Source organism: Capricornis sumatraensis, chromosome 7, assembly GCF_032405125.1.
Source record: "Capricornis sumatraensis isolate serow.1 chromosome 7, serow.2, whole genome shotgun sequence".
Taxonomy (NCBI): domain Eukaryota; kingdom Metazoa; phylum Chordata; class Mammalia; order Artiodactyla; family Bovidae; genus Capricornis; species Capricornis sumatraensis.
Window position 1 is genome coordinate 87,980,353 of NC_091075.1, and position 72,089 is coordinate 88,052,441.

Genomic DNA, 72,089 nt, shown 5'->3' on the forward strand with positions numbered 1-72,089 from the left:
AATCTCAAATTGAAGGCACTCTTTCTTCTTGAGTTCTCTACTGTATTTTAGATTGTGTAACATCCTTAAGTGAAATTGTCCTAAGAGCTTGTTACCTAAATTCCAGTAGTATCATGCTGGTATAAAGGCCACTGAGTCAAAGGGAATTACAGTCTTCATTAAATTTCTATATGGAAAATGTTTTTAAAGCCTTTGAATCACCTCTCCTGTAAATGCCATCATTTCAAATAATTGTGTGCAGTAACTGAGATTTTGTCTTTCTTCTTTTCAATAAATTACATTTTAAGGCACTATTCCTATTTTTTGTCATTATTCCATTGGGAGGAATTTACACAACCTTGTGAGTTTGTATGTATATAACATTTTGTTTTCACTAAATTTTTATGACACTTTCAACCACATTTTAATGAAAAAATTCAAATGTTCACTTCTAGCTGATGCTGGTAGATTATAAACTGAGTCTAAGATCTTTCATTTGAAGTCAACTGTTTATAGAATATTTTCCATGTGAACATGGATGTGGCTGCAGAGAGAACAACAGTATAGTAGTTGTGGGTGCATTGGGAATTTGAACAACCTGGTTATACTGTTTAATTATGCAGGACTTGTTGGAGCCCAATCCATTTGATTATACTTGAGTTTATAACTAGGTAGATTACAAAATAAACATTGTAAAAGTTAACACGGGACACACAATAACAGAGCATTCATACTGAGCTGTTCAGTGTCCTCCAAATCTCTAATGAGGAATTACTTCTCAAAACGACAATAGTTGCTTACTCTGATATCTTTAAAGCCCCAGGTGAAATTTGCTTTCCTGGCTTTATTCTAGGATTTCCAACCAACCCAATCTGTCATGACTCTTTAAGAACCTTGTATGACCCGGGTCACAAAACACAGCTTATACAACAGCTTAGACCATCTATATCAGTTGTTCTGTTTCCTACTGATTATGTGTATATGTATACATAACATTAAAACATGTAATTTTTGCCTTGAAAAATTTTTTTTAAAAATCCACTTAGTATTAGGTCTCCTGCCTCCTCTATGTTAGAAAGTAGAAGGTGCAACAACTTGTTGTTCAATCTAGAGAAGGTTTGTCAACATACTCAGAATACTGGACCTGGCAGAAGTTAATGGAGGGTGCAGATTCATACATCTTCATAAAATGTATCTCCCAGCTTCTGTCATCATGTCAGTTCCCAAAGAATCAGCAAAACACAATTTCATGTTTTGTGAATCCTATAGATAATGCCATCCATTTAATGAATGTCTCATAAACAGTAGCATGATAAAAGTCACATTTTCTGTAGATTAAACTGTGGTACAAGGCTAGAGCAAACTTGTCCTTAAAAGCTGTCCCATGAGAGAGAAAGTTCTGTTTTAAAGATGAGAGCAAACTGTTTCTGGTATTTTTTTTTTCCTTTAGCTAAGTCAGAGGAAAAAAAAATGAATTTACTAGCTGTGAAATAAATATCAGGATTTTGCCTGACATGTATCATATTAAAAATGCCACCTGTAATAGGTCCCATAACCTCATTAAGTTTGAAATAATCTATTGTTATCCTCCAAGAAGCTATTTTAAAGGCCAAATGAGGAAGTGGAATAATGATGTAATTCACTATCTCTTTTAGTCTTTGCATCTTTTAGTGTTCAACAGCTGTAATTCCCCCATAAATGCAAATTATGATTTTATGATAGAAAGAGACACAAGAATGGCTTCTATTTAGCATTTTTGACCTCCTTATTCCATAAATCAGAGGAATAATATGGGGATTAGAGGAATGTCTAAATATATCCAGTCAAACATTACACTCTGAACTGATGACTTATCATAAATGATTTAGAATATCACTAGGCTTGAAAGGAGGCAAACTCGAGTATCAACACAAATTATTACTCAATTCAAAGAAATCTCGACATGAACAATCGATTATCAGGACATTTCTCCATCCAACTAATGAGTGATAAGACAAAGCATGCATCTCAGAGTCTGTAATAAGATTACATAGTTCCTTTTATCCAGGTAAATGCTTCAAATTCATAATCTGAAGGTAAGTACCAGAGTTGGAAATATGATGTTATAGTATGATATTTCCTATAAAATTGTGATGTTCCTTTCATTCCAGGAATATAGCTCCATAAATTGATTCTTATTTGTAAATAGCAGGTGGGGTGAATCATCACTCACTCTGATAGCAGCTTGAGCCAGAGTTTTGTTCAGCAAATTATGTTCACTAGAAAATTTTTGTATTGCTACATCAAAAACCAGCATGATAACACAACCATTAAATTTTCCTAAGGATATAATAATTAGCCTCACACAGAGATCACATCTGCTTTGACCATTTCTCATGAAATAATTGCTCCATTCACTATATCTCTGAAATTTTTAATTATCACCTTGCTTTGGAGTTCAGCAGTTATCACTAAGTTTAGTGACGCTAGTCTCATTCCATTTTCCCTGAGGTAGGAAATACAATTTCAATAATTTGCACCTCCAACTAGAGTTTTCAGTCAACTGTAGTTAGGCAGTAAATATTTTTGTAAGAGTTTATCCTTCATGGAAAAGTTTAAAGGAGAGGCATTGACACTTTTACTATAGACACAGGGAATTGATGGACCATTGGTACTAAGTACAGCTTTTTACAGATGCTTAAATGTTTCCATTTTGATTGTGGTTACCAAACAGACCTCTAGAACTTCACAAATAATACAAGTGAGTAAAAGAAATGATTGTGAAAATCTTTCTGAGGATGAACTGACAAATGTATGCATTCTCTTCTGTTACTCCTTCCATTCCACTGTTGCATGTAGAAAGGAATGCACGTCACGTGTGACCAAATATTGCGACTCTAGAAGAAACTAGAAAGGCGGGTTGGTGTGCAAGATCTCCTAATTTTTTAACATGGTCTAACATGGAAAAAACATGTTTTGTGTTTTTTTTTTTTCTTTTTTTAATACAAACTGCCGGGGTCCAGCCCCAGTGGATCCAGGGAATTCGAAGCGGGGACGAAGTCAACAAGGAGAGATTTATTTATAAAGAGAGATTAGGAAAGAATAGTGTAGTAGGAAAATTAGTGGAGAAAAGAGGCTGAATAACTTGGTTTACACAGGAGACCAATAAAGCTCCGAGACAAGGAGCTTGCACCGTCTATGTAGGCCACCGGTGCCCACTTGAATAGCGGAGGGTGCCCCGCCTTGGGCTCCCTCTCGCGAGGGTCTTAGAAGCCAGGGCAAATAAATAGACATGGAGAGCCTCTGTGCTCCAGATGGGAATTCAGCCTGAAAGGGGAGAAAAGAACAACATGGGGGAGCCAAGCATTGGTGCCAGACCCACAACTTTATTTTCAAAAGCAGCTTATATACCCCAAGTTGTACATAAAGAAATAATGGAATACGCAGAGTTATGCAGGGGCAGCAGTCCTGACCCTGATTGAGACCAAGCTTTCCTTTTGCATACCTTCCCGTATACAAAAGGTCTCAGGTGGTTTTACATCATCTTCTGGCCAGGGGGCCTGTTAACATTTTTATGGTTCTTTTCCCAGATAAATGTCTATCAACCAGAAAACTCATTTTCCCTTGAAATGTTTTTTCTTTAATCTGCATCACTCTCAAAGTACTAAATAAAGTTACATTCTTGTAGAACAAAGGTGCAGTGAGTTATAACAAAGAAAGCACTTAACTCAAAGATCTAATGTTGCTAATACCAGGGCTACTACCTGTTTTTCTACATACCAACTATATCAACAAATAAAAGATATGAAAACTTGGCAGCAAGTATTGGCTCAACAATGAAACCCTTAATCAGTCCTATTCTAATGATTTTGACCCCTTGGAAGCCCCTACATTCCTAGGATGTTTTAAGCTTCCTGTGCCTCTCTTGGTTGGGAGGCTGCAAACAATCACATGCACAAACCTGTCAGGCAGGCTAGAAAGCCATCAGAGGGGTTTTTGGATTGAGATGCTCTTATTATGCCTAGGAGACTTATTTTCTAAAAGCTCTAAATTAACTTTTTCCAGAAAAAGGTGGTGGGGGATAGCCCCCTATAATGTCAGAAATATAGGTGAAAGGCATAATGCAGCAAGGCAGGCAGACTCTGGTTTTGGGGCAGATGCACGAGCAGATCCAGCGAGGCTCCCTTAAGGCCCGACTCGCCTTTGCCTGTCGGGCCTCTTAACCTCATGACCTTTGCCATGGGTGGGACTCTTCCTGCTGGCTCCCGGCATTAAACTACATAACCCCCTTCTTTTTATTGGCCAAATCCATCCCATAAGATTCTAGTCTATTTGCTAGGCTGTGCATTAAGAACAGAACTTTCCAGGCTTTCTGATTCTACTTCCAGTTCATATCAAGGTTGAATCTTGGTTATAATGAAGCAAAATGAGAGGCTGGAAATTAAGGTCACAATTAGCTGTCATAAACAAAGAAATCATAATTTTACCATGCAAAAGAGTTACAGGGAGACTTTCAGGAGCATTTGGGATCTGGAGGTTCTCTAAATTTTCCATATCTTCCAACGTATTTCACTTTCAGTAGTTGAGATTTTACTTTCATAAATTTCACAAGACTTACCCAGTTTGTGAATCAGGTCGTGTTAATTACTATAGATTAAATATTTGTGCCCCCCCATTCATATATTGAAGCTTTAATACCCAGTGTGATGGCATTTGGAGGTGGCAACTTTAGAGGCAATTAGGTCATAAGAGTGGAATAATTATGAGTAGGATTAGTTCCATTAAAAGAAGAGATATGAGAGAGATGATCATTTCTCTCTCATGTGAGGATACAGTAAAAAGGCCAGGAAGTGAGCCTTCATTATTTGCAGGATCTGCTGGCACCTTGACCATGGACTGCCAGTCTTGAGAACTGTGAAAAATAAGTTCCTGTTGCTTAAGCCATTTGGAATGTGGTATTTTGTTTTGAAGTGCTGAACTAAACATTAATTTTATAATTCAAAAATTAGACCTTGGATTTTAAAAAATATATATATATATAAGCTTTATGGCCACAAGTGATGAAAGTTTCATTAACACAGAACTATGAGAGGATGAGATGGCTGGATGGCATCAACGACTTGATGGACATGAGTTTAAGTGAACCCCAGCAGTTGGTGATGGACAGGGAGGCCTGGCGTGCTGTGATTCATGAGGTCGCAAAGAGTCGCACACGACTGAGTGACTGAAGTGAACTGAACTGATGAGGTATGGAAACATGGTTGTATTCTGTCAAGAATCTTATGGCTCCAAATGACACAAATAAACCTTATCACAAATTAATGTAAGAAAAAAAGTGAAAGTGTGAGTCGCTCAGTTGTGTTCAACTCTCTGTGACCTCATGTACTATAGCCCACCAGACTCCTTTGTTCATGGAATTCTCCAGGTAGGAATACTGGAGTGGATAGCCATTCTCCAGAGGATCTTCCCAATCCAGGTACTGAACCCAGGTTTCCTGCATTACCATCAGAGGCAACAAGGAAGAGATTTATTAATTTATGTAACCAAAAATTGCAAGTGTACAATTGGATTTTTGCCTTTGTCTTTGACTTTGCGGATCACAACAAACTGGAAAATTCTTCAAGAGAAGAATACCAGACCACCTTACCTGCTTCCTGAGAAATCTGTTTGCTGCTCAGAAGCAACAGTTAGAACCAGACATGGAACAACAGACTGGTTCCAAATCAGGAAAGAAGTATGTCAAGGCTGTATATCATCACCCTGCTTATTTAACTTATATGCATAGTACATAATACAAAATGCCAGGCTGGATGAATCACAAGCTGGAATCAAGATTTCTGGGAGAAATATCAATAAACTGAGATACGAAGATGACACCACACTTATGGCAGAAAACTAAGAAGAACTAAAGAGCCTCTTGATGAAAGTGAAAGAGGAGAGTGAAAAAGCTAGCTTAAAACCCAACATTCAAAACCAAGATCATCATTTCATGGCAAATAAATGGGGAAATAATGGAAACAGTGAGAGACTTTATTTTCTTGGGCTCCAAAATCACTGCAGATTGTGACTACAGCCACGATTAAAAGATGCTTGCTCCTTGAAACTAGAAAGCATATTAAAAAGCAGAGACGTTACTTTGCTGACTAAGTTCTGTCTAGTCAAACCTATGGTTTTTCCAGTAGTCATGTATGGATGTGAGTTGAACTATAAAGAAAGCTGAGCACCAAAGAATTGATGCTTTTGAACTTTGGTGTTGGAGAAGACTCTTGAGAGTCCCTTGGACTGCAGGGAGATCCAACCAGTCCATCCTAAAGGAAATCAGTCCTGAATATTCATTGGAAGGACTGATGCTGAAATTGAAGTTTCAATACTTTGACCACCTAATGCGAAGAGCCAACTCACTAGAAAAGACCCTGATGCTGGGAAAAATTGAAGCCAGGAAGAGAAGTGGATGACAGAGGATGAGATGGTTGGATGGCATCGTTGACTGAATGGACATGAGTCTGATCAAGTTCCGGGAGACAGTGAAGGACAGGGCTGCCTGGCCTGCTGCAATCCATGGGGTCGCAAAGAGTCGGACTCAACTGAGTAACTAAACAACAACCAAGCAGTAGAAGAATAAATAAAATTTGTCTCTGAGATCTCAGTACCTCTTTCTGGGCATATCCTTCTCCTGTTATTGTACTTTGTCTTCTGCTTGTAATAAAGCTGTCCTGTTAGTAAAATCTGTTTGGGTCCTTTGAATTCTTTTAGCTATCAAAAATGGAAGGTGATTATTGTGCAATGTCCACCTCTGAGTAATATACAGAGAATAAAAGAAGGGAGAAATTATGTGAAAGTTCTCTCTCATCTCCTGCTTCTCATTTAAAAGATTCTACCTCAGTGGGGGCTAAAACTCCGCATTTAACAGTAGCAAAAACCAATATTCCATAGCTTCTTAGTGCCGGGAGCCAGTGTGAGGAATCCCGCCCGTGACAAGGTCATGAGGAAGGAAGCTGACATACGCAAGGCGTGCTCAGACTTTAGGGACCCCTCTGGAAATTTCTAAGCGTGTACCCCAACAAAAATCTGCCGGCTTTTGTGTTCTGCTTTTCTGCTTTTTTGATATTTTCTGGAAAAAAGTCAATTCAGGGTTTTAGTCTTTTGCATTTGAAAGGGATGTTTTAGTTAAACCCCTCTGATAGCTCTCTAGCCTGCCTAACAGGTTCCCCAGACCTCTTACAGCTTGTGAATTGCTTACAGCCCCCCAACAGCGGGAGGCACAAAGCTTAAAAGCATCTTAAAGATACAGAGCCTTTTCTAAAGAGTTAAAAATTATATTGGTAGAGGGTTTTCACTGTTGACTCAAGGATTGCTGCCAGACCTCCATATTTTTTTATCTTTTAGGCACCTGGAAGGATGTTAATGTAAGCAGGATGCAGAAAAAGATACATAGTAGTTTTTGATGTTAGCAACACTAGACTTTTGAGTTAATTGCTTTTCTTTTGCTGTAAATCACTGTACTCCCTCTACTTGTTATAAGATTGCTGTATCTTTGTTATGTAAGAATGTAACTTTATTTAGTGCTTTTTGAGAGTGGCACCAGACCTTGGGAAGATCAACACAAATAAGTCTTGTGGTTGACAAACCCTTATCAGAAAAAAGGCTGTAAAATGTTAATTGGCCCTTTTGGTTGGAAGATGATGTAAATTACCTAAGACTTGTGTATACAATTAGGTATGCAGAGAGAAAACCCTAGTTTTGATAAGAGTCTGGACTGCTAACGCTGCATAACTTTGTGTTACCCATTGATCTCCATGTTTTATCAAAAGTATAAAAGGCCTTTTGAACAATAAAGGATGGGACCAGTTTCTCGGACCAGCTTTTTGGACTAGTCTTGGCCTGGTTTCTTGGGAATCTGGCTCCCCCCGTGTCTCTCTCTCTCTCTCTCTTTTTTTCCCTTTTTTTTTCTCTGCTCTTTACTTTAATTTTAGGCTGAATTTCCATCTGGGGCGCGGAGGCTCGCCAGGTCTACTTATTTGCCCTGGTTATTAAGATCCGCGCGAAAGGGAGCTTAAGGCGAAGCACCCTTAGATATTCAAGTGGGCGCCGGTGGCCCAACGTAGATGGTGCAAATTCCTTGTCTGGAATTTTATTGGTCTACCGCGTAAACCAAGCTATTCAGCCCTCTTTCTCCACTTTATCTTCCTACTGCACTATAGTTTCTTAATCTAATCTTATATTAATAAATAAACAATTCTTTCTACGCCAACGCCGTCCACCCTTCGAATTCCCTGGATCCACCAGGGCTGGACCCCGGCATCTTAGGAAACCATTTTTTATACTCTTGTATGTAATTACATTCAAGCTCAAAAGCAAAGAAGTGATTCTGCTTTGGTGAAGGCCCAATCATAGAAAAGAGGAAGAAAATAGGCCACATACTGTGCTTCCCCCATAGCTCAGTTGGTAAAGAATCTACCTACAATGCAGGAGGCCTGGGCTTGATCCCTGGGTAAGGGAGATTCCCTGGAGAAGGAAATGGTAACCCACTCCAGTATTCTTGCCTGTAAAATCCCATGGACGGAGGAGCCTGGCAGGCTACATCCTTGGGGTCGCAAGAGTCGGACATGGATTAACAACTAAACCACTGCCACCACGCCACATACTGAGTGCTCCCCAGTGGCACTAGTGGTAAAGAACCCACCTGCCGGTGCAGAAGACATTAAAGACACTGGCTCTATCCCTAGCTTGGGAAGTAGGGAAGATCCCCTAGAGAGGGAAATAGCAACCCACTCCAGAATTCTTGCCTGGAAAATCCCATGAATGAAGACTGGCGGGCTGTAGTAACTGGGGTCACAAGAGTTAGACATGATTTAGCAACTAAACATCACCACATTAAAAAAATTACCACAAAATATTCATATTCCAGGCTAAGGGGAATAATAGCACTAGTACCTGAGAGAACTTTCTCACATTCCCTGTCAAGTTCTTCCTTCTCTCAGATAACCAGTAGTCTAGTTTACCTCATCAGATATGAACTACTCATCGATTCTAAATTATCTAATTATGGGGGGCACTACATTGCATTATATTTTGTGTCCATTGACTATCACTCAATATTATTTATAAAAAATTCATCCATGTTGTTTTCTGTGACAGTAATTCATTCACATTAACTATAATATCTCTTTGCATTGTATACTACAATTTATTTATACAAAATACTGTTATTCACACTTCTGTTGATTTTTAATTTGGAACGTCAACAATAACGTGGCTGAGAAGCTTGGGTAAATGTTTTAGAGTGTGTGTGTGTGTGTGTGTGTGTGTGTGTGTGCACGCACACATGTGTGCTTGCTGTGTGCAAGGTAGCTTCTGACTCTTTGTGACCTGATGGACCATAGCCCGCTGGGCTTCTCTGTCCATTCTTGCCTTCTCCAGACAAGAATACTAGATTGGGTAGCCATTTCCTTCTCCAGGAGGTCTTCCAACCCAGGGATCTAACCCGGGTCTCCTGTATTCCAGGTGAATTCTTTACTACTATAAAAATTTCTGTAAATATTAACATTTTTTAGCATTACTTTTCATTCCTTTGTTTTGGCAGACATTTTGTATTACATTTTGTATTACGTGAACCATGAACTTCCAGATGTTAAAGCTGGTTTTAGAAAAGGCAGAGGAACCAGAGATCAAATTGCCAACATCCACTGGATCATCGAAAAAGTAAAAGAGTTCCAGAAAAACATCTATTTCTGCTGTATTGGCTATGCCAAAGCCTTTGACTGTGTGGATGACAATAAACTGTGGAAAATTCTGAAACAGATGAGAATACCAGACCACCTGACTTGCCTCTTGAGAAACCTGTATGCAGGTCAAGAAACAACAGTTAGAACTGGACATGGAACAACAAACTGGTTCCAAATAGGAAAAAGAGTATGTCAAGGCTGTATATTGTCACTCTGCTTATTTAATTTATATGCAGAGTACATCATGAGAAACGCTAGGCTGGAAGAAGTGCAGGCTGGAATCAAAATTGCCAAGAGAAATATCAATAACCTCAGATATGCAGATGACACCACCCTTATGGCAGAAAGTGAAGAGGAATTAAAGAGCCTCTTGATGAAAGTGAAAGAGGAGAGTAAAAAGGCTGGCTTAAAGCTCAACATTCAGAAAACTAAGATCGTGGCATCCAGTCCCATCACTTCATGGCAAATAGATGGGGCAACAGTGGAAACAGTGGCTGACTTTATATTTTGGGGCTCCAAAATCACTGCAGATGGTGACTGCAGCCATGAAATTAAAAGACAATTACTTCTTAAAAGGAAAGTTATGACCAATTTAGACAACATATTAAAAAGCAGAGACATTACTTTGTCAACAAAGGTCCACCTAGTCAAGGCTATGGTTTTTCCAATAGTCATGTGTGGATGTGAGACATGGACTATAAGAAAGCTGAGTGCCAAGGAATTGATGCTTTTGAACGGTGGTGTTGGAGAAGACTCTTGAGAGTCCCTTGGACTGCAAGGAGATCCAACTAGTCCATCCTAAAAGAGATCAGTCCTGGGTGTTCATTGGAAGGACTGATGTTGAAGCTGAAACTCCAATACTTTGGCCACCTGATGAGAAGAGCTGACTCATTGGAAAAGACCCTGATGCTGGGAAAGATTGAGGGCAGGAGGAGAAGGGGACAACAGAGGATGAGATGGTTGGATGGCATCACCAACTCAATGGACATGAGTCTGAGTAAACTCTGGGAGTTGGTGATGGACAGGAAAGTCTGTCATGCTGCAGTTCATGGGGTCGCAAAGAGTTGGAGACGACTGAGTAACTGAACTGAACTGAACTGTATTACAATTCTTTTCATTTCAGTCATTCTGATGGTTGTGTCATAATATTATTAGGCACCTTTAATTTGCATTTTTCTGAAGATTGATGATGTAGAGTATTTTTCATGTTTTTATTGACAATTAAGATAACTTCTTTTGTGAAGTTCCCATTCAGGTCTATTGCATACAATATCAGCTGCCTTCATAACTGAATTATGTTTAATTAAATTTTGAGCAAGTTGGGGACTGGATTCAGACAAAAATTTATGCTTGGTCATGCCAGAGTTAGGACATTAATTAGATAATTCAGTGTGGAGGTCAAGAATGCAGTTGAGTGCATGAGTTTGGAGTTTACAAAACAAGTAAGTTTGGAGACATACAGTTGGAAGCTCTGAGCTGAGAATGGAACTGAACAACATCAAACAAAGTTAGGCTAAAATCTAGGGTACTCCAACCATTAAAATTTTGGAAAAGGAGAAAATGCCAGAAGAGAGACTTCAAAGAAGTGCCTAATGAGTTAAGAGAAAAACCACACCTTATGAGCTTTAGGATATCAAATGAAATGAAGCGTAATATTTCAAAATGAAGAAATAGTCAACTCTACCTCATAACACTCACTGAGAGGCTGGGTAAAACAAAACGATTAGTAAAATAAAAGTTGTTGGTGATCTTCAATAAAGCAATTCCCATAGGGATAAAATTGGGATTGAAGCAAGTTAAAGAGAGAATAACATGTGAAATAATGGACACGGCCATTTAGATACTCCTTTTATGATAGTTGTTATATAATAACCTAAAGAATCTGAGAAAGACTCTGATGCTGGTAAAGATTGAGGGTAGGAGGAGAAGGGCACAACAGTTGACGAGATAGTTGGATACCATCACCGACTCAATCTACATGAGTCTGAGCAAACTCCAGGAGAGAGCGAAGGACAGGGAAACCTGGCATGCTGCAGTGCATGGGGTCACAAAGAGTTGGACATGACCTAGTGACTGAAAAACAACAACTCTCAAAGATGGAATTATTCTTTAAAGATAAGAAATATTGTGCCTAAGTACGGCTTCACTTAATCCTGAAGTGAGGAAAACATGGAGGATGCAGGAAAGATGAAATTAGACAAGTCATTGTGTGAACTGAAGGGAACTGAATCATGTATAAAAATGTAGGAAATGACAGACAGATAATTCATGGCAATGAAATAATTGCTCCACAGACAGAGACAATGGATATTAGAGCTTTGTATAAGTTCTAGTCTCTTGGGCATTAATGGCTAAAATTACATAACTCAGCTCCTTCTGATTGTAACACTAGTCCTTGTTGCACTGGTGTCAGTGAAGTCAGAAATGAGATTCAACCAGGAACTCCTATCATGCACCATATAGTGCACTTTTCACATTAAAACTTCAATAAAACACCTTAAATTGACTGTTTATAAATGTAGAAATGGAATCTCTTGGAGACTAACTTACACAGCACCACTTAGCTACCACACTGTAGAGCTGTGATTCAGATATCACATTTGAGGTTTTTGTTTTTGTTTTTGTTTTTTGTCTAGGATGACTATAAAATTTAACTTCCAATGCTGGGTACTTTCAAGAGAGAAAGGAACAAGTATAATTGTTTAACTTAGGTAACAGGTATAAACCAAGACTTTCTAAGGACATATGCAGCATAGGCTCACCCTATCTTTTCCCTCTACTTTTTGATATCCTTTGGTATTCAATTCAAAGAATTCTATTCAATTTTAATTTTCCACAGCTATTTTTAACATCAAAGATAAATTTAAGTTAACAATAAAGAGATCAATTTCATTTTTTAAAATATAATAAAGACAAGAAAATTTAAATATGCCTAAGGGTTAATTTATTGAAATGACTGGTTAGGAAATAGATTCTTAAAGAAATAATAATCACAATTCCAGAAATTATTTTTATACATATTTTGATATGTTCATGATATTTCCAAGTTAAAATTGAACTTTTATGCTAATGTTGAATTAACATTTTGAAAGTATATAGTTTATGACTCAAATTCAAATTAAGATGAAAAAGCATAAAATAAATAAAGGAATAAAGTTTCATTTTTTGTTCCATGTATACTCATTTAAAAATTATCTTAGTAGCATGATGCAAGGATTGAAAAGTTGCCATATTTCCAGTCGCAGTCAATTCTGTGGAATAGAGAACAAATGTACATTTAGTTATATGTTATAACTCTTCATCTCACCCCATTTCCAATTTTGGTGTGACTTTTTCATAAAAGAAATCTTATTACAAAAACACCATCCTGTGCCTTATCTTAAAGTTTATAAAAATTTCTCTAGAACCAAGTATCGGCTCACTTGGAATTGTTTTATTAAAATGTCTGCTGAATCATGATCACAAAAGGATGTATATCTTTAAGAATACCAAAACTATATGCTATTCTCCTTTTAAGTCCCATATCTGGACTGTGAGATTGTATTTTGACTCATGAATTAAAAGACAATATATAAATTTTAAGTGAGATAAAACAATTGAAGCTCATAATGACTAGATTAGAAATGTGAATGGAGTTGATCTTTAAAATAAGCTCTAACAGGTTTACATAAAAGTATAAGAAATTATTTTCAGTTTTTTCTATAAATGATGACAATCAATAATAAGGATATAGGCAATTGAAAGAAAACCAATCAAATCTGTCAACACCATATATATACAGTTTTGCATTATTTGAAATATAACAGATACATAATTTCAGGTCAGTAAATAACAGTCAATCATTGAAAATAAATTTAAAATTAATCTTTAAGCTGGTATACTGATAGAAATTGCTACTATTGGGGCTTATCCAGGAAAATGAAATGTAAAAGATATTAACTATAAAAATGATCAGTCTGCCTCCAATCTCCTAAAGCTTACCAAAAGTGAGGAGGCGGCATTCACTTTGAAATCCTCTTAGACCTTAAAAATTAAAAAAAAATAAAATAAGTGAATGAATTATACAATTCTTGCTTTTTGGCAGGAAAATTTTCCCTGAGTATTGAAATAAGCATCTCAGTATTTTGCCCTCATATGCTCATATATCAAAAACAAGATGTGAAATGAGTCATGTGGTGAAATAATTGTGCATAAGGAAAACTTCAAAATTGTAGAAAATAGCAAACCTTCTTAGGTTTGTTATTCTTAGCCAAATGAGATTATCAAGTTCAATTCTGGCTTTATTGTAACTTAATCCCCTTCATCTAAGTTCTCAACAGACCAATTAAATCATAGTCCATGATATTATTTCTTCCCAATAAGTTTCTTCTACATAGAAAGAACAGTTAATCAGAATCTCCATGGGTAAGCCTAGACATTGAGATCTGGTGGTGGAGGGGAGGTGAAGGTTTTCCAGCTTATTCTATTTATAACTAATGCTGAGAATCATTAATCTCAGCTATGCTTATTTTGGAACCATTCATTATTCATTTTTTGTAGGGCTCTTAATTACTCGAATATCATACAAACATCAGAAGTTAAACAGCACAGGTAGTAAATTTAGACTTACAAGAACAGGGAAGGGTCCCCGGACAGGACCAAGTACAGGCTCCTGGTACAGCAGAAAGGCCTGGATGGGCATATCTCTCTGGGGCACTGCTTTCTGGGGAACAGGCAGAACTTTGGGCTGAGAAAGGGACAGCACGGACTGAGGAGGAAACATGACGGTTGGAGGAAGAGGCTGGAGAGGTTGGTGCATCCAAGACTGGAGCAGAGGCAGAGGAAGGTGCAGCTTTTCAACATCAGTGAGAGTCAGGCTCTGGCTTTCAGTAAAGGGCTCAACTGGATATTTAGGGAAGGGCATTTCTTTGTGCTTAGGAACCATAGTCTCCTTCACTTTGGGGACTCCCATTATTTCAGGCTGAAGGAAAGGTGGCACCACCACAGGGGTTTGAGTAAGAGGCAGGATGTTTTGTGGGAGGCTGTTAGGGATGGGCCCAGTGAAGGGATAGACTAGAGACTGTGTCTGGGCAAAGGGGTGGATTTTATCCTGGAGTTCATCCTGGAAAGAAGGAAAAAAATCTTTGAGTCCATAATCCAGTTATAATTGTTATTCATGATGAATTATCCTCCTCTTTTTAAAACATAATTCAGTGAAGAGAGAGAAAGAAAATCTTCCATTTGGTTTGGTTAAGAAATTGTTTGGGGTCATATGAAGACTAATGAGTAAAATGCTCGCTGAAGGATTTCTCATTAACCCAACTTCCTTCACAAGTGAAATCAGAGAGTCAAGTGAAATCAGGGTTTGGAGATTTCAACACTTATTCCACCTCTTCCTGAGTTGCCTGCAGAGTGGTAGCTACATACTTTGGATAATAGTCCAAACTGATTTCATATAACAAAGAAAGATCTATTTTAAAAAGACTTAAAAAGTTACTCTGAGGTTTATTTTTGTTTGTTTTAATGGAAACTAAGTCTTAATATGTGTTTTTTAAATTCAAGGAGTTCCTTAACAATGGCCAACTTCTAGCACTACTTCTCTTGGTAGAAGGTGGTAATCTTGAGTCTTTAAAGGCATCAAGTTGTAAATTCATTTTGACTTAGAAAATATTTGGCCTAAGTGCCAAACAATCAATCTTCAATTCTAAAATAGGAAAGCTTAAATATCACAATTAGATAAATATGTTACCACAAGAGTAATATAATGAAAGAATTTTATGCTGTCCCCAAATCCTTATTTTTAAGCAAGTTCTGCTATTTAATAACTGTGTGGTATGGTCACACATTTGTGTACTCAATTGTTCTGTACCTCACTTCTCTCATCTGGGTAATGGAAATACTTTTTAGAACTCCACACATTCATAAATGTGAGTATAAAAGCTATCAAATATAATATAAAACCATTGAATATTCACTGTGTGCCAGTTCATCAACTCTGGGTAATTATGAATATTCTCAATTTACAGGTGAAGAAAATGATGTACAGAGAAAGGTGGAGCCAAGGTTATATAGCTGATAAATGATCAAATGAGGATTAGTGCCACAATGTCACCCTACTGTCTTTCATCAGCATATCCATCATTAGAATAAGGGGATCACAGTCCCTAGTCTTGAATTGTTCCTACTAATATGCAGTTATTAAAACCAGGTATACCATTAGTAAAATGAATATATCAATAGTTATTCTTAGGTATTTATTCTATACTCTGAAATTTGATTATGTGTTTTAAAATGTGTTTATATCTTTAAAATATTTTCATTTTGTCAAAGTTTTCATTTCTTACACTGACATTTATATTACCATTCTTAGACTGAACATAATTATTATAAATCTTTTTATGTGTTATGTTTCATAATACTTCTCAAAATATACTCGTAGTGAACAAATTACCTCTGTTTGCTGTTGTTCCTCACTTTGAAACTTCTCAATTTTCTGGTAAAAAAAAGAAATCACACATAAAGAAATGCTGTTTATAAAAATCAAACATGAAATTTTAAAAAATGTATGTTTAAATATGAAGGTTTTACCTTATTGATGTGTGTAATAGATTCCTTTGGAAAAATAAAAATAAAATCAGGTTTAGCTTTAAAGAAAAATTCATATTTGTCAACATAAATCAGAAAATGAAGACATTTAATAGGTTAATATGGACAGCTCATTTGATGATATCATTATTTTATGGCTGAAAGTTTATGTTCCACTATTCTGAATAAGGCTGTTGTATAAAAAAAAGATGATGCAGTCAAGAAAAAGAGGATTAGAGAGCATAGTACCCAAAGAGGCATTTAACAGATGCTAATTGGGCTTCCCAGGTGGTGCTAGTGGTAAAGAACCTGCCTGCCAATGCAGGAGACATAAGAGATGCAGGTTCAATTCCTAGGCCCTGGAGGAGATGACAACCCACTCCAGTATTCTTGCCTGGAGAATCCCATAGACAGAGGAACCTGGCAGGTTACATTCCATAGGGTCATATAGAGTTGGAAAGGGCTGAAACAACTTTGCATGCATACCTGTCCCTCAATCACCCTGTTCTCTCCTTAGGAAAACAAATGATCTCTAATATTTTCATCTGGTTCTAAAAGAATAATAGTCATTGAAAATATATAATAATAACCACTAATGCACTTCTTAATCATTCTTCAGGTCAGTTCAGTTCACTTCAGTCACTCAGTCATGTCCAACTCTTCACGACCCCATGAATCGCAGCATGCCAGGCCTCCCTGTCCATCACCAACTCCTGGAGTTTACTCAGACTCACGTCCATTGAGTCAGTGATGCCATCCAGCCATCTTATCCTCGGTCGTCCCCTTCTCCTCCTGCCCCCAATCCCTCCCAGCATCAAAGTCTTTTCCAATGAGTCAACTCTTTGCATCACGTGGCAAAAGTACTGGAGTTTCAGCTTTAGCATCATTCCTTCCAAAGAAATCCCAGGGTTGATCTCCTTCAGAATGGACTGTTTGGATCTCCTTGCAGTCCAAGGGACTCTCAAGAGTCTTCTCCAACACCACAGTTCAAAAGCATCTATTCTTCGGCACTCAGCTTTCTTCACAGTCCAACTCTCACATCCATACATGACTACTGGAAAAACCATAGCCTTGACTAGACGGACCTTAGTCGGCAAGGATCTTATGTCCTTTGTGAAGAGACAAAGTATATTGATGCACTATTTAACCAACAGCTGATGACAGACCCAAAAAAGTTGCATAGGGTTAATATCTACCTCACTCCACCAGGCAGATTTAGGACTACGTTCATTCTCACTGCCTCTTATTTACTAGATTGCTGGTATAATAATAAAATATGTCCATTTGCATGTCTGCCCACACTTTACAAAGTGCATCCTTCTCTCCAGTTCATACTGCAGTTCCTAGTCAAAGTCTGAAACAGAAAGTGCTCAATAAATGCCAAAGCATGGAAGAAGGTTAACATAGAGAGTTCAAGACAGAAAAGAGGACTGTACAGTTCATTAAGGAAAAAAAGCAGGGCACAGTGACACAATTTCCAATAACAAACCCACTTAGAAATTACTAGAATATTAAACCTTCTACACATTTATTCCTTTAAAATATATGCAGTGGAAATTGACAATAGTTACCAGTCAGTACATAGCCACATTAGCTTAAAGAACACTGAAGTGGGTAGCCTATCCCTTCTCCTGCAGATCTTCAGGAATCGAACCAGGGTCTTCTGCATTGCAGGCATATTCTTTACCAACTGAGCTATTAGAGAAGCCTTAACTGCCCTGCTGCTGCTGCTGCTAAGTCGCTTCAGTTGTATCCAACACTGTGAGACCCCATAGACAGCAGCCACAAGGCTCCCCCGTCCCTGGGATTCTCCAGGCAAGAACACTGAAGTGGGTTGCCATTTCCTTCTCCAATGCATGAAAGTGAAAAGTGAAAGTGAAGCTACTCCGTCGTGTCCGACTCTTAGCAACCCCATGGACTGCAGCCCACCAGGCTCCTCTGTCTGTGGGGTTTTCCAGGCAAGAGTACTGGAGTGGGTTGCCATTAATGTAACACAAAAAGATAATACAGTGTTTTATTGCTCTAAATCTGGGAAATTGCCTCTGAATGAACATTATCTTACCTCACTGCTTGAAAGGCTTTCCACAGTCTATAAAGGGAAAATAAAAATTGACAATTAGCTGAGTCTTCTGCTAGATCATCAGAGTCTGTTACTATTTTACAGTTAAATTAATTTTTTTCTTCGTATAAAAATATCTTACCTCACCGACTACATTGAGTTCTTCCTGCTAAAGAGAGAGAAAAAAAAAAAAAAACACTTTAGTTTCCACAGTCAACTCATTATTAAATATTTTTCCTACCTAACTTTTACTTGCTTTATTCAGAGCTATCTATTTCACAAATCTGAAAAATAAAAATGTTATATGTCTTTTGAGAGCATTTTAAATTAATAACTTTCATTGGTATATTTTTGTTTTACCTTAATGAAGAGTTTTTATGGCTAACAGAAAAGGAGTTATTTTAATTTTTACTGAACACGTTTTATTATAATTATGAACATATGTATTATTGTTGTCTGATATGTCATCCTCTGGAGTATCATCCTGTGTTGAACAGACACAGGTAAACCTAACACCCTACAGTAAGAGATACAAATATTTCATCACTGGAATAAGATATATTTGTCTAGATTGTATATGCATGCAATTGTATTTGTGCAATATTACTCATTTTTTGTTCTTGTCTGTGTTCCTTCTTGTTTGTCTGTTGCTTATTGGTTTATTTTCCTTTTTTCTTTAGGAATTGATGGTTCAGATGGTACAATACTATAGAAAGCACTTGACCCAGAGTTGTGGTCCTATAGGATACTGTTGAGATAGTGGATGAATGTAAATGACTTTCTTAGCATTAAAAAAATAAATCTGAGATTGTGCATTATTTATACACTTAATGATGTTGGCGATGCGATTTTCTACACATAGGCAGACAGTACTAGTCTTATTTATTTCAACATTTTTTTCTGTATTTACCTCTCTTGCAAGGGCCAGAGCCACCAGACAGGCAAGCATGAGGACCTTCATGGCTCTCGATTCCTGTGAATGGGAAGATGAGGAAACAGTGTATTACTTGCCAATCTATTTTCTTATTTAAGTAAAATTACTTCCCTTTAAAAGGAACCAAAGATAGTGTATAATACAAATGTCCAAGACTCCATGCTTCCAGGGGAGTGCAGATTTGATCCCTGGTCAGGGAACCAAGATCCTGCAAACCTCATGGCAAAAACAAAAAGCCCTGTATTTTAGAGAAATATTAATAAACATTTTATCATATGGCCAAGGTTAAAATTTACTATTACTCATTAATCTTACATTTCAAGTTAATGTTTCACTGCCAGCCATTCAGATGTTTTCTGCTAACAGCCTATATCCTACTTCACTCTTTTTCATCTCATTCACAGTACTTATGAGTGTTTTTGGAAAGACAGAAGAGAAGTTACAGATATTTACAGAAAAATTAAGTGGTTGATTCACTTATTAAAAAATATATATTTATTATTTTTATTGCCAGATATCGCTTAGATTCTGGGATTAGAGCAGTGAACAAAATATTAATGTTTCATTTCTGTTGGAGACTCAGTTTTATTGAGGTGCATGTGATCAAACAATGAATATGAAGAAGGTCATACTTTATTTTTATCTTTTCTCTACTAAACTAAGTGATTTTCATGAATTTTTGTCTTATTCATATCTTTTATTTCCAGTAAGACTTCTGTTTCATTTTAGCATTTCTTCTATTTGTTCCACTGATCGAGATGTTTTCTTGGACTGATTAGATTGTTTCTTCTCTACTCAGTCTTCATCCCCACATGCCTAATGTCATCTCTCCTTTGTCTCACATAATTTTAGAGATCATACACTATGCTTATTTTCTCTACATAGAACTGTGTACTTATCTCTTGGTAATTTACCAGGGTGTCAGTTTCTCTTGCTCAGTCCCCACTTTAGACTACTTCTCCTTGGAGCATAAAATAAAATACATTATTGTTTTTGACCAAAATGTATTAAATGGTTTGTTTTGTTGCATTTTTATAAGTTCTTGAAAAAAAAAATGTTCTTGCCACCAACATCTCTTGACACACATCTTCAATCCCAGATTTTCAAACTAAATTAGGAAAATTTTTCTATATTTTTCTCATGGATGCTAATTCTTAATTTGTTTCACTTTATTCAAGATGTCTATAAACTTCTAAATAAATTTTTATTGTCAAGACTTCAAAAAAGAGCATAATACCTAGAATTCATTACATGTAGGGAGGATATTATTGCATTTTGTTTATTTTATAACTGGTATTTTATATACCAGTTTTTAAGCCATTTCACTACTGACTACTATACTTTGAGCTATAATTTCTGTCAGGTCACATTTTTCATTGTTTTTGTTTCCTGGCACTCTCTGTCCAACCTAGAATTTTTTTACCAAGTAAAATACTTTCTCTTTAATTTACTTCTGTATTTCATGTATCTATTTTAATATTTTTGAAATATTGTAAGATAAATGATAAACTTGAAATTTGGATGTTCTGAGAAATTTTGATAAATATACTCTTCTTTTATAAATACCTTTCAAATAGCATATATATCCTAACAATCTCTTGACTAAATATGCTAGCTCTATAAACTTTTTGTTGGTAGAGCTTCTTCAGTAATAATTATTCAAATCCCCATAGTATAAATTAAATGCGCTTGCCTTTATGGCTGAGGTAGGTTTAATCAAATTGAAAATATTTAATTCAAGAAAAGATCTTTTAATACAGCCTGTTAACTAGTCTTGTGCTAAAGAAAATAGCAACCACTGTTATTACATCTTATTATATTCCTAAAACATTTGCAGTCACTATAATTTTTATCAAGTCTTTATAGTCACTTCTATTTTTCAACATATCTGCTGAAAATAGTGTAAACCTTATCTTAAACACCCTTATTTTTAAGATCTATTTTAAGCAATTATGTTCTTTCCACATTTTAACCTAGTCCAAAATAAAGATAAGTAGCAGATACACTGAAATTATATCTGAGATTCTTACCTTTTTTCCAAAGTAGAGGAGAAGAAGTGAAGGAGAAGCTGAATGGATAATGATCTGATTTTGTGACTGTTTATATATGGTATTTAATGGCATGCTAATTTTGTGGTTTGAAATAAAACCAATAGTGGGTTTGAATTCCTAGAAATCTGCATGATTAGGAAATGAATTCTTCCTATTTTTCTGTCCCCAGAAATTCTGGGGAGCATTTTAACAGGAATAATTCACAATCTGATAAAGGAAATGAAATTGTCCAGTAGCTACAGATCTTGGCTGGGACGCACGGAAGTTTTGGCCCAGTCCCCAAATTATTGTAACCACAATGAGGTCTCTTTAGTATTCAGTGGGTCTTTGAGATCTTGGGGTAAATTCTAATACACAACAGAAATGTACAGGCCACACAAAGAACACAATTTCATGCCAACCTGAATAGTTGTTAGTGTTTAAACTATAATGGAGAAAGTAACAAGCTAACAAGCACATGATGATAGCTTAGACCTGAAGAGTGAAGAGAGTATAGACTAAAAAGGAAGAATAGGCTCCTGAATATGGAAAAAAAAAATTTTTAAGCCACTAAATTAATCAAATGGAGTAGGAAATGCAATCCACTCCAGTATTCTTGACTGGAAAATTTCATGGACAGTAGAGCCTGGTGGACTATCATTCATGGGATTGATAACAGTCAGACACAACTCAGCACACACACATGCAAGCCAAATCAAACAGTGACTCTGGGTCATGAATTGCCAGGAAAAAGGAGTAGATGGAGGTGAGAAGAGAGAAAGAGAAAGGGGTCAGATAATGGCAGACAAAGCATGCTGTGACTCCAGGGAATGTCAATCTTATTCTCTAGATAGTGGGGATTTGTTGAGGGATTTTAAGACAGAAAGTAACATTTATTTAGAGAATACTTCTGTAAAACAAATATTATTTATACAGATTTATTAAAATGGGACAGCTCAAGTTTGGCCTCATATCTTTTATAGTCAGTGTTTATCAGCTAGTATTCATGGAAAGGCAAATGAGGGAAGGAAGAAAGAAAATGAAAGCCCATACAGGAGGAGGGTCTTACCCTAAGTACTACAATAGAGTCTGAGCTAGACCTCAAAAGTACTTTTTATTAATAGGAGCCCATTTGCAATAGCAATCTTCAAGTTTCTTTGCCTCTTTAGTGATAGATGTTCATAAATGTAGTTTTATTTCACACTACTCATTTTTACAAGGTTTGTTTCATCTATTCATTACCTTCAATATATATATTCACAGCTTTGGGACAGATAGATGACCTTCTAAAGTAAGCACTTTGACATAATTAATAATTTTTCTTCACAATATACCTTGCATTTATATCATGCTGAGATGTGTGTTGGATGGTAATACATCTTACTGTCATACAAGTCTTGTATTGCTTAGAAAACCCAAATCAACATCTACTATGTATTTGGATTATTGAGCTAATATTCATTCTAAGACTGCTCATATGGACAGTATGAGCAGTATTTTCCTGATGAAAATAAATGATGAAATGAACTCAGTGTCATAGATATAACTAGAAAAGGCCTTGGCTACTTCATATGCCTTTATTTGTTAGCTTTTGGTGGCCAAGGCCACAGGCAAAAAAGTGTGATTTCTCAGAAAAGGAATATAAAAGAAAGCATATCATTCCTATTCAACATTTCCCTTTTATTTTCTCAGGAAGATGCTTTACATATTGTGCAATAAACACAGCATTTCCTTATGACTGTCTCTCACCAATTTTGAATTATATTAGTTGATAGAGTTATGGACTCAATTGGACCAGAAAAGTAGGTAAAATCTTGATCAAGGAAATCCTTAACAATATACTAAAGAAAGAAGCTTGTCCAATGGAAAATTAAACATCCAGCAATTTAAGATGACATCAGGTACCACTGTCCAGGTAAGCCTCAGAACACAATGACCAGTAAGAAGCAAAGTGCCGTATGGGCAACTCAAATTTTTGCAATGTTACCTAAGAGTTTCCATTTTTATGAGGCAAAAGAATTTCATATGGGGAAATTGTATTAGATAACCCTGAATGAGGAGCAAGACATAGTCAAAGTAAGATGCTCTAGTACTATTTTTTATAAGCATGATTTGTTCAGCCAAAGGTTTTTTTTTTCCCATATTGGCCAATGAATCTGAAATATGCAGTCCTGAGATTTGCATATATTTCTAGCTGAAACCATGTAAATAATATCCTCAAGAAAGAAATCAATAGAAAAGTTGGATGAAGAGTACAATAAAGGGACCAAAAATATTCAGAAATAAGAACTAGAGGAGATATTGGGAAATCCCTGGTGAGTCCAGTTTAGGATTTTGTACTTGCACTGCAGTTGGCATGGATATAATCCCTCACTGGGGAACTAAGATCCCATAAGCTGTGTTGGATGGCCAAAAAAATAAATATTAAGAGATATCATTCATAGAATATTTTAAAGATATTTTAGAGAAGAGGAAATTAAGCATGTGAGAATTTGTATTACTTTTTCAAGTTACTAAAGCTATTTAGAGATAGAGCTGTTACTAAAAACTTCAGTTCCCTAAAAATTATTTGAAGCACTGTTTAATAAATTCCAAAATATAGAGGGAGGAAAACAAAATACTGAGGATTCATATAATGATTCAGATTTAGAAACAATATAACACAGAATTAGTGAATTCTGACAAATTATTAGGTAGGAGTAGATAGTTCAGCATTACTCATATAGATGGAGTATTTAATCCTTTCCAGGAGATTATCCAAATATAATAATTTCCTATCTATGTGAAGTATAATTATTAAGATTAGTTTATAAAGTAAATCAAGAACCAGAGAATAAGAAAAATGTTTTGTGAACCAGCAGATACTATGAACACATAAAACCCAGAACCCTGATTCATAGGACACACAGCTAATCCTGATTATTCTTCCTTTACATGTGACCATAGAACTTCACACAAGTTCAAGATACATTTGTTGAGCACATCAGTATCAGTTCAGTCACTCAGTCATGTCCAAATCTTTGTGACCTTGTGGACTGCAGCACGCCAGGCTTTCCTGTCCACCACCAACCCCTGGAGCTTACTCAAACTCATGTCCATTGAGTCGGTGATTCCATCCAACCATCTCATCCTCTGTCATCCTCTTCTCCTGCCTTCAATCTTTCCCAGCATTGGGGTCTTTTCCAATGAGTCAGATCTTCACATTAGGTGGCCAAAGTATAGGAGTTTCAGCTTCAGCATCAGTCCTTCCAATGAATATTCCTTGATGTACTCCTTTCCCAGTTTGGAACCAGTCTGTTGTTCCATGTCCAGTTCTAACTGCTGCTTGTGGACCTGCATACAGATTTCTCAGGAGGCAGGTAAAGTGGTCTGGTATTCCCATCTCAAAGAATTTTCCACAGTTTGCTGTGATCCACACAATCAAAGGCTTTAGCATAGTCAATAAAGCAGATGTTTTTCTGGAACTCTCGTGCTTTTTTGATGATCCAGTGGATGTTGGCAATTTGATCTCTGGTTCCTCTGCCTTTTCTAAATCCAGCTTGAACATCTGGAAGTTAATGGTCCATGTACTGTTGAAGCCTGGCTTGGAGAATTTTGAGAGTTATTTTGCTAGCATGTGGATGAGTGCAATCATGTGGGCGTTTGAACATTCTTTGTCATTGCCTTTCTTTGGGATTGTGGCAGTCCTGTGGCTACTGCTGAGTTTTCCAAATGTGCTGGCATATTGAGTGCAGCACTTTCACAGCATCATCTTTTAAGATTTGAAATAGCTCAACTGGAATTCCATCATCTCCACTAGCTTTGTTCTTAGTGAGGCTTTCTAAGGCCCACTTGACTTTGCATTCCACGGTGTCTGGCTCTAGGTGAGTGATCACATCATCGTGGTTATCTGGGTCATGAAGATCTTTTTTATATTGTTCTTCTGTGTATTCTTACCACCTCTTCTTAATATCTTCTGCTTTGTCCAGTTCAGTTCAGTTCAACTCAGTCGCTCAGTTGTGTCCGACTCTTTGCGACCCCATGAAACGCAGCACACCAGGCCTCCCTCTCCATCACCAACTCCTCCATAAAATTTCTGTCCTTTATTGTGCCCATCTTTGAATGAAATGTTCCCTTGATATCTCTAATTTGCTTGAAGAGCTCTCTAGTCTTTCCTATTCTATTGTTTTCCTCTATTTCTTTGCATTAATCAGTGAGGAAGGCTTTCTTATCTCTCCTTGCTATTGAGCACATACTACATGCTAGACCAGTATTTTTCAACCTTCATATTATTGATATTTTTGGCAGAAGAATTCTTTGTTGTGGGGGTTTTCTTAATGTGTTGTAGAATATTTAGCAGCATCCCTGACCTCTACCATGAAGATGGTAGAAGCACCAACTGCCCAGCTTTTGAAATCAAAAATGTCTCAGGAAATTTCCCAGTGTCTCCTGAGGCAGGGGGTTACAAAATCATCTCACATTTATAATGACTGAGCTAGAAGACTTGAAAAGTCACACAGTGAAAAAATGTGTAGATGCTGTGATTCCTGCTTGTAATCAGATAATAAATGTGAAAGGACATATAACTATACTTTGTCATGAAAGTAATTTCCCCACTCCATAATTTCATCCTTCCTACTCTCCATACCATTTCTTATCTCCTTACTAACCCTCTTTTATATCTGAAGCAAAACATTATTTGATTTCATCAGAATCTAGGATCCAGTCAGTTCTTCAATGCCTTTAAATTCAATTGTCTGTATATCCCTCTTTTCCACCTTAAATTTCAAGGAAATCACTAGTTCACCAAATCCCAAATCCCCTACTTGTCTCTGATTTTACTATACTGTCTTACCTAGATCATATCACAGATTAATCCAAATTCTACCTTCTGCCTCTGTGAATGTAGCTGAGAAAAATAATACTCAACATGACAATTGTTCTCACTATAAAATGAAGTTCAGCAGTCACCTTACATATCCATCCCCACTTTCTTAGACTGTTACTTAACATTCAAAGCAACAGCACCTCTACATATGCCTTCCACTGATTTCCTCTGATTGTCAGATTAAAATCCAAAACTCATTAAAATGACCTAAATACCTTACATCATTAGGTGTTTCTTTGTTCTATATATTCTCCCTCTGACTCTTCCTCTGTCCACTGGCCTCTTGCTATTCATTGAGCAGAATAGGTGAGCTGACATCTGAGAGCTTCCCATTGGTTGTTCCTTAGTCTGGGATTCTTTCCCCACATAAATGCATGGACCATTCCCCACTCTACACTTAACGGCTCTACTTACTTTTTCTGTGAGGTTTTTCCTGGCTATGTTACCCTAGAACCAATCACCTGATGTTACAGAGGGATAATTGAGCTATAGAATGTGTTACCCAACAGGCATTTATTTATTGTGTTCTAGAGGCTGGGAAGTCCAAAACCAGAGGGCAGCATAGTTGGATTCTATTGTACAGGCCTTCTTACTGGCTTGCAGATAGATGTCTTTCTCCTGTATCTTCACATGGCAGAGAGAAAAAGCCCTGGAGTCTCTACTTCTTCTAATATGGGCATTAATCCATCACAGGTTTTCCACACTATGACCTCACCTAAACCTCAGTGGTAGCGCTAGTGGTCAGGAACCTGCCTGCCAAAGCAGGAGACATAAAGATGCTGGTTCGATCCCTGGGTTGGGAAGATCCCTTGGAGAAGGGAATGGCAACCCATTCCAGTATTCTTTCCTAGAGAATCCCATGGACAGAGAGCCTGGCATGCTACAGTCTATAGGGATGCAAAGGGTTGGACACAGCTGAAGCAAATTAGTATGCAAATCTCAGTACCTCTCAGAATGCTCAATTCCAAATAGAACAGATTGCAGGGTAAGGTTTCAAGATATGAATTTAGAACAACACAAACAGTCAAAAATATAAGGTAACCTGCTTAAAGGCAAAAATAGGAGATTATCTCTTTGTATATTTCCAATACCCAGAAGGTTTGTGTTACCTAGTAGGTCATCATATGTTGTTCTGTATTTGTCAGCTGCAGTACTTTTCATTTCAACAATCCACACAGGAATATACACAAAAAATTTTTTTTTAGTTTATTTTTTAACTAAATAAACTGTTTAAAAAAATTGTAACAAACTGTAGGCCATGCTTTAGTGTAGGAGAAATATAGAAAAAGGAGGAGAATGAAGGAGGAGGAAGAGGGGAAAGAATAAGAACAAAAGGAGAAGTAAGGGAAGGAGAGGGAATTCCAGCATAGTTATCATCGTAAAAACCCATTCACAAGTCCAATTCTTATGCTCCTAATTTAATGTCACACCTGTGATACAGCAGCATATCTTACTCAATTTTTTTCTTGTAAATAAAAGGCCTTGGCATTTTCAAACAATATGGTGGTCGGTTATGGAGAATATATGTCTGTCTCTCTCACTTATAAAGTATCAGGACATATTCTGGCTCCTCAGTCTTCTGAAATGACCTACCATTCCTGGAGGTTGAAGCCATAAGTAACACATGAGGGCTATTCCTGTGTTTAGAGTCCAATATTCTGAGCTCCTACTGTCATACACAATGCCCACACTTCCTACCATATCAAAGCAGAAAATGATAAGTGGGTGGAATAAAGCCTCCATTTTGGTGTCACAAACTAAAATATGGATGAGTGCAGGGGTCCAGCCCCAGTGGATCCAGGGTAATTCAAAGTGGGGACAGAGTCAGCATCCTAGGAATTAATTGCTTAATTAAAGATATAGAGGGAAAGAAATAGTATAGTAGGAAAATTATATATATATATTATATATATAAACATATATACAGAAAGAAATAGTGTAGTAGGAAAATTAGTGGAGAAAAAGAGGCTGAATAACTTGGTTTATGTGGGATACCAATAAAGCTTTGAGACAAGAAGCTTGCACCACCAACGTAGGCCACCGGAGCCCACTTGAATATCAGAAGGTGCCCCGCCTTGGGCTTCCTCTCGCATAGAACTTAAAAGCCAGGGCAAAATTAACAGGTTTGGCAAGCACCCACACTCCAGATGGGAATTCAGCCAGAAAAACGGAGAACAAGAAAGAACGACACAGGGGAATCAGTCTTTCCAGAAACTGATCCGATTTCTTTATTTTTAGGTTTGCTTATATACTTTTTGTTATACATAGGGATGAATACAGAGTCACACGGGGTCAGCAGACCTGACCTTTATCAAAATCAGGTGCTTCATATAAAAGTATACAAAGGTCTTAGGGGTTTTACATCATCTTCTGGCCATGAGGCCTGCTGACATTTTATGACCCTTTCTGATAACGGTCAGTCAACCAGAAAACTTATTTTTTCCAGGGGTGATTTTTCTTAAACCAGGCACCACCTTCCGAAGCTACCAGATAAAGTTGCATTCCTATACGGTGAGGGTGTAGGGGGTTATAATCAAGAAAAGAATTTACTTAGCCTAAGGTTTAACATGATTAATATCAAAGGTTAATACTTATTTCTCCCATATGCTAGTTATATTCATTACAAGGGCAGGGAATATGGAGATTTAGCAGCAAATATTGGCTCAACAAATGAAAAACCCTTCACCAATATAATTCCTAATCAACCCACTATACTAATAATTTCTAACGTCCTGAAAGAATCTGCCTTTAGTAAGTCTAACACATCTCGTGCCTCTCACGGTTGGGAGGCTGTAAACAATCACATGTGGCTGGACAAATCTGTACAGGCAGGCTAGATAAACTTCAGAGGAGTTCATAAGTTGAAACACTCTTGTCACGCCCAGGAATTTTTATTAACTGGAGCTGTAGGTTAACTCCTTCTCTGAGAGAGGTGATGGGGGAGAGCCCCCTGTAAAGTCAGAGGTGTAGGTGAGAGCATAAAACAGTCAAGTAGGAAGACTCTGGTTTTGGGGGTAGATGCTCGGGAACAGGGGGTTTCCTGAGACTCGATCCCGCCTTTGTGTATGCTGAAGCCTCCTTCCTCATGACCTTTGCCTTGGGCAGAGTTCCTCATGCTGACTCCCGGCAGATGAGTCAAATTTAATTGTAAACTTTAAATGTGTTTTGCCATCTATCAATTTTTATAAACTGAAGTTTGTGTTTGTTGCTGTTGTTGTTTGGTAGGGCCTTTAGAATATTAGTTTACTTTTTGTTCTCTAGGCTATGAGTGTCATAATTCAACTAGAATAGTGCCTAAGATGGAGAAGGCAATGGCACCCCACTCCAGTACTTTTGCCTGGAAAATCCCATGGATGGAGGAGCCTGAAAGGCTCCATGGGGTCGCTGAGGGTCGGACATGACTGAGCGACTTCACTTTCACGTTTCACTTTCATACATTGGAGAAGGAAATGACAACCCACTCCAATGTTCTTGCCTGGAGAATCCCAGGGACGAGGGAGCCTGGTGGGCTGCCATCTATGGGGTCGCACAGAGTCGGACATGACTGAAGTGACTTAGTAGTAGTCGTAGTAGTGCCTAAGAACATAAATTAAAAGAATAAAAAGACATAAATGGAGAAGTGGGGAGTAAGCAGTAAGGGAAGGAGAGAGAATGAATAAAGGAAGATAAAAAGAAAATCACTTGACAATTCCAAAATGAATAAAGAAGGACTTATTTTAAAGATCAGACTTATCAGTGATTCCTAACCTATGTATCTTTTTTCTAGTGAGAATATACTAGAGACTGGATTTGTTTTTTGCATTTGAGAAGAGACCTCATATACACCTGAGGAATAGAAAACAATGAAATAGAGAGAGAATTGTTCAAACTGAATTGGATTTTAATGCTTTATTTACCTTAAAAAAGGATTTGTATCATTTTATATGCTGTTACTGCTGCTGCTGACTCTGCTCTGACTATTGTTACTACTGCTCATGTCTGATTCTGTGCAAGACTGCCCTCTGCCAGGCTCCTCTAACTACGGGATTCTCTAGGCATGGGTACTAGAGTGGATTTCCATGTCCTCCTCCAGGGGATCTTCCTGACCCAGGGATCTTCCTGACCCAGGGATCAAAGCCAGGTCTTCTGAGTTGCAGGCAGATTCTCTACTACTGAGCCAGCAGGGAGGCCCACCTTATATGTTGCCTAGAATATAACACTAATGTCTAGTGGGGATGGTCAAATATAGCATGGAAAAGTCACATAATAAATATTTCCTGTGATATAGAGCTAAATCTTAATTCCTGTTATAAACCTCAATTCCTGATAAAAAGCTAAACCTTAAAGGGTCCAGTCAAGAGACAAACATACATTAGTCTATTATGTGGTTTCTCAAACTTTAAGATACACAATCATCTGGAGATAATGTTAAAATGGTATTTCCAAAACATCTCCAAGATTCTGTTTCAACATTTCTCTAAAGAAAACTAATGAATTCGCATTTCCGACAAACTCTCTGGTAATGCTGATTCTGATCATCCCACATACCACATTTTGAATAAGAGTATGGTGACTCGCATGGTAAACAATTTGCCTACAATGCTGGAGACCCAGGTTCAATCCCCAAGTCATGCAGATCCCTTGGAGAAGGGAATGGCAACCCACTTCAGTATTCTTGCCTGGAGAATTCCATGAACAGAGGAACCTGGCAGGCTACAGTCCATGGGGTCCCAAAGAGTTGGACATGGCTGAGCAACTAAAAAAAAACATAAGGATATTAATTAATATGCTTATTTTCCACTAAGGATAAATGATCCCCTAAGACTCAAAGGAAGTAAATTCATTCAAGATATATGCATCTACTTACTATGAGAGATAGAAAATACTGAACTTTATGGTCATTTGACTTTAAAATTAATAATTATTTTATCAAAAAATACCCCATAAGATTACCAATTTTTACAAGTATTTGACTTGAAGACTTAAAATATTCTAAGTCAATAGAAAAAAAGTACAATTTAGTAATGTGTAGGAAAGTCACTTAACTCCATTTCATTATGTCAGTTATCACCATTTATTAGAAAGTACATAAAGTTTTAATTAGATGATTTTATTTTTGTTATATACTTATTTCAACTTGGGCACACATCTGTTGAAATAGGCTAGATGGTGTTTTACAGAAACATTTTTGCCATTCCATTTATTTCTACACTTGACTTATGCTAACACACCTTGCCTTTGTCTTATTCACACTTGTCTAGACTAACGGGGATTAACATTTAATGGGTCCACTGGTTTCCTGGCCACTCGCTTCACAAATTTATTCTGTAAAATCACTCTGTTAAGTTTATTTTTAGTGTCTATCGGGACAGACTTTAGGAAGTCTTTTCAGTTCTATAATAAGATCTCATAACTGATGCAATTATAAAAACAAATGAAGTATTTCAAGGTATTTAAACAGCAGTTTTCTAGCAAAGAACATGTCCTGAAGCATCAGAATTTCAGCTTTCGTGACTGGTGAGTCTCATTTTTGGGAAAAAGTTAACATATTCATGTGTAATATAGTATAATGTTATTTGCAATTTTTTGATTCCTAAAATGAATTGGAAACCATATATAAACTGTGTGCTATTTATTGATAATTTTGCAAATAGAAACAATTTCAGTAAATGATATTTGGGATCATAATTAAGGCAGAGTTTAAGAGAGGTTTAGGAGGTAGATTGTTGCTTGTCATTCTACCTCCTAAACCTCTCTTATATATATATAAAACAGCAATCTAGATGGTCAGCCTGACACCTTTTTTTGCCCTTCTTGCAGACTGAACTATTCACTTTCATGCTCTCTCATTTTTGTTTCTCTGCAGACCACCCACACTTTACTTACCCACTTGCTGTATATTATGTAACACAACTTATGCTTTTGCTTCTTTAAATATCTCCATTCTCTTGGTCTACTTAAGATGTTCATTTTCTGTGTGTTCATAGCACTTTAAGTGAAGCCTCTCAGTCGTGTCTGACTCTCTGTGAGCCCATGGACTGTAGCCTACCAGGCTCCTCCTTCCATGGTATTTTCTAGGCAAGAGTACTGGGGTGGGTTGCCATTTCCTTCTCCAGAGGATCTTCCTGACCCAGGGATCGAACATCGGTCTCCCGCATTGTAGGCAGACGCTTTACCATCTGAGCCACCAGGGAAGCCCTCATAGCACTTTAGTATTTTCAAATCAAAACTCTTACCTTTATTTATCAAGATCCCTACTTGTTCCTAAGTTCCATGATGTCAAGAAATGTGTTTATGTGTTTCAATTGTCCTTGCATTTCTAGTCTGTTTCACTAGGCTTTGGAACATAGTGTGATGTGTAAATGAAATGTTTGGTGTGTAAATGAAAGAGTGAATGTGCTACTGATTTTTCACATGTGCTTTCACAGGACTCCACCAAATATGAAGATCTTTATCTTTGTCTTTATTATGGCTCTCATCCTAGCCATGATTGTAAGTATACTGGGAATTTTGAAGAATATGTTTTCAAAATTAGCCAGTGTCTTGTTTCATGTGTTTTGGTCTATATGTGCCAGTTCAGGAGACCTCAGGGACATAGGTTCAATCCCTGAGTCAGGAAGATACCCTGGAAGAGAGCATGGCAACACACTTCAGTATTCTTGCCTAGAGAATCCCATGGATGGAAGAGCCTGGCAGGCTATAGTCCATAGCATCACAAAGAGTCAGAAATGGCTGAAGTGACCTAGTATGCATGCATGTGCATTTACCTGAACAATGCTTTAGAAATTTTAATGTTTTTAAATGAATATTTTCCTTGAATTGTACTACATAAATTCATTAAGGACTTAGAATATATCTTTAATATACACACATATAGTGTCACATCCATACACAAACACTAAACACACAGAGACATAAAAGTGTAATAATCTTAGTGTGAAAATTAATTTTTTAAAATAACCTCATAAAAATGTGAGTCTGAGGTGCTAATAAAGACATTTAAATACTAAAAACTCTAAATCTACAAAATGTCAGGGCTTCCCTGTAGTGTCATTAACTGCTTTGGGTCACTAGGCAAAACTGACCTCTCTGAATTGCTCTCATCTTCCTCTAAATTTGTCTCTCCTTCTGTGAAAGCAGTGGTAACTTTCACTTTGATTTTCTTTATGTCTAGTTACTGAGATAATCTTCAAGAAATAAGATGACTTCTGTTAATCCAACAAGTTGTCATGGATCTTTCAAAAACAAATTGGTTATTTATATCACAGTAACAGATTATTTTTTATAAAATAATAGAAGTAGAAAAATTTTTTAAAGTAAGAAGGAGACAGAAAAAGACTTTATATCAGACCCTATTAGCATAACTAATATATGAATGTAAGCAGCTTTTGAGCTACTTGAACATACCTGCATAAAAAACATTTGACTTGAGCAAATCTAAACCTTAATTTTCAATTTTATTCTCCAATTCACAGTGATACATTTGTCTCACCTTCAACAAAAAAGAAATTGTTCCAGAGTGAATCGCTATTTGAATATAGCAAATTAATAATAGTAAAAGTTTTCTCTTCACATTTCTTCTCATATTAAAGATGTCGTTCAACTAACAAAAAAAAAATTTTTTAGTGTATCAGTTATCCAAAACTTTACCTCTTTGTTTAATCAGAATTGTGGCAGCTTAATATATGTTTACACTCAATTTATAACTGAGAAATTAAAATGTTAACTATTTTCTTCTTTTCTTTTTTCCCAGAGAGCTGATTCATCTGAAGAGGTAAGACACTTTCCTTCACTGGAATATTTGAAAATAAAACATGTATTAAAATGTTAATCTGTTCTTTACCTTAACAGAAACGTCATTGGAAACGGAAAAAAATCATGTATGTGTTCCTCTGATAATGTGGTATAGTATAAGAATATTTTCTACTAGGAGTATTTATTCTATAAGAGAATACATACTTATCTCTGAAACATATCTATACAATGATTAGCTTAAGTATACATTGAATTATTTTTTTATGATACACTAGGTAAAGACCCAAAAGACTTGTATATTTTTACTGTTTACATAGAAACCTATAATGCCACCCTGATAAAGCCAATTATTTTCTAAGAAAAGTTATTTCTGTTTGGTAAATAATTGCTTTCTCTGAAGAATATTGAAATTCTTATTATACTAAGTACAATATACACCTAAAGGACCATAGAGGCTGCTAAAGAACATATATTATGTGGTCAGTTACCATTTTCTGATTCTTTTGGAAGGTAATGAAGTCCTTAATGTATGTTAGTTGACCAAGTTAAAGAAGAAAGACAATTTCATCTATTTAACATTTTTCTTAATGAAATGTATCACTGGTGTCTCATATTATTTTGACATGTCATATCAGTTTGATAGGTCTCCAGAATTCTTACTAATACAGTAAGTAGATAAATTCAAATAGCTTCAAAAAAAAAAAAAAGATGCAGAAGGAGAGATGGAGTACATTAACAAAAGTGAATATTAGGAATATAGGAGTTTCAAGAGATAGTATCTCATTTATAAGTTAAGAATGAGATGTAGCAAGTCCACCTAAACTGGAGTTAGTAAATTCCTCCTCCCTGGATTTAAGAATGAGCAAAGTAGGAATTTGAAGGTAGTAATATAAGTAATATTGAACCATTTATGAGTGGTTGGCTATACTCAATGGCTCCATGTATATTATAAGACAACAAAATTGTTGATAAATAGTAAAAATATAAATGAATTATTGTTCTTTTAGTACTTTAAAACCATTATTCTTTTTTAAAAAAGGTGAAACCTATCTAAAAGTTTGAAAAAACAATTGTATAGATAATATATAAGGTCCTACAAACATTAATAACCTGTTTTTCATGGAAATTATAATAAATTATTTGCACTGTCATTGTCTCATTCTCTATAATTTCCTCCTTCCTTTTGTTTGTATACAGAGATGATATTTTCAACAATATTAGCCATATCAACGATATCCACTAAATTATCCTCCTGCTTATCCATTTCCTTAAAATGCTGCTTAGTAACTACAGGACATGATTAGAGAGGTAAGCCAGGTCTAATAACATTTAATATTCTCCAAAACTATCAATGATGACAGCTAAAAACAAGGAAAAACATAAGACATCAAACCAAAAGAAGCGCATTTGAGAAATGCCACCTAGTGTAGGTCTTTCTAAATTGTATGTATTTATCTAAATATTTCAAAAAGTAAGCATCTTGTCTAGGATGGCAAAAAAGTGGGCTATGGTGACCAGAACACCTTGTGGTTGTATGCTGTTCCTGACAATTTCACAACCTTGAACTTTTCTTAATCTTTTCTAAACTTTAATTTTCCCATGGAAAAAATAGGTATTATAATTATTCTTTGAGCAGGCAGGGGAGTATAGCTTTTTCACACTGCTGTGACAGTTTCTGCTTTACAGCAAAGTGAATAATCCATATATATATATATATATATACACACACACACTCTTTTCTGGACTTCTCTCCCATTTAGATCATCACAGAGCACAGAGTCGACTTCCCTGTGTTATACAGTAGATTCTCATTGGTTATTTATTTTACACATGGTATATTAATTATGCTTAATCATTCGGTCATGTCCAACTCTTTGTGACTCATTGGACGGTAGCTGGCGGTTCCTCTGAGAATACTGGAGTAGTTGCCATTTCCTTCTCCAGGGGATCTTCTCGACCCAGGGATTGGACCCATGTCTCCTGTGTCTCCTGCATTGCAAGCAGATTCTTTACTTACTTAGCCATCGGGGAAGCTCTACACATAGTAATATACCCATCAACACCAATCTTCCAATTCATCCTTCCCCTACTTTTTCCCTTGTTATCCATGCATATGTGCTTTATGTCTGTGTCTCTATTTATGCTTTGCGAATAATATAATCTGTATCATTTTTCTAGATTCCACATATATACATTCATAAATGATATTTGTTTTTCTCTTTCTGACTTACTTTACTCTGTACAACAGTCTATAGGTCCATCCATATCTCTGAAAATGACATAACTTGTTCCTTTTCATGGCTGAGCTTCATTTCATTGGCTGTTATCCCACTGACTTTCACTCAAATTGAATTCCTTCTTGCCGTTAATGACAGGACAAAGACATTCACTTGACTCCCTAGGTATAGATAATAGTTAAAGACATTTGAAAAGGGAAGGATGTATTAAAACTATTATTTGGGAAAGATATCTTTGGATAAGGTGTATAAGCCATGTTTAAGCAGAAGACCAAAGGGACTGAATTAGGTTGGTGATAGAAAACAGAAAAAGACTTTTCTTTCCAGGGTAAAGTGAGAAGTGTAAAGGTTGGGAGAAACTTTTAGGGGAAGTTGAGTAGCCAGAAGGAAGTGATCAACCAGGTCTGGCAGAAAAAGTGTCCACTCTGGTCAGCTGATACTCATGATAATTTGATAAGAGGACACATTCTACCATTTAGTGCCTTTCCACAGCTGGGGGCAAGCAGACATCAGGGCACCTTGGAAGGCAGAAAGGGAGGGGATAACAAATGGGCAATTGTGAACACTTGGTCAGGTACAAATGAGTATACATTAATATAACTCAAAAATAAAAAAAAGCATAATGTTATTATTAATGACTTTTTCTGTAGTTCAAATTTAATATAGCATTTTCTCTTTATCCACAGATTTTTCACCATGATATTTCTTACTCTTTCTGTTGTGTTGAAAACCCATCTTTCAAGTGAATAAAACAAAGAAAAACAATTCAGTCAAGTAGTTGCACAACACACACTTGGAATCAAATATCAATATTTTAAAACATAATAATGATATTCTCTGAACTATGTAATTGGCTTCTACTTTCTTTTCTCTGTTCATATATTTTGAAAAAATTTTTAAACCTACCATGCATGCTTAATAAATTGATCTATCAAGCATATACTAGGTATCTTGTTGTATTATGTCCAAGGACTGTGATAGCAAAGTACCAAAATCACTTAATTGAGTAAGAGTTTGAGGATAAGTATATATCCATGAAGGCATCACCTCCATCAACTCCATAAACATATCCATCATCAATAAATATTTCCACCCACATCCTTTATTATTATTTGATTATTATTATTTTATGTGGTTGTGGGTGGTAAGAACACATAATAGATCCCCCTTCAGTTCAGTTCAGTTCAGTTCAGTTCAGTTCAGTCACTCAGTCATGTCTCACTCTTTGCGACCTCATGAATCGCAGCATGCCAGGCCTCCCTGTCCATCACCAACTCCCAGAGTTCACTCAGACTCACGTCCATCGAGTCCGTGATGCCATCCAGCCATCTCATCCTCGGTCTTCCCCTTCTCCTCCTGCCCCCAACCTCTCCCAGCAGCAGAGTCTTTTCCAGTGAGTCAACTCTGCGCATCAGGTGGCCAAAGTACTGGAGTTTCAACTTTAGCATCATTCCTTCCAAAGAAATCCCAGGGCTGATCTCCTTCAGAATGAACTGGTTGGATCTCCTTGCAGTCCAAGGGACTCTCAAGAGTCTTCTCCAGCACCACAGTTCAAAAGCATCAATTCTTTGGGGTTCAGCCTTCTTCACAGTCCAACTCTCACATCCATACATGACCACTGGGAAAACCATAGCCTTGACTAGATATCAAGGCAAATTGGAAGTGGTCAAACAAGAGATGGCAAGAGTGAACATCAACATTCTAAGAATCAGCGAACTAAAATGGACTGGGATGGGTAAATTTAACTCAGATGACCATTATGTCTACTACTGTGGGCAGGAATCCCTCAGAAGAAATGGAGTGGAGAGTCAGGGGGACTGATATCTGTCAAGGAAGAGAAAAACTTAAAAGAAATTTGAAAAAGAGGCCCTAAGAAAAGGCATTCAGGTTTGGTGATAGATTGAATTAATGAACAAATTACAGAAGGAGGAAAAAGAAATGGAGCAAAGTTGTCAGGCTTTGATTAGCAAATAAATGTGTTAGGACCTATGACCTTTGGAAAAGATATATAACATTAACATCTTTTTCTCAATTGTTGTTGTTTCTTCCAGGGAATAATGGTTTATGATTTTGTTTGGCCTGTTTATGTAGGAGATGCTAAAGGAGATACGTTGGCTGTGTTCAGTCTGAAAGAGAACAGTGTTCACACTGAAAGTCCAAGTGAGCTAAAATACTACCCTGAGGACGTGCGGCGCCCCCGCGGCGATGGCGCGCGGAGCCGGACGATGAGCAGCGGCCGCGCCGGCGCCGGCCACGGACATCAGCGTGCCGCGCGCAGCGCCAGCGGAGCCGAGCGCCCGGGGGGCGCCGCGCGGGGAGCCGAGCCGGCCGGGGAGCGCGGGGCGCGGGGCGCGGGGCGCGGGCGGGGGGCCGCGGCCGGCGCGCGCTGGGCATGCTGCGCCCCTGAAGGCGGGGGCGCGCGAGCGGGACCGAGCGCCGGCGCGGGGCCTGCGGGCGGCCCGCGCTCCGCGATGGGCACGGCGGGCCCGCCGCAGCCGCGGCGCTGCCCGGGCGGGGCCGCGTAGGGCGGGCTGGCCTCGGCGGGCGGGCTGAGGGCGCGCGGAGCGGCGGCGGCGGCGGCCCGGCGGGCGGAGCGGCGCGGGCATGGCCGTGCGCGGCCGGCGCGCCTGGCTCAGCGTGCTGCTCGGGCTCGTGCTGGGTTTCGTGCTGGCCTCGCGGCTCGTGCTGCCCCGCGCCTCCGAGTTGAAGCGGGCGGGCCCGCGGCGCCGCGCCAGCCCCGAGGCTTGCCGGCCCGGGCAGGCGGCCGCGGTGCCCCTGGCCGGCGGGGCGCGCGGGGATGCGCGCGGGCAGCGGCTCTGGCCCTACAGCGAGGCCCAGGATGGCGTCCCGCGCGACAGGAACTTTCTCTTCGTGGGAGTCATGACCGCCCAGAAGTACCTGCAAACCCGCGCGGTGGCGGCCTTCAGGACGTGGTCCAAGACAATTCCTGGGAAAGTTGAATTCTTCTCCAGTGAGGGTTCAGACACATCGATCTCAATTCCAGTAGTGCCTCTACGGGGCGTGGACGACTCCTACCCGCCCCAGAAGAAGTCTTTCATGATGCTCAAGTACATGCATGACCACTACTTGGACAAATACGAATGGTTTATGAGAGCAGATGATGATGTTTACATCAAAGGAGACCGTCTGGAGAGTTTTCTGAGGAGTTTGAATAGTAGTGAACCCCTCTTTCTTGGGCAGACGGGACTGGGCACCACGGAAGAAATGGGGAAGCTTGCTCTGGAACCTGGCGAGAACTTCTGTATGGGGGGGCCTGGCGTGATCATGAGTCGGGAAGTTCTCCGGAGAATGGTCCCACACATCGGCAAGTGCCTCCGGGAAATGTATACGACCCACGAGGACGTTGAGGTGGGAAGGTGCGTCCGAAGGTTTGCAGGGGTGCAGTGCGTCTGGTCTTACGAGAAACCTTATTTATTTCTTCACAGATGCAGCAGCTTTTTTATGAGAACTATGAACAGAACAAGAAGGGGTACATTAGGGATCTCCATAACAGTAAAATTCATCGCGCCATCACTCTGCACCCGAACAAAAACCCGCCCTACCAGTACAGGCTTCACAGCTACATGCTCAGCCGCAAAATCGCTGAGCTTCGCCACCGCACCATCCAGCTGCACCGCGAGATTGTCCTGATGAGCAAATACAGCAACACCGAGATTCATAAAGAAGACCTCCAGCTGGGAATCCCTCCTTCCTTCATGAGGTTCCAGCCCCGCCAACGAGAGGAGATTCTGGAATGGGAATTTCTGACTGGGAAATACTTGTATTCAGCCGCTGACAGCCAGCCCCCTCGAAGAGGGATGGACTCCGCGCAGCGCGAGGCCTTGGATGACATTGTCATGCAGGTCATGGAGATGATCAACGCCAACGCCAAGACCAGAGGACGCATAATCGATTTTAAGGAGATACAGTATGGCTATCGCCGAGTGAACCCCATGTATGGGGCTGAGTACATTCTGGACTTGCTGCTTCTGTACAAAAAGCACAAAGGGAAGAAGATGACGGTCCCTGTGCGGAGGCACGCATATTTACAGCAGACCTTCAGCAAGATCCAGTTTGTGGAGCACGAGGAGCTGGACGCAAAGGAATTGGCCAGCAAAATCAATCAAGAATCCGGATCCTTGTCCTTTCTCTCAAATTCCCTGAAGAAGCTTGTTCCCTTTCAGCTTCCTGGGTCCAAGAATGAGCACAAAGAACCCAAAGAAAAAAAGATCAATATATTGATTCCTTTGTCTGGACGGTTTGACATGTTTGTGAGATTTATGGGGAACTTTGAGAAGACATGCCTCATTCCGAATCAGAACGTCAAGCTCGTTGTTCTGCTTTTCAATTCTGACTCCAACCCTGACAAGGCCAAGCAAGTTGAACTCATGAGAGACTACCACATTAAGTACCCTAAAGCCGACATGCAGATTTTGCCCGTGTCTGGAGAATTTTCAAGAGCTCTGGCCCTAGAAGTGGGATCATCTCAGTTTAATAATGAATCTTTGCTCTTCTTTTGTGACGTTGACCTTGTATTTACTGCAGAATTTCTCCAGCGATGTCGAGCAAATACAGTTCTGGGCCAACAAATATATTTTCCAATCATCTTTAGCCAGTATGATCCAAAGATTGTTTATAGTGGAAAGGTCCCCAGTGACAACCATTTTGCCTTTACTCAAAAAACTGGCTTCTGGAGAAACTATGGGTTTGGCATCACTTGTATTCATAAGGGAGATCTCGTCCGAGTAGGCGGCTTTGATGTTTCTATCCAAGGCTGGGGGCTTGAGGATGTTGACCTTTTCAACAAGGTTGTCCAGGCAGGTTTGAAGACATTTAGGAGCCAAGAAGTAGGAGTAGTCCATGTCCACCATCCTGTCTTTTGCGATCCCAACCTTGATCCCAAACAGTACAAAATGTGCTTGGGGTCCAAAGCATCAACATATGGGTCCACACAGCAGTTGGCTGAAATGTGGTTAGAGAAAAATGACCCAAATTATAGTAAAAACAGCAATAATAATGGCTCAGTGAGGACAGCCTAATGTCCAGCTTTGCTGGAAAGGACATTTTTAATTAATCTAATTTATTTTTCAAAAATTTTTTTGTACGATCAGTTTTTGAAGTCCATACAAGGGGATATATTTTACACATGGTTTTCTTACAAAGGACTCCTTGAAGATTGAGCTTTTTGAACAAAAATGTGATCATGTTTGCCTTTTGAACACATTTTCTTGCTAAACATTATGTAGCAGACGTGCTTAATTATGACTTGAAATGTACCTGAGGAGCAAAACTTTTTTTTAATATTTCTTTTTCAGACCTCTTTGCTATAGTCCTATGGCAGAAAACATGAACATTACTGCAAAGTATTATTGTAACAAAACACTGTAACTCTGATAAATGTTTTGTTTTGACTGTTAACTTTGCACAGATTCTACCTTTTGTCTTTTTTACAACAGTTTTTTTAAGCCATTTCATGTTCCAGTTGTCAAATAAGGAAATGTGATAGTAGCTATGTCATCGTCCTCAAGAGCTTTCCAAAAGTGATTGTTTCCCCAAAACTTGTCTCATTTTTTCAAAACAAGGGGAGCAGGAAAGCATAGTAAGATAGATGGCTGTTCTTATTGCGATTAGTGTGGCCTGATGGACCTGGCATTAGATTTCAAGAAGAGTCTGACACTTTCTCCTCTCCAGACCCTTCTTTTTAAAAGATAAAATATTAATATTTAGAATGGCAAAGAAGAATTATTGCCATAAATGTAATGTATGCAAGGTTAAACAAAATAAACAAAACCTAACCCTAATGAAAGCATTGGGAGAAAATGTATCCGATTTTGTTCACTTCATCCTATCTGTGTTATGTTGACGGAGATGGGTGTCTCATTTTTAATTACTGTTTTGTTCTATCCTTTGTATCTGAAATACCTTTAATTTATTTAATATCCATTGTTTAGAGCGCTACCATTTCCCAAGTTTCTGTTAGTTATTAGTATTTATGTGTATAAGGAGTGTTTAGTATATTTTATTTGCAGTAAACTGATCTCCAAAGATTTCTTTTTGAAACCTCTTCCCTCTCCTCAATTTTTACATTCCTTACTGTTTTACTAAATATTGAGTGTTCTTTGATAATCCTGGTGCTCATGTGTTTTGGGGACAAAAGTGAAATGAATCTGTCATTACACCAGAAAGTTTGTTTTAGACTCACAGAACAAATGTGCCTTAATAAATGTTTTTTTCATTTAGATTTCAAACAGTAATAGTTTTGTCATTTTAATATACATCATTGGAGATCTGCTTATTTGTAAATAGCCTATTGCTCATTTGGAAAAATAAACCAGTGGACAATATTTTTCTATTGTACTTTTCAAAACCATTTTGCCTCATTACTCCTGTTTTAGCTGAAGAATTTTATTACATTTGGAGAGTAAAGATCTTAAATACTGATAAAAAAAAAAAAAAAAAAAAAAAAAACTACCCTGAACCTTTGATTCTCATATGAGAAGTGCAGGGGTGGGGGTGGGGGGGGGAAGATGGTAAAAATCATTCTCCAAATTAGTTTCAATGTTTTTAAAATCTGTGAAGTACCGGGAAAAATAATATCAGCTTCAACCATAATTGGTTTCTCTACTTATAGATACTGAAGCCATGAGAATATAGAAGTTCTCTTGAATTTTAGAAGAGAACAGTTGAACAGTGTTACTATTTTAGGTAAGAAGGATCCGGCTGAAGCTTATATTCACTCATTCAACAGATATTTCTTGACCAAACATGCACATGCCATTAGATAGCTAATGGGGATATAAAAAACATTAAGCCAGAGTCTCTGCACTACACAGCTTAGTGAAAAAGTGAAAGTGAAGATGTTAGTTGCTCAGTTGTGAGCAACTCCTTGTGACCCATGGGCTGTAGCCCACCAGGCTTATCTGTCCATAAATTTTCCTTCTCCAGGGAATCTTTCTAACTTGTGATCAAACCTGGGTCTCCCACATTGCAGGCAGATTCTTTATCGTCTGAGCCATAGGGAAGCCCAAACAACTTAGTGTATGGCTTTAAATATGGCTGTAAAAACAATTAATCATCAACTAAACTATCATGTGATAAAGGAGTGATAAGATTGGATGGCTTATATAGGTATATTATGTAAGGTAGAGTTTGGCCAGGTCAACTGAGAGGGAGTATAGACAGAAAATAAAGTCCATCGGAACACTATTAAAATAATTGTGAGAAATAAGAGCTTGAACTAGGAAAGAGTGGTATTGACAGCAGCAAAAGTCTCATTATATGCCTATTTTAGAATTATTTTACTAAACATTTTATACAGTTCAGTTCAGTTCAGTCACTCAGTCATGTCCGACTCTTTGCAACCCCATGAATCACAGCACACCAGGCCTCCCTGTCCATCACCAACTCCCGGAGTTCACTCAGACTCATGCCCATCGAGTCAGCAATGCCATCCAGCCATCTCATCCTCTGTCATCCCCTTCTCTTCCTGCCCCTAATCCCTCCCAGCATCAGAGTCTTTTCCAATGAGTCAACTCTTCTCATAAGGTGGCCAAAGTACTGGAGTTTCAGCTTTAGCATCATTTCTTTCAAAGAAATCCCAGGGCTGATCTCCTTCAGAATGGACTGGTTGGTTTATACAGAGAGGAAGTTAAATAGGCATGGTTTTTTGGTCAAAATTCATTTGTCATGTCAAATAAATGCAAATCCAAACTTGGATAAAGTGAAAGTATTAGTTGCTCAATTGTGCCCAACTCTTTCTGACCCCATGAACTACAGCCCACCAGGCTCCTCTGTCCATGGATTCTCCCGGCCAATAGCTGTTCCCTTCTCCAAGAATACTGGAGTGGGTAGCCTATCCCTTCTCCAGTGGATCCTCCCAATCCAGGAATCATACCAGGGTCTCCTGAATTGCAGGCAGATTCTTTACCACATGAGCTACCAAGGAAGCCCAAACTTAAATTCAAAGAGACTTCAATCAGAATAAAGCATTTCAATATAGGGAATGCTCAAATCACAGAAATCTGCAAGGATTTCAAAAGCAAGCAGAAAACTCTTCATTCGATCGGGTAAAACAAAATAAGCAAAGACAAGTAGAGACATTTAAGGGAAGTTGATCTATCAGAAAGAAATGTCTGGTAATTGTTGTTCAGTCACAAGGTCCTATCCTACTCTTTGCAAGCCCTTGAACTACAGCATGACTATGCCAAAGCCTTTGACTGTGTGGATCACACTAAACTGGAAAATTCTTCAACAGATGGGAATACCAGACCACCTGGCCTGCCTCTTGAGAAATCTGTATGCAGGTCAGGAAGCAATAGTTAGAACTGGACATGGAACAATAGACTGGTTCCAAATTGGGAAAGGAGTACGTCAAGGCTGGATATTGTCACTCTGCTTATTTAACTTATATGCAGAGCACATCATGAAAAATGCTGGTCTGGATGAAGCACAAGCTGGAATCAAGATTGCTGGGAGAAAGATCAATAACCTCAGATATGCAGATGACACCATCCTTCTGGCAGAAAGTGAAGAGAAACTAAAGAGCCTCTTAATGAAAGTGAAAGAGGAGAGTGAAAAAGTTGGCTTAAAGCTCAGCATTCAGAAAACTAAGATCATGGCATCTGTTCCCATCACTTCATGGCAGATAGATGGGGAAACTGTGAAAATAGTGGCTGACTTTATTTTTCTGGGCTCCAAAATCACTGCAGATAGTGACTGCATGAAATTAAAAGACGCTTGCTCCTTGGAAGGAAAGTTATGATCAAACTAGATGGCATATTAAAAAGCAGAGACATTACTTTGCCAACAAAGGTCCGTCTAGTCAAGGCTATGATTTTTCCAGTAGGCATGTATAGATGTGAAAGTTGTACTATAAAGAAAGCTGAGCACTGAAGAATTGATGCTTTTGAACTGTGGTGTTGGAGAAGACTCTTGAGAGTCCCTTGGACTGCAAGGAGATCCAGCCAGTCAATCCTAAAGGAGATCAGTCCTGAGTGTTCATGAAAGAACGGATGTTGAAGCTGAAACTCCAATAATTTGGCCACATGATGCGAAGAGCTGACTCACTGGAAAAGACCCTGATGCCAGGAAATATTGAGGGCAGGAGGAGAAGGGGATGACAGAGGATGAGATGGTTTGGTGGCATCACTGACTCAATGGACATGAGTTTGAGTAAACTATGGGAGTTGGTGATGAATAGGGTGACCTGACGTGCTGTGGTCCATGGGGTCGCAAAGAGTTGGACAGGATTGAGAGACTGAACTGAACGGAACTGAGACTTCCCTGTCCTTCACTATCTCCTTGAGTTTGCTCAAACTCATGTCCATTGAGTCATTGATGCCATCCAACCATATCACCCTCTACCACCGCCTTCTTCTTTTGCTTTCAATCTTTCCCAGCATCAGGGTCTTTTCCAATGATTCAGCTCTTCAAATTACATGACCAAAGTATTGGAGATTTAGCATCAGTCCTTCCAATGAGTATTCAGTGTTGATTTCCTTTAGGATTGACTGGTTTGATATCCTTGCAGTCCAAGGGACTCAAGAGTCTTTTCCAGCACCACAATTTGAAAGCATCAATTCTTCAGCACTCAGCCTTTTTATAGTGCAACTCTCACATAAGTACATGGCTTCTGAAAAAACACAGCTTTGATTATATGAAACTTTGACAGCAAAGTGACGTCTCTGATTTTTAATACACTGTCTAGGTTTGTTATATCTTTCCTTTCAAAGAGCAAGTGTCTTTTTTCAATTTTGTGGCTGCAGTCACCATCCACAGTAATTTTGGAGCCCCCAAAGTGAAATCTGAATGTTTCCTCTTTCTCTCTATCTATTTGCTGTGAAGTGAGGGAACCAGGTGCCATGATCTTTGTTTTTTGAATATTGAGTTTTAAGCCAACTTTTTCACTCTTCACATTCACCTTCATCAAGAGGTTCTTTAGTTCCTCTTCACTTTCTGCCATTAAAGTGGTATGATCTGCATATCTGAGGTTGTTTATATTTCTCCCAGCAATCTTGATTCCAGTTTGTGAGTCATCCAGCCTACCATTTCACATGATGTATTCGACATAGAAATTAAATAAGCAGGATTACAATATACAACCTTGACATACTTCTTTCCCAATTTTGAAACAATCCCTTGTTCCATTTCCAGTTCTAACTGTTGCTTCTTGTCTTGCATACAGGTTTCTCAGGAGGCAGGTCAGATAGTCTGGTATTCCCACCTCTTCAAGAATTTTCCACAGTTTGTTGTGATCCACACAGTCAAAAGCTTTAGCACAGTTAATGAAGCAGAAGTAGATGTTTTTTTCTGGAATTCCCTTGCTTTTTCTATGAGCCAACGGATGTCAGCAATTTGATCTTTGGTTTCTCTACCTTTTCTAAATCCAGGTTGTACATCTAGAAGTTCTCAGTTCATGTAATGTTGAAGTCTAGCTTGGAGAATTTTGAATATTACCTTGCTAGCATGTGAAATAAGTGCAATTGTGTGATAGTTTGAACGTTCTTTCCCATTGTGTTTCTTTGAGATTGAAATGAAAACTGACCTTTTCCAGTCCTATGGCCACTGCTGAGTTTTCCAAATTTGCTGACATATTGAGTGCAACACTTTAACAGCATCATCTTAGAATTTGAAACAGCTCAGCTGGAATTCCATAACCTTTACTAGCTTTGTCTGTAGTGAGGCTTCCTAAGGCCCATTTGACTATGCACTCCAGGGTGTCTGACTCTTCTAGGTGAGTGATCACACCATTGTGGTTATTCAGGTTATTAACACCTTTTTGTATAGTTTCTCTGTGTATTCTTGCCACTGCTTCTTAATCTCTTCTGCTTCTGTTAGGTCCTTACAGTTTTTGTCCTTTATTGTGCCTATCTTTGCATGAAATATTCCCTTGGTATCTCCAATTTTCTTTGACTGTCTAGTCTTTATCATTCTATTGCTTTCCTCTATTTATTTGCATTGTTCACTTAAGACTTTCTTATCTCTTCTTGATATTCTCTGGAATTCTGCATTCAGTTGGGTATATATTTCCCTTTCTCCTTTGCCTTCTGCTTCTCATATTTTCTTAGCTATTTGAAAGGCCTCCTCAGACAAACACTTTGCATCCTTTAATTTCATTTTCTTGCAGATGGTTTTGGTCATGACATGCTGTACAATGTTACTAAATCTCTATCCACAGTTCTTCAGGCACTCTGACTACCAGATCTAGTCCCTTAAATCTATTCATCACCTCCACTGTATAATCACAAAGCATTTGATTTAGGTCATACCTGAATGATCTCGTGGTTTTCCCTACTTTCCTAAATTTGAGCCTGAATTTTGCCATATGGAACTGATGATCTGAGCCACAGTCAGCTCCTGGTCTTATTTTTGTTGATTGTATACAGATTTTCCATTTTTAGCTGCAAAGAATATAATCAATCTGATTTGGGTATTGACCATCTGGTGCTGTCCATGTGTAAAGTTGTTTTTTGTGTCTAGCAGATTCTGACAGAAAAAGTGTCTGCTGTGGTCAACTGAATCTCAGAGTAAGCTGTTAAGGGAGCACATTCCACTTTTTAATGCTTGTCCAGTCCTCGGGACAAGCAGAGATCAGGGCACTAGGGAAGGAGACAAGACAGACTAACATATGGAGACAATAAAACAGTGGCAACAAATAGGCTTTTGTGAAACTTAGTCAGACACAAATGAATATATATGGATATAACTTGAAAACAAGTAAGCATAATGTTATTAGCCATCATTTTATCTGCTGCTGCTGCTGCTGCTAAGTTGCTTCAGTCGTGTCCGACTCTGTGCAACCGCATGGACGGAAGCCCACCAGGCTCCTCTGTCCCTGGGATTCTCCAGGCAGGAACACTGGATCATCTGCAGTTCAAAGTAAATAGAAAGAATGTTTTCTCTTTATCTACAGGCTTGGAGAGAAGATGTATATATTTTGTACTCAGGAAGGTTCTTCTTGCCTTCCTGTGGTGTCCATAGTCTGGCTTTCAAAGAAAGAAAGAAAAGAAGATTCAGTCTAGTGTTACATGCACAACGCACTCCTGAGATCAAGTATTATTATTTCTAAACAGTAGTAGTGGTATTCTCTGAACTAATTGATTGTGTTCTCCTTTATTCTCTGTGTTAAAGTATTTAAAAATTAAAAAAAAAAAGAAACTTACCATACATAATAAATTAATCCTTAAGCACATACTGGATATCCCATCGTGTTCATTTCCTTTGGGCTGCAATAACAAAGTAAGAAAATTGATTGCTAAAATTAACAATGATTTATGTCCACACAATATATTTGGCAGAGTTCTGATGGATGTAGAGTATAATTGTCTTTTAGGTTTTTTTAAGTTTGGCATCTATTGTCCACCCTTGGCATTTCTTGGTTAGTAAATGTAGCTTCAATCTCTATATCTGTTGTCACAAATCCAGCTTGTACTGCTGTGTTTCCCTGTTCTCATAAATACAACATTCATATATGGTTAAGTGCCTATCCTATTCTAATAAGCCCTCCTTTTATCATATTATTTTGCAGTGACCCCTATTTTGAAATAAAACATACTCTGTGTTATTGGAGGTGAGAGCAACAGCACATCTTTCGTGGTAGGACAAAATTGAACAGAGAGCATCCATGCCTGTTTGGATTCTCAGTACAATTTTCCTATACCTATGACGCCTAGATTCATAAAGTTTTTTGATATGTCAACATTTTTAAAGAAAGACACACAATGCCGTCTTATAATATTCTGGGACATTTATTATGAAAGAAATCAAGCATGACAAATCAGGGTGGTAATTCTGAAAGCTGAAAATCATCTAGGCAGTGTCATTTTAATTTTGAAATATTCTGTACTAAAAACATTTCAATCCATGCAGTTGGCATGAAATCATCAAAATCTTAATCAATATCTCACCTTTAATTTTAATTGTACTTATAGAAGAAACTGATTCCTTCCTTTGTTGAAGTATAGTGATTTACAGTGTCCAGTTAGTTTCAGGTGTACAACACAGTAATTCAGTGATGTATATATTATATATATATATATAGAATGAATATTGGAGAAGGCAATGGCACCCCACTCCAGTACTCTTGCCTGGAAAATCCCATGGACGGAGGAGCCTGGTGGGCCGCAGTCCATGGGGTCGCTAAGATTCGGACACGACTGAGCGACTTCACTTTCACTTTTCTCTTCCATGCATTGGAGAAGGAAATGGCAACCCACTCCAGTGTTCTTGCCTGGAGAATCCCAGGGACGGGGAGCCTGGTGGGCTGCCGTCTATGGGGTCGCACAGAGTCGGACACGACTGAAGCGACTTAGCAGCAGCAGCAGAATGAATATATGTATAATCATATATTTGTTCTTTATTCATTCTTTTTTAGATTCTTTTTCCTAAGAACTTGTTATAAAATATTGACTAGAGTTCCCTTGCTATAGAATAAGTCCTTGTTAGTTATCTATTACATATAGTAGTGTATCTATGTTAATCCCTAACTCCTGTTTTCTACCCTCCTTCCTTTTCCCTTTTATCACCATAAATTTGAGTTCTATCTATGCATCTATTTCTGAAATACTCATTTTAGCATGCAGCTTGAAAAAAAAATGTCAACTATGTATTGCTTGTAAATGTTGACAGCTAAAACTCTACAAATTAAGCTGTCATAATTTTAAGAAATAGAAAATGATATTCACCAGAATTTATGGAAACAAGGTTTCACCTCCTGATATCAGCTAAACTAAGGGACAGTCTTCAATCTCCAGAGGTCTGCACACAGCAGAGAGGCCAAGTGTTAAATCAAGGACAGTCGCAGAACACAAAAGGAGAGTCCTCAGGCTCAGATGCTGATGAAAGAATCAGAGAGTGAGGGAAGGAAGTAGATGCTGAGTTATTTGTGTGCGTGCTCTCTGCTTAACTGCCTTTCACTCTCCACTTAACACACTTCATTGTATGAAAGATGCCTGAAAATGAACAACTCCAATATGGAACTTTTTGTTGTGCCCCTCCCCCATTTCAGTTCATTTCACTGTGTAGGTCCTCAGATTCAAAACGTAAGAATAATCCTTGAGTTTTTTCTTTCCACTGACCTTCACTTTCTATGTATGACCAATGTTTATCTGGTAAGTCCTACTTCTAACATTAACACATATTTAAATTACATATGTAATATAAATATGTGTGCTTGCTCAGTTGCTCAGTCGTGTTCTTGTCTTTGCAACCCCATGGACTGTAACCCTCCAGGCTCCTCTGTCCATGGATTTTCCAGGCAAGAATATTGGATTGAGCTGCCATGCCCTCTTTCAGGAGTTCTTCCCCACCCCGAAATCAAACCCGGGTCTCCTGCGTCTCCTGTATCTCCTGCACTGGCAAGAGGATTCTTTACCACCGAGTCACCTGAGATGCCTATACATGAATTTAGAGGATACAATACTGCTATCTAAGCACTAATTGTAGAGTAGGTCTTCAGAACTTACATACAGACCATGACTAAAATTTTTACCTTCTGTCCCTGGCAATCACAAACACAGTTCTCCTCATGCTTCTATGTGCTTGATAATTTTAAATTTTACCAATAAATGAGATTGTATGATATCAGTCTTTCTGTGTCTGGCTTATTTCAGTTAGCAAAATATCCTTTAGGTCTATCCATAATGTCTCAAAAGCAAATTGTCTCTTTTTTAGCTCTAACAATAATAATATATATTTTGTGTGCATAACACATTTATTCTCTCTATTTACATTTCAATCCACATTCAAACTGTTTCTAAGTCTTGGTTATTGTAAACAATGATGCAAAGAACATGAAAGTGCACATCTAACTTGGAAACTTTGATTTAAATTCCTTTTGATAGTTATATAGAAATGGGATAATTTAACTAGATGGTAGCGTTTTTTTTTTAATTTTTTAGGTAACTCCATAATATCTTAATTAGAGGTTACAACAATTTATATATCTATAATATCTCAGAGCTCTCTTCTCTCCCGTTTCAACCACATTTATTTTCTTTTTAACAGTCAGACTAATAAGAAATCTTATAATAGTAGCCTTCAGTTTTCTTCCTCCACTGGTTTGTGGTGAGGCATAATTCTACTTTATTAAAACTCACACCATGTACTTATTATTACCTTCGTTTTTGAAATATTTACATTTTTAAGAGTTTTTAAGAATAGATAAGAGAAAAGCAAAGGAGAAAGGAAAGATATACCTATTTGAATGCAGAGTTCCAAAGAATAGCAAGGAGAGATAAGAAAGCTTTCCTCAGTGATCAATGCAAAGAAATAGGGGAAAACAATAGAATGGGAGAGACTAGAGATCTCTTCAAGAAAATTAGAGATATCAAGGGAACAATTCATGCAAAGGTGGCCTCAATAAAGGACAGAAATAGTAGGGACCTAACAGAAGCAGAAGATATTAAGAAGAGGTGGCAAGAACACAGAAGAACTGTACAAAAAAGGTCTTCATGACCCAGATAATCACGATTGTGTGATCACTCACCTAGAGCCAGACATCCTGCAATGTGAAGTCAGGTGGGCCTTAGGAAGCATCACTATGAACAAAGCTAGTGGAGGTGATGGAATTCCAGTTGAGCTATTTCAAATCCTGAAAGATGATGCTGTGAAAGTGCTGCCCTCAATATGTCAGCAAATTTGGAAAACCAGGCAGTGGGCACAGGACTGGAAAAGGTCAATTTTCATTCCAATCCCAAAGAAAGGCAATGCCAAAGAATGCTCAAACTACCGCACAATCGCACTCATCTCACACACTAGTAAAGTAATGCTTAAAATTCTCCAAGCCAGGCTTCAGCATTATGTGAACTGTGAACTTCTAGATGTTCAAGCTGGTTTTAGAAAAGGCAGAGGACCCAGAGATCAAATTGCCAGCATCCACTGGATCATCAAAAAAGCAAGAGAGTTCCAGCAAAACATCTATCTCTGCTTTATTGACTATGCCAAAGCCTTTGACTGTGTGGATCACAATAAACTGTGGGAAATTCTTCAAGAGATGGGAATACCAGGCAACCTGACCTGCTTCTTGAGAAACCTGTATGCAGGTCAGGAAGCAACAGTTAGAACTGGACATGGAACAACAGACTGGTTCCAAATTGTCATTGTCACCCTGCTTATTTAACTTCTGTGCAGAATACATCATGAGAAATGCTGGGCTGGAAGAAACACAAGCTGCAATCAAGATTGCTGGGAGAAATATCAATAACCTCAGATATGCAGATGACACCATCCTTATGGCAGAAAGTGAAGAGGAACTAAAAAGCCTCTTGATGAAAGTGAAACAGGAGAGTGAAAAAGTTGGCTTAAATCTCAACATTTAGAAAACTAAGACCATGGCATCTGGTCCCATCACTTAATGGGAAATAGATGGGGAAACAGTGTCAGACTTTATTTTGGGGGGCTCCAAAATCACTGCAGATGGTGATTGCAGCCATGAAATTAAAAGACCCTTACTCTTTGGAAAGAAAGTTATTACCAACCTAGATAGAATATTAAAAAGCAGAGACATTACTTTGCCGACTAAGGTCCGTCTAGTCAAGGCTATGGTTTTTCCAGTGGTCATGTATGGATGTGAGAGTTGGACTGTGAAGAAAGCTGAGTGCTGAAGAATTGATGCTTTTGAACTGTGGTGTTGGAGAAGACTCTTCAAAGTCCCTTGGACTGCAAGGAGATCCAACCAGTCCATTCTAAATGAGACCAGGCCTCGGTGTTCATTGGAAGGACTGATGCTGAAGTTGAAACTCCAATACATTGGCCACCTCATGCAAAGAGTTAACTCATTGGAAAAGACTCTGATGCTGGGAGGGATTGGGGGCAGGAGGAGAAGGGGATGACAGAGGATGAGATGGATGGATGGCATCACCGACTCAATGGACATGAGTTTGTAAACTCCGGAAGTCGTGATGGAACAGGAGGCCTGGCATGCTGCAATTCATGGGATCACAAAGTTCAGATACATCTGACCGGCTGAACTGAACTGAACTGAGTCAGTTACATATTTTTCTTCATTGTCCTTTGCAATATTGTTTCTTTTAAGTACTTTGCACAGGAATATAATAAAGTTATTCTTTTAGTTAATAAAGTCACAGATTTTGTCATGAACTGAAGACCGTGGTTTCAGTGAAGGACAAATGAAGGAGCATGAGCAGGAGGTGATGGAGGAAGAAAAACTAGAAGAGAGGAAGGAGATGGATAAGGACATTCCAGCAATAATATCACTACAAATACTCACTCACAGGTTGCTTTCTAATGTCATCAATTTAATGTTACACCAGTGATACAGCAGTAGCTCTTTGTTGATTTTTCCTTTGAAAATGAATGACCTTGACATTTTCAAACAGTATGTTGCTTGGTTAGTGTAGACAAATCATCTGTGCTCTTAATTTGAAATATCAAGACATCCTCTGATCCATCCATTTTCCATAATGACCCACTGTTCTTAGAGGATGAAACCATAATAACACAGATCTACTCTTTGTTTAGAGTCCACAATTCTAATTTCCTGCTTTTAATCTAATCCCCACACTTTCTTTCATGTTGAAGGAGATAATCATGAGTGCAATAATGTTTGCATCTTGGTGCCCCAAACTAAAATATGGGTGTGTTAAGTTTAATTGTAAATTTTAAATATGAATATGAGCCTCTATCAATTATTATTACCAGGCAGTTTGTGTTTCTTCTTGTTGATTTTTTGGAGGGCCTCTGGAACATTAGTTCTCTTACACTGTGAATATCTTAGATCTACTAGAACTGTGTCTAGGACCATTGCTTAAATGAATCAATGAAAAAAAAAATGTGGAGGGAAGAAACTCAGTGAGGAAGAATGAGAAAGAATAGAGAATGGAAGGAAGAAAATCAATTTAATCTCCAAAATGGATAAAGCAAGACTTATTCTTAAAAATCAGGCTAACTTGAAGGATTTCTGAACCCTATACATCTTTTTCCCCTTCAAAATATACCTACAAAATTAAATTTATTTTGCATTTGTGAAGCAACCATGTATATGCAAGATAAAAAAATCATGGAAAAGATTAAACAATATGGAACTTGAATTTGACTTTAATTCTTTCATTGCCTTAATACATCGTGCATAACGTCAAAGCACTGTCCAGAGAATAAAAATAATTTATAATGATATTATTCACCTATTGCACAAATTTTTCCTACAAACACCAAAACTATGACCTACTGGTAGGGTCACTTCAATAGATGAACAATGTCTTTATCAGTGTACTTATTTGGATTTTTCAACTTCACGGTACAAAAAGGATAACCTGGAGACAGTGTGAAAATTGGATTTTTAGTGCTCTCCCAACATCCTGATTCAATATATCTGATGAGAGCTAATGAAGTTGAATTTCCAAGAATATCTCTGAAGATGTTGATTCTGATGGTCTCCTATAATATAGACTGAGATAAAATTTATTTAAAATTTACATGATTTTCTGATTTCCCATTCTGAGTAGATTAAATTAGCCAACAGATAACAAAGAGGTAAATTTTGTATTAATTTCCTGAGGGACTGAGGCAGACCTAAGTATTTTCTTCTTCATAGTATAATCATGTCAACTCATGACTTCTCCTGAGAAACATGATCCCCTAAAGATTCAAGGAAGTAAATTTAATTCTGAACATACGCATCTAATCACTATATGAAATATATACTACTGAGTTTCTCTGATCACATGGTTTTGAGAAAAAACATCATTTTAACAGGCAATATACAAAGGATTATCAAATTTTTCTAATAAATATTTAACATTAGATTGGAACATAATGTAATAAGATAAAAGAACAACTTAATAATTTGTAGGAAACATTTAAAATAAATGACTTGAATGTATTATGATAGCACCATATCTTCAGTTCAGTTCAGTTCAGTCGCTCAGTCGTGTCCGACTCTTTGTGATCCCATGAATCGCAGCACGCCAGGCCTCCCTATCCATCACCAACTCCCGAAGTTCACTCAGACTCACGTCCATCGAGTCAGTGATGCCATCCAGCCATCTCATCCTCTGTCGTCCCCTTCTCCTCCTGCCCCCAATCCCTCCCAGCATCAGAGTTTTTTCCAATGAGTCAACTCTTTGCATGAGGTGGCCAAAGTACTGGAGTTTCAGCTTTAGCATCATTCCTTCCAAAGAACACCCAGGACTGATCTCCTTTTGAATGAACTGGTTGGATCTCCTAGCAGTTCAAGGGACTTTGAAGAGTCTTCTCCAACACCACAGTTCAAAAGCATCAATTCTTCGGTGCTCAGCCTTCCTCACAGTCCAACTCTCACATCCATACGTGACCACTGGAAAAACCATAGCCTTGACTAGACAGACCTTTGTTGGCAAACTTATGTCTCTGCTTTTTAATATTCTGTCTAAGTTTGTCATAACTTTCCTTCAAGAATTTTTGGCATAGATTTGCTCCATCTCAAAAATGCATTTGTTGAAATAATGTGAGTGGTTAGTGTTTTACAGAAATATTTTTACCATTTAATTTTCTTTCTAACTTGCTTTTCTCTATCATATTTTTTCCTTTATTTTATTCATATGGCCTAGATTCATACTAGGATTAACTTTTGATGGATTTGTTTCCTTGTCCTTCTGCTTCACAATCATCTATTGTAAAGTCGCCCTATTAACTTTATTCTTGATATCTGTGAAGACAGGTTTTGGGCATTATCTTCTGTTCTATGATATGATTGGACAACTGACATGATTTAGAATGATAAATGGAAAATATCAAGTGTATTTAAATACAACAGTTCTCCAGAGAAGGGCATCCTCTCTTCAAGCTTCAGAATTTCAGCTTCTCTGACTCCTGAGTCTCATCTTGTGTGAAAGGTATGTTCATATATAATCTAATATGATGTCTTATTCTAACCTCTTGCTCAGTAGAATGAGTTGAAATACTTTATTAATTATATGTTATTTGTTGATAGCTTCTCATAAAGAAATAATTTTAAAGAAATGATAACCCTTTGTCAGGATCTAAAAGTGATTTCAAGATTTCAGTGCCTCTGAACTGACAGCAATGGTTGCACGAGGTGATTGAGTTGGAAAATGGAAGACAAGAGCTCCATCTTCTCTGTCTCTGATACATCTTAGAAGCCTATTTCTTCTTGACTAAATATATGATCTTTTTGTTAACAGGTTTACCTTTAGCCTACAGTGTAGCTTGTTTTACAGAAAAAGTATCTCAAGTAGCATCAACTCTATTTTCGGAAAAATAAGCATTCTATTAAATTTAAGTACTCTTTTTCAAGGTTACTTTTTTCCCATTGCTTTCTCATTATCAACATATATTCTGTTTTTCTGAACCTACACAAGCTTTATCATTCCATATTTTAAGAAGCATTTTTTTAAAGTTCTTAGATTATTCTGTCTATCCATCTCGCAAGATCAGTTTCTGTCATTTCTCTCAATTATCTACATTCTATAAAATTCAAGGATAAACAGCACTAAAAATGCATCTTTTTTGTGTCATAACTTCACTGATTGAAAAACCCGACCAAGAAATATATAATTTTAATAGTTTGTCTGATTTTCAGGGCTTAAATAAATGAGACACAATCAGCAAACACAGGAAAATAGAAAAATAATCAGTTACAAGTTCTAATTTATATATGAGAGATTTATAGTTATTTATCCTGAGTAGTTTCTTTCCTTAAAGATGTTGCTGTGATGTTCTATCAAACTAATGACTAAAAATTATTTTTAAATTTACTCATTATTCACCTTATATATAAGGAATTTTTTAAATTTAATATTAGTAATTTAGAAATAATCTACATTAATTATTTTCAACAGCAACAGTACTGTGTTCATTGCAGATAAAAAGTTATAAAAACATATTAAAGTTTCCCAGTTAAGTTTAATTGTGTTCAATAAGGTTATTTGAAGATTAAATCATTTTATTAATTCAATTTCAAAATAACTAGAATTTTTTCCTAAAACATTTTTATTTTATTTTTCTCTTCCGAGCATCATTAATTTTCTAATACCAAGACTACATCATCTACAGTTTTCAAGCCAGAAACCTGACTCATTTTCACTAATTCTGATTCAAAACCAATCCCTGTAGCTTGTCGTTCTACCTTCTAAATACATCTTAAATTCCACCTTACTTATGATCCATACCATCGTTATGTAAGTTCCCTATCATTCCACAGAAGTCTAAATGGTCAGCCTGACTCCTTTTTCTGTCCTTATTACAAGATGAACTATTTATTCTCATTCTCTTTCATTTTTTTCTTCTTTGTATAAGCCACAAAGATTTGTTTTTACTTACTCATTAACCCCATATAAGGTAATACAAGTCTTACCATTTTTTTTTTCTTTTTAAAAAATTTTTGGCTCTGTTGGGTTTTCGTTGCTGCACCCTGGCTTTCTATAGTTGTGGGGAGCAGGGCCTATTCTCTAGTTCTGGAGTTGCTTCTCTCTGAAGTGGCTTCTCCTATTGCAGAGCGTGGGATCTAGGACACAAGGTCAGTAGCCGTGGCTAATGGGCTCATTTGCCCTGCAGTTGGTGGAATTCTCCTGGACCAGGGGTCAAGCCCATTACCCCTGAATTGGCAGGCAGATTCTAAGCCACTGGACCATGTGGGAAGTCCAAGTCTTACCATTTTATCTTCTTCAATATCTCCATTCTCTAGGTCTAAGACGCTCACTTGCTGTGTGTTTACAGTGCTTTAGTACTTAACATCACAGTACTTCTTTTTGCTTATCAAGATGCCTACTTGTCTCTACATTCTGTGATGTCAGGCAATATGGTTCAATTGTCTTTGCATTTCTACTTAGTGTCACAAGACTGTGGAGCATAGCTTGATCAATACATGTTTGATTTTTAAATGCGGCAGTGGATGGGTCACTGAGTTTTCACATGTGCTTTCACAGGACTCTACCAGACATGAAGATCTTTTTCTTTGCCTTCATTATGGCTCTCATGGGTGCCCTGATTGTAAGTATTGATATACCAGGAAATTTTGAACTTAAGCTCTTAGGAAGTATCCTAAAAGTATTTCCTATTTCTTGTGTTCTGACCTATATGTGCATTTACCTGAACATGGCTTTAAAAATTTTTTAATGTTTTATAGGAACATTTTCCTTGAATTAAGCTTCATAAATTCATGAGGAATTAGAATATATCTTGAAAAGACATGCATGTGCGTAACACACACAGAATTTAAGTATAATTAGTATAATGTAAAAATAACATTTTTTAGAGCTCATAATATGAGACTAGAGAGCTGGTAAAAGGCCCTAAATATTAAAAGCTATAGCTCTGACAAACGCCATGGATTCTCAGCTTGTACTGTCATTCCCTCCCACGTGCCATTAGGTAAACCTTCACTTCTCTAAATCGCTTTCCACTTCCTCCCCCTCCTCTATCTTCTCTTCCTCCTTCTATCATTGTCTTCCTCCTTTTTCTATTTGCCTTAAATTTTTTACTCCTGTTAAAAGTAATTGTCCCTTCACTTCATATTCACTATGTCCAGTTACTGAGAAATTACACAAGAAGTTACAACACCACAAGATATTGAACAAATTCTATTAAGGGTTTCAAAAACAAATTGGTTATGATATCACTGTAAATCATGTTATTTTCTATAAAATGACAGTTGTGGAAAAATAAAACTTTTAGAAGAACAGAGAAAAATATAATATCAGGCTCTACCAGCATACTAATATTTGAATATCAGTAGCTTTTGATTTACTTAAACATATCCACATAAAAAATGTTTTTCTTGAGCAAAAACAAAAATAAACTATTCAAATTCACTGTCCTGTTCAAAGTAATAGACTTTTCTCAATTTCGCACCCAAAAGAAATTTAAACCACAGTGAATTAAACCACAGTGAATTATTTGAATGTATCAAATTAACATGGCAGTGAACTATTATTCACTCATTTTAAAGATGTAAGTAAACAACAACCAAAGTATAAACAATAATAAAAACAGCAAAAAAAAAAAAAATACAGCTTGCCTCTATCAGTCATCTAAGACTTTGCCCCTATTTTGTTTAATTGTGGCAGCTAAGTGCATTTTTGCACTCAATCTAGAATTGTAAAATTAAAATATGTTAACTACTTTACCCCATAACAAATTAAAAGTTTAAAAATAAATGTGCCAACTTTTTCTTCTTTTCTTTTTTCCCCCAGAAAGCTGATTCATCCGAAGAGGTAAGGCATTTTCATTCACTGGAAAAGGTGATAATTAAACATGTATTAAAACTTTAATTTGTTCTTTATTTTACCAGAAACTTCCCCGGTTTGGACGTAACTATGTAAGTATTCCCCTAAGAAAATGGTATAGCACAAACATATTTTATTCCCTAGTATTAATTGTAAAAGAAAAACCCACATTCATCTCTGAAATATATTTATACAGTGAATGCAGTCCTTGTTTATGCATTTGTAATTTATTTATTTATACATTTATTTCTTGATAATACACTGAGGAAAGTCCTGAACTCCTTAATATTAGTAGCATTTAGATGGAAACTCATAATGCCAACCTAATGTAGCCAATCACTTTCTTAAAATTAAGATAGGTTTGTCTGATGAATAATTTGACTTTGCCTAAAGAATCATATTCTTTTGAGCATAATATGCACTTAGAGGAGCATAGAGGCTATAATGGTAGCTTTCAAATTTCTGATTCTTATAGTGGGTGATAAAGTCATAATGAGAGAGATCATTTTATTCATTTAAGATTTTGCTCCATGAAATGTATCCCTGATTTCTCACACTTTTTGGACATGTCTTATCAATGTTATAAGTCTCAAAAATGTATACTAACTTAACAAGTAGATGATCTTAAAATGACATCAAATAAAAGGTTCAGAAGGTTGGATGAAGACTATTGGATTAACAGAAGTGAATATTACAGAATTAGGGGTTTTAAGAGGCAGTAAACTCATTATAATACAACAGTAATCAGCAACAATTCCAGCAATTTGAAATTAGTAAATGCCTACTCCCTAGAAGGGTGATCAAATCAGTTTACAGCTAATATCATAAAAAAGATTTTAAATCATTTTTGGGAGGTCAGCCATAATCAATGGCTCTGGGTATGATAAAACAACAGAATCATCAACAAACAGCAAAAAAAAAAAAAAAATCCTATATTATTTTACTATTTTAAAAATATTTTTCTTATACAAAAAGTAAAACTCTAACTAAATTTTGAAAAATAATCCAACAGATGATATAAAAGGAACTACCACATTTATAACTTGTTAATAGATATTATTATGAATTATTTGCCCTACATTATCTTAACTCTATGCAATTTTCTCCTCCCTTTTGATGTATACAGAGACCTTACCCAATCCAGCAAAGTGGATATTTTCCTAATTATCCATACCAGCCTCCGTATCCATACCCATATCTATATTAAGTCGGGTACTAGCTGCTCAGTAATCACAGGACATGAACACAAAGGTAAGACAAGTCTAGTGACATTTCATATTCTCCAGAATTATGAAGGGTGACAATTAAAACAAAAGTCAAGAGCAAATCATAAAAACAAAAGTAGCCCCAGTTTAAGAAGTGCAGCCTGGTGTAGCTCTCTTAAACTGTACTCATTTATCAGTGCTGTGCTTAGTCACTCAGTCGTGTCCAACTCTTTGCAACCCCATTGACTCCTCTGTCCATGGCCCATCAGGCTCCCTGTCCATGGGGATTCTCCAGGCAAGAATACTGGAGTGAGTTGCCATGCCCTCCTCCAGAGGATTTTCCCTACCCAGGGATCGAACACAGGTCTCCCACATTGCAGGTGGATTTTTTACCATCAGAGCCATCAGGGGAGCCCAATTATTTATCCAAATGCTTCCAAAGAAAACTTCTGTCCTGTGGCTCAAAGACTGAGCACTGGGTATGGGGACACCTGCGTTTGTATCCTGGTCCACCAAATCGTATGAAATATCCTCAATCTTTTCTAAAGTTCACTTTTGCATCGGACTCAATAGTAGCATAGTAATAATTACCTCATAGAACTGGTGAGCCTTTTAAAAGATGATATGCAAAATTCCTTGAACAGAATTTTATAAAACTGTGACTACATGTTGCTCTGCCACTAAATCTGCATCAACATATTGTTTAAAACTTTTCCTTCTCAGTGTAAACTTTGGAACAACTGCAAAGGCACCAGATTTGAGCTTATTAGTAATTCATTCTAAAGTCATTAATGGGAGAAGGCAATGGCAACCCACTCCAGTACTCTTGCCTAGAGAATCCCATGGATGGAGGAGCCTGGTAGGCTGCAGTCCATGGGGTCGCGAAGAGTCGGACACAACTAAGTGACTTCACTTTCACTTTTCTCTTTCATGCATTGGAGAAGGAAATGGCAACCCACTCCAGTGTTCTTGCCTGGAGAATCCCAGGGACGGGGGAGCCTGGTGGGCTGCCATCTATGGGGTCACACAGAGTCAGACAGGACTGAAGCGACTTAGCAGCAGCAGCAGCAGCAGCAGCAGCAGTGCCATTAATAACAGAACAAAGAATCTGAACTTGTCCTCCCATGTATAAAGCAATCACGGAAGATTTTTGATCAAGGAAAGATATAATATTAATGAAAATTTCATTTGACAGAAAAAACATGGATTAAAATATGGACTCTTTATAAGTGGAGGGGCAGGGGACTATAATTGGTGAGGAAAAGAAAGACTTGAAAGAAATATGATAAAGAAGCCTTAAGAAATGGCAATCAGATTTCATGATGCATTGAATGGATGACCAAGCCAGGGAAGGAGAAAAAAAGAAATGGAAGAAAGTGCTCAGAATTTGATTAGCAAATAAACGTTCTCAGGAAATAAGACTTTCAGTAAAGACACATGATGCTAATGTTATTTGTCCATTTCTTGGTTGTCGCTGTTTCCTCCAGGGAAGTTTGCTTTATGAATAAGTTTGGTCTGTTAATGTAGGAGATGCTAAAGGAGATACTTTGGCTAAGTTCAATTTGAACAAGAATAGCATTCACATTAAAAGTCCAAGAGGACTAAAATTCAAACTGACACAGTTTTTCTTATGTGAGAAGTGCAGGGGAAAAAAAGATGATAGAAATCATTCTCTGAATTTATCAATAGTCGTTTGATATTTCCATGTAGTATCAGGAAAAATGAAAGTGAAAATGAGACTTGAAGACATGAAAATATAGGAGTTCTTTTAACTTTTGGATGAGAACAATTGAAAATTCTGTCCCTCTGTTACTGTTTTAGGAAAGGATCCAAAAGAGATTTGCATTCATTCATTCAACAGATATTTTTAGACCACCCATAGGCATTCGCTGAGATAGTCACTAAGGATATAAAAAACATTAAGCCAGAGTCCCTGCACTAGACAGCTTCAGTCCAGTCGTTCAGTCATGTCTGACTCTTTGCGACCCCATGGACAGCAGCATGCAAGACCTCCCTGTCCATCATCAACTGCTGGAGTTTACTCAAAATCATGCCCATTGAGTCAGTGATGCCATCCAATCATCTCATTCTCTGTCATCCCCTTCTCCTCCTGTCTTCAATCTTTCCCAGCATCGGGGTCTTTTAAAATGAGTTGGCTCTTTATATCAGGTGGCCAAATACTGGAGTTTCAGTTTCAACATTAGTCCTTCCAATGAACACCCAGGACTGATTTCCTTTAGGATGGACTAGTTGGGTCTCCCTGCAGTCCAAGGGACTCCAATACCACAGTTCAAAAGCATCAGTTCTTCAGCACTTAACTTTCTTTATAGTCCAACTCTCACATTCATACACAACTACTGGAAAAACCATAGCTTTGACCAGATGGACCTTAGTCAGCAAAGTAATGTCTCTGCTATTCAATATGTTGTCTAGGTTTGTCATAACTTTTCTTCCAAGGAGTAAGCGTCTTTTAATTTCATGGCTGCAGTCACCATCTGCAGTGATTTTGGAGCCCAGAAAAATAAAGTCAGCCACTGTTTCCACTGTTTCTCCATCAATTTGCCATGGAACGATGGGCCCAGATGCCATGATCTTCATTTTCTGAATGTTGAGCTTTAAGCCAACTTTTTCACTCTCCTCTTTCACTTTCATCAAGAGGCTTTTTAGTTCTTCACTTTCTGCCAGAAGGGTGATGTCATCTGCATATCTGAGGTTATTGATATTTCTCCCGGCAATCTTGATTCCAGCTTGTGCTTCATCCAGCCCAGATCTGATTTAATCTGGCCATAAATAGAAATAATCATCAGCTAAAATATCATGTGATAAAGGGGTGATAAGAATGGATGGCTTATATAGACATTATATATGGGGAGTTTGGCAAGTTGAGAGGAAGTATAGACAGAAAATAAAGTTCATTGGGAAATTATTAAAATAATTGTGAGAAATAAGAGCTTGAACTAAGAAAGAGTGGTAGTGACAATAGTGATTTAATTTAGAGTCCAATTATAGAACCATTTTGGAATGATTTTACTGAATCTTTTATATAGAAATGAATTTCAATGGGTACCACTCAGGGTCAAGAATCATTGATCAAGTCAAATCAAGACAAATCCAAAATTAGATAAGGAGAGACTTTATTCAGAATAAACCACTACTATATAGAGAATGCACAAATCACAGAACTCTGCAAGGATTTCAAAAGCAATCAGAAAAGTTTTCCGTTTATAGGGTAAAAAAAGATTAAGCAGAGACTAGCAGAGACTTAAGGGAAGTTGGTCTAGATGGGTGAAACGTCTAGTAGAGTTTGACAGAAAAAAGTGTCTACTGTGGTCAGCCAGATCTCAAAATAAGCTGTTAAGGGAGCTGCTGCTGCTACTGCTAAGTCACTTCAGTCGTGTCCAACTCTGTGCGACCCCGTAGACCACGTTCCACTTTTTAGTGATTGTCCAGGCCTAAGAGTAAGCAGAGATCAGGGCACCAGGGGAGGAGAGAAGTCTGAGTAACATATGGAGGACACAAAGGAGTGGTAACAAATGGGCAGTTGTGAACACTTGGTCAGACACAAAGGAATGTATATGGATATAATTTGAAAACAAGTAAGAATAATGTTATTAGCCATGATTTTATCTGTAGTTCAAAGTTAATAAAAAGAATGTTTTCTCTTAATCTACAGGCTTGGTGAGAAGATGTATCTGCTTTGTACTCAGGAAGGTTCTTGCCCTCCTGCTGTGTCCATATTCTGGCTTTCAAAGAAAAAAAAAAAAAGATGCAAATAAGTAGTATTACATGCAAAACACACTCCTGAGATCATATTAATATTTCTAAACAGTAGCAGTGATATTCTCTGAATAATTGATTGTGTTCTACTTTCTTCTCTATGTTAAAGTATTTCAAAAATTTAACAAAACTTACCATAGTAATAAATTGATCTATCAAGCAAATACTGGATATCCCATTTTATTTATTTCCTTGGACTGTAATAACAAAGTAACAAAGTTGGTGGCTAAATTTACAACAGTTTATGTCTTCACAGCATATTTGACAGAGTTTTGATGGATATAGAGTGTAATTGTCTTTGCAGTTTCTCTAATTCTGACATTTATTATCCACCCTTGGCATTCTTAGTTTGTAAATGTGTAACTTCAATCTATGTATCTGTTTTCACAAATTCAACTTCTACTGCTGGGTTTCTGTCTTCTCACTACAACAACATTCATGTTTGCTTAAGTGCTCAGTTCAGTTCAGTCACTCAGTCGTGTCCGACTCTTTGCAACCCCATGAACAAACTGCAGCACACCAGGCCTTCCTGTCCATCACCAACTCCCAGACCTTGTTCAAACTCATGTCCATTGAGTCAGTGATGCCATCCAACCATCTCATCCTCTGTTGTCCCCTTCTCCTCCCGCCTTCAATCTGTCCCCCATCAGGGTCTTTTCCAATGAGTCAGATCTTCCCATAAGATGGCCAAAGGATTGGAGTTTCAGCTTCAGCATCAGTCCTTCCATTGAATATTCAGGACTGATTTCCTTTAGGATTGACTGGTTTGATCTCCTTGCAGTGTTATTTTAATTTTGAAATATTCTGTACTAAAAAAATTTCAATCCATGCTGTTGGCATGAAATCATCTAAATAGAAATCAATATCTTGCCTTTCTCTTTAATTGTACTTATCGAAGAAACTGATTCCTTCTTTTCTTGAAGTATAGTAAAACTAGATATTTACAATATCCAGTTAGTTTCAGGTGTATAGCACAGTGATTCAGTATTGTGTATACATGTTGAATGAATATATGTATAGTCATATATTCATTCTTTATTCATTCTTTTTCAGATTCTTTTTCCAAACAGTTTATTATAAAATATTGAGTAGCATTCCCTGTGCTATAGAGTAAAGCCTTATTGTTTGTCTGTTACATATAGTAGATTATCTATGTTAATCCCAGCTTCCTGATTTTTACGCCCCCTTCCTTTTCCCTCACCATAAGTTTGTTTCTATCTGTGCATCTATTTCTGAAACACTCATTTTAGCATGCAGCTTGGAAGAAAATGTCAATTATGTGTTGCCTGTAAATATAAGCAGCTAAAACTCTATAAATTAAGCTGTGTCATAATTCTAGGTGATAGTAAATGTCATTCACTAAACTACATGGAAGCAAGTTTACACTTCCTGAGATCACCCAAACTGAGAGACAATAGTCAGTTTCCAGAGGCTTGCACACAACAGAGAGTCCTAGTGTTGAATCAAAGACATTCGCAGAACACAAAAGGAGAGTCCTCAGGCTCAGATGCTGAAGAAAGAATCAGAGCGTGAGGGAAGGAAGTAGATACTGAGTTATTTGTGTGTGTGCTCCCTCCTCAACTGCCCTTTCACTCTCCACTTACACACTCCACTGTGTGAAAAATGCCTGAATATTAACAACTCCAATATGGAACTTTTTGTTGTGCCCCTCCCCCATTTCAGTTCATTTCACTGCTTAGTTGTTCAGATTCAATGCATAACAAAATCCTTGAGTTTGTTTCCACTGATCTTCACTTTTTATGTATGACCAATATATATTTGGTAAGTTCTAACCCTAATATTAATATATATATATAGATTATATACATAAATTTATGCTCAGTAGCTCAGTTGTGTCCTACTCTTTACAACCCCATGGACTGTAATCCACAGGCTCCTATGTCCATGGGATTTTCCAGGCAAGAATACTGAAGCGAGTTGACATGCCCTCCTCCAGGGTTACTTCTCAACCCAGGTCTCAAACCTGCATCTCCTGTGTCTCCTGCATCTCACGCACTGGCAAGAGAATTCTTTACCACCGAGTTGCCTGGATGCCTATATAAATTTGAAACATCCAGTACTGCTATCTATAGGCACTAAGCTGTAAAGTTCAGTTCAGTCCCTCAGTCGTGTCCGACTCTGCAACCCCATGAATCGCAGCATGCCAGGCCTCCCTGTCCATCACCAACTCCCGGAGTTCACTCAGACTCATGTCCGTCGAGTCAGCGATGCCATCCAGCCATCTCATCCTATGTCGTCCCCTTCTCCTCCTGCCCTCAATCTCTCCCAGCATCAGAGTTTTTTCCAATGAGTCAACTCTTTGCATGAAGTGGCCAAAGTACTGGAGTTTCAACTTTAGCATCATTCCTTCCAAAGACATCCCAGGGCTGATCTCCTTCAGAATGGACTGGTTGGATCTCCTTGCAGTCCAAGGGACTCTCAAGAGTCTTCTCCAACACCACAGTTCAAAAGCATCAATTCTTTGGTGCTCAGCCTTCTTCACATTCCAACTTTCATATCCGTACGTGACTACAGGAAAAACCATAGCCTTGGCTAGACAGACCTTAGTCGGCAAAGTAATGACTCTGCTTTTGGATATGCTATCTAGGTTGGTCATAACTTTTCTTCCAAGGAGTAAGCATCTTTTAATTTCATGACTACAGTCACCATCTGCAGTGATTTTGGAGCCCCCCAAAATAAAGTCTGACACTGTTTCCACTGTTAGTAGCTGTATAGTAGGTCTTCAGAATCTATCATTCATGGCTAAAACTTTGTACCTTCTGTCCCTGGCAAACACAGCCACAGTTCTATTCATGTTTCTCTAAGCATGGTGATTTAAAATTTTACCAATAAATGAGATCATACAATATCAATCTTTCCATGTCTGACTTGTTTCATTTAGCACAGTATCCTTTAGATCTATCCATAATGTCTCAAATGGCTAATTTTCCTTTTTAGTGCCACTGTTCATAGAGGCTCAGTCGTGCCCAACTCTTCACGAACCCATGGACTATAGCTCGCCAGGCTCCTCTGTCCATGGGGATTCTCCAGGCAAGAAAACTTGAGTGGGTTGCGATGCCCCCCTCCAGGGCATCCTTCCAACCCAGGGATTAAACCCAGGTCTCCTGCATTGCAAGCAGATTCTTTACCAGCTGAGCTACCAGGGAAGCCCCTTTTTCTAAATGTAATAATATCTATTTTTATAACATCTATAAAAATAGATATATTTATTTTAAATATAATAATGTCTATTTCATGTGCATAATACATTTACTCTCTCCATTCATGTGTCAATCCACATTCAAATTATTTCTGTCTTGGCTATTGTAAACAATGATGTGAAGAACATGAAAGGGCCCATCTAACTTGGACATCTTGACTTAAATTCTTTCAGATAATTACTGAGAAGTGGGATTATTGAATCAGATGTTAGCTTTATTTTTAATTTTTTGAGGTAATTCCATAATATCTTCCTTAGGGGTTGCACCAACATATATTTCTACAATACCCCAGAGCTCTCTTTTCTACAGTCTCAATCACATTTATTTTCTTTTTTTAACAGCTGTATTAATAAGGAATCTTAGATATTAGCCTTCAATTTTCCTCCTTCAGTGGTTTGTGGTGATGTTGTCATATACTTTAACCTTACTTTTATTAAAACACACACCATATATATTATTACTTTTATTTTTTAAATATTTACCTTTTAAGAGCTTTCAAACATAGATAATTGAGGCATTTCCTATTCATCCCCATATTTACCGTTTTCAATGTTCTTCTATTAAGGAGCTAAAGATTCTCATGTGTTATTACTTTACTTCTGCCTGAATGACTTTCATTAAATGTTACTTCTAAGGCTAGCATAATGATCATAAATTTGCTCAGGTTTGTGATCTGAAAAAGGTTTTTTTGGCCTCCATTTTAGAATTATATTTTTACTCATAGAATTTGTTTGACAGATATTTTCTTTTCAGTACTTATAATATTCCACTACCCTTTCCTGGCTTATTTTGAGAAATCAGTTATCATTCATGTGCTTGTGGCCCTGTATAACACATATACTTTTTTCTCTAGATACTTTCTTTTTAAGACTAGTAGAGGAATTCCCTGGAGGTCCAGGGTGCATGCTTTCACTCCTGAGGCTGGGTTTGAGGACAGGTTCCATCCCTGTCACTGAACTAAAATCCCATAATTCATGTATTGCTGTCAAGAGAAAGAAATGGCTAGGAAATCATTTGTTTATAACGTGTTTGATGTGGTCTTTTTGATGCTTTGCAGTCATAATTTGTTGTCCTCTTGATCTATGAGTTGCAAGTTTCCTAACATTTGGACACTATTTGTTCATTGATTTACTCAAATTGTTTTTCTTCCTTCCCCTCCTCACCTTCAGCACAATTATATATGTATTATATATGTACTATACAAAACATATGGGTTCCTTTTGAGATTCTCATTGAACCAGCTCACTGAAGCACTGTTTCTTCTCATTCTTATTTTTTTCCTTGTGATTTTGTACAGTTTTATTTTGGATATTTTCAAGATTCTTAATCTTTTATATTCAGTATTCTTTCAAGTTCCCTCATCTTTTTTTCCTAAAACATGTTATTAATTACATTCAGTGTACTTTTCTAGTCAAAACAATATTTTTCAAGCAAGCTCATGCTTTCCTCTACTTGAATGTATAAAATATAGTTTCACTAAGTATTTATATAATTTTTTCTAATTCTATTATTTCTATCGTATCTGAGTTTGTTTCTATTCAGTGATTTTCCTCTTCATTGTGAGTTATTTCTTCCTTTTTTGGCTCATGCTTGAAAATTTTGATTTGGTATTAGACATTGTTCTTTTTCCATTTAGAGGGTAGTAGATATACTTTTATTCTTATAAATGCTATTTTTTTCTGAGTTATTTAACAAGCAGGATAAATCCAGTCCCTGATATGCAATCAGCCCCAGAAGCTGACTTCCAGAGCAGAAGTCCTTTAAACTTCTCAAAATGCCCTTAAAATCCTACATAATCAGGTTCTTTTGATTTCTCTGATCTCAGTTCCAAGAAAGATCTCAATTTAAACAACTCTGTTCTATTTGCTTTAATATCATTATTAACAGTATTATTATTTTAGTATCGCAGGCATGCTTCCATCTCACGATCTAGATTAGAGTACTATTCTCATAGCTGTCAATAACATTGACTTCTTTACTTCCTTCAAGTTTTTACTTTCTTGTCAGGAAGACATTTCCTAGCACATTAACACTGAATATCCCATTTCTAGAAAAATTTCCTATCCCTTTCCTCTAATTCCTCTAATTCTACTTTCTTTTTTTCTTCACCAGACCAATGATTTATGACTTACCATGTTTTATCTTACCTGCCGGTTAACGTATAGTATAGCTTCCACGAAGACTGAGATTTCTTTTTCTTCATGGCCCAATTCTATTTGGATAAAAGAGTTCCTGACACACATTAGACAATCAATAATTACTTGTTAAATATACTATACTTGTATTTTTTAAAGGGAAAATACATTTACATAAACACTCTAAGGGTTGTATTTTATAATATTTGCAGGCAATTTTGTAGCTATAGTCAAATTTGGACATGATCTAAAACTAAACATAAGGAATATTAAATGCACTGTCTGTGAAAATATGAGGGAGGAACATTCTTGAGCAGAGGAAAAATGGAAATCAAAAACACATGAAACTCCATGGTGCTTTCAGGAAAATTGCAAATGAGACAAAGAGTAGTGAAAAATGGAATGACAAATGTCTGCTGTATGACATTTGAATGCCCTTGAATTACATGTTATGGATTGTCAATATTACCTTACTCAGGATAAGAAGCCAGAGAAAAGTATTGAGGCAGTTAAGTTGCCTGATACATCTATTATTTTTTTCAAATGTAAAACTGTTGTAGAAAATGTATTTTGAAACTGACAGATAAAGATTAGATTTTAATTTAGAAATTCAAGATAAACTACATATCTTTATCCATGCAAGAGAGGATGAACTGACTTACAAAGGCAGTGCATTAAAAACATTTGGAAGAAGTCATAAATAGGACATCTTTCCAAAAGCTTAGCCATCATTGTGAAAAAGCAATGGTTAGTGTGATTTATTGGAAGCAGAGAATGAAGAGATGGTATCTGAAAAATAAGTGATAACTAAAGGTCATAGTTGGAAAAGAAAATGGCAACCCACTCCAGTACTCTTGCCTGGGGAATCCCTTGGACAGAGGAGCCTGGTGAGCTACAGTCCACGGGGTCGCAGAGTCAGACACGACTGACACACACACACACACGACTGACACACACACACACACACAAAGATCATTGTAGACCAAGGGAATAAACAAGTGCAAACAAAACAAGTTAAGATATTTAAGAGAAAGAAACAACCACAAAAATAAAGTCTTAGAAAAGGAGAAGGAAGAAGATGGATACTCACAGTAGTAACTGGCCACTCATAAAAGCTTTTCTAGAATTCAAAAATATTAAAAAGCATGGTTATATGATTTCCAGTCTCTTTGAAATTAGCAGTTACAATTAAGAATCAAAGGGTGGCTGCTGAATGCAATGAATTCTGTCTGCAAAATTAAGAATTTACTGAACTCCATGCCACTCCAGATGTTAAGGGTAGTTGTTGGAATGACAAAGTTGGTTTAAGTCAGATCACCTTCACTGTGGAATAAAAAATGATTTGATGAAGTAGCTCCATAGGTAAAAATAATTTGCTGGCAACAATTAAGAACAGATAAAGTGAGACATTATTTTTAAAAATGCATGTTGTTAAAATGTGATTTCGTTTTGGTTATGATTTCTACTCCTCTTGTGTGAAACCTGTAGGATGAAGCTATGTTAAGACATGTTCAGTTCAGTTCAGTTCAGTTGCTCAGTCGTGTCCAACTCTTTGAGACCCCATGGAATGCAGCACACCAGGCCTCCCTGTCCATCACCAACTCCCAGAGTTTATTCAAACTCATATCATTGAGTCAGTAATGCCATCCAACCATCTCCTTCTCTGTTGTCTCCTTCTCCTCCCATCTTCAATCTTTCCCAGCATCAGGGTCTTTTCCAATGAGTCAGTTCTTTGCTTCAGATGCCCAAAGTATTGGAGTTTCAGCTTCACAATCAGTCCTTCCAATGAATATTCAGGCCTGATTTCCTTTAGAATTGACTGGTTGGATCTCCTTGAAGCCCAAGGGACTCTCAAGAGTCTTCTCCAACACCACAGTTCAAAAGCATCAATTCTTCAGCACTCAGCTTTCTTTCTAGTCCAACTCTCACATCCATACATGACTACTGGAAAAACCATAGCCTTGACCAAATGGACCTTTTTTGGCAAAGTAATGTCTCTGCTCTTCAATATGCTGTCTAGGTTGGTCATAACTTTCCTTCCTAGGAGTAAGACATTTTAGATAGTTTAACATTGAGTCCCAGTGGCCAATGTGGACTTCCACATTAGTTGTTCTGAAATATCTGTGGAGGACTGGGAGTGTGTTGGGGTGATAAACTAAGTCATCTCTTTAGATGGGACGTTTGATGGCCAATGTACCACATTGGAACAGAAAGAATAACCAAAATCAAGACCTCTCCCCAGGGATAACCATTCCTCCTTAAAAAGAGCCCACCAAGCTGAGTGACTTGAGAGCTCTTCCCAGGAAAACCCAGCTTTATGCTATTGAGAGTTGTTACAGAGAACCTGCCCTGGAATCCCTAGGAGAACAGAAGGTGACCTCCCACTCACACTTGTTCCAAACCCATTGCCTGACCGAAGGCCACTGCTCCTGCTGAGATGCCTCCTCCTGGAATCCTCCTTGG

At 37.6% G+C, this 72,089-nt stretch overlaps 1 protein-coding gene and 1 pseudogene across 1 annotated transcript; one reads left to right on the plus strand and one right to left on the minus strand.

Annotated features, from left to right (window-relative positions):
* Window positions 1-14,253: 14,253 nt before the first annotated feature.
* On the minus strand, window positions 14,254-21,306 carry CSN2 (casein beta). Its single transcript, XM_068974962.1, has 7 exons — window positions 21,271-21,306; window positions 19,217-19,279; window positions 18,449-18,475; window positions 18,310-18,336; window positions 16,251-16,274; window positions 16,114-16,155; window positions 14,254-14,784 (listed from the first exon to the last, which is right to left on the minus strand). Exons 2-7 carry the CDS (start codon window positions 19,265-19,267, stop codon window positions 14,254-14,256), a joined length of 702 nt encoding a protein of 233 aa, XP_068831063.1. The 5' UTR covers window positions 19,268-19,279; window positions 21,271-21,306.
* A 17,406-nt stretch (window positions 21,307-38,712) lies between these two features.
* Window positions 38,713-42,381, plus strand: LOC138082049 (chondroitin sulfate synthase 1 pseudogene; annotated as a pseudogene).
* The last annotated feature ends 29,708 nt before the right edge of the window (window positions 42,382-72,089 follow it).

What these genes read in the sequence shown, in the direction of transcription:
- CSN2 (XM_068974962.1), bottom strand. Translation starts at nt 19,267, where the DNA reads ATGAAGGTCCTCATGCTTGCCTGTCTGGTGGCTCTGGCCCTTGCAAGA. An exon ending in AACTCAATGTAGTCGGTGAG is followed by an intron (nt 18,337 to 18,448) that starts GTAAGATATTTT and finishes TTCCCTTTATAG; the next exon opens with ACTGTGGAAAGCCTTTCAAG. An exon ending in AGGAACAACAGCAAACAGAG is followed by an intron (nt 14,785 to 16,113) that starts GTAATTTGTTCA and finishes CCTTCTTTCCAG; the next exon opens with GATGAACTCCAGGATAAAAT.